Source organism: Cyrtonyx montezumae, unplaced genomic scaffold (assembly GCF_038088225.1).
Source record: "Cyrtonyx montezumae isolate F1298 unplaced genomic scaffold, pur_monq_1.0 scaffold_9, whole genome shotgun sequence".
In the NCBI taxonomy this organism is placed as follows: Eukaryota; Metazoa; Chordata; class Aves; order Galliformes; family Odontophoridae; genus Cyrtonyx; species Cyrtonyx montezumae.
Genome location: NW_027072100.1, coordinates 8,055,001 through 8,115,551, shown reverse-complemented (window position 1 = coordinate 8,115,551; position 60,551 = coordinate 8,055,001). Strand labels below are relative to the sequence as shown.

Genomic DNA, 60,551 nt, shown 5'->3' with positions numbered 1-60,551 from the left:
AGTGGGCAGACTGAAGGAGGCAGTATGAGAACAAACGTGGCCTGAACTGCTCACAGGTAAGGAGAGGGATGTAACCGTGTGGCGTTTTAGTTGCAGTCGTGGCCATGCATCAGCCTGTCTCTGGAAGGTACTCTTACCACGGGTTACTCAGTATCTGAGGCGCCTCACATGAGTGTCAGAAAGAGGTGGGAATTTCTTTTGTGCTGTTGGAAGTTGCCGGTGGGAAAAATAATCAGAGATGGCACAGGGAAAGGCACAGTCTTAAAAGGGAGTGAAGCGGAAGGAAAATAGGTTAGTGTGGAAAATGGAGAAAATTACAGTGGAACAGAGCTTTGAGTTTGGGTATGGCAGACAGAACAAATCATATAAAGGCACAAACACATACCCCGAGGACAGGCTGTCCAGCTTTTTGGCTCACCTGGGCCACATTGGGCAAAGGCCAATTGTCGTGGGAAGCACGTAAAATACATAAAATACAGAATGTATTTAAATAGCAAACTTCTTTTTAACATACAAAATATTTTCTATTATATATTATAAAATATATTTTAATAATAAAAGACATAATTAAAACATTAAAAAAGAACAACAAAAACATAAAACTGGGGCTTAGACACAGGTCTAACTGTAAGAAATACAAATAGAAAAGGAGGAGGAGTTTGGATGAGTTAGGCTGAGTTTTGTACAGATGCACACCTTTTGTAGGATACGGTTTCAATATCTGAGAAAATTTTAGCTGTATCTGTACTTCTGTATTGAAATGTATATTTTCTGAATAAAAAATGGCCATGTGAAGTTGTTCTGGCTAACAAGATGGTGGTTTATACATGGATTTCAGAAGATGGAGGTCATTTTAAGAGATCTTCTCATAAAATGGGTAAATGGGCAGTATATATGACACATAAAAAAGGCTGATGAAGCTGAAGTTTGCAGTTTGTTCACAAAAACTGAAGGATGAAGTCTCATAAGCCAGACCTAGATTCCAAAAAAAGATGTTTAGGCATCTGTCTGCCATTCAGATGAGTAAGAGAATTCAGAACTAAGTTTAGAAATAATTAGGACAAAAAGAGATAACTGTCTATCTAGGACAGTGGGGAGCACTGAACATAGCCTGAAATTCAGAGTTCCATTAGGAAAAAGCTTTGTTTTGCTGCTCTATCTTGGGTAGCAGTGCAGTGAAGCCACAGAATCACAGAGTGTTTGAGGTTGGAAGGTTCTCTGGAGATCATCTGGTCCAAACCTCTGCTCAGGGAGGGTCCCCTAGAGCACATAACTTAGGAGCATGTCCAGAATGCTTTTGGATGTCTCCAGGGAAGGAGATTGAACAGCCTCTCTGAGCAGCCTGTTCTCTTGCTCAGTCACCCTCACAGTGAAAAAGCTTTTCCTCACGTTCAGATGGAGCTCCTTGTGTTTCAGTTTGTGCCTCTCATCCTTGCAGTGAACTGAGTGAGCACAGAGGAAGAAGGTCCTTTATTAGATGTGAAACAGGGTCCACATTTGCATTGTCTACAGTGGACTCGGACATCGAGCCAAAGAAGTGAAGCTCCCTCTCCTGATGTGTTTTGCAAACTGGTAGATTCTGCTTCCTTCTGTTGAGCTAGGCCTTGTGTCATTTTACCTAGGCTCAGCAGTACGCTGCTCTTTTCCTGCATAACATCTGCTGCAGCGTTCATAGCTTGAATTGTTCTTTGACTTGTTGTAAAAGGCATGTTTCAAGAAATGTCTTTAAGGATGTGAATTATTATTCACCCTTTTCTTCTTCCTTTATGTTTGTTATTTGACTCTTAAAAAAACCTCAAAGTTTTAATTCGTGTTTATGTTAAAATACCAAGACTAGTAAGGCTAATTCATAGCAATAGGATTTTAGTGCTGTTTCAGAAAGTAATTTATTTTTGAGTAACAATAAACTGACATTTAATCTCCTTCATTTCTTAGAAGCTAAACTATAAATCAGCCTTCACTTAGGACAGCAGTGTCTCTGGCGGGTTGGTTGTAGCAGGCACTTCTCCTTACTGTTGTGGTATCAGTGTGCATTCTTTCCACATCCACCTGAAAATTCTGACCTTTACTGTTCCAAAGCTTTTGCACTGTTTGTATTTCATACGTTGTTTTTCTATTACTTGATGTAAGGCAAAGATTTTCTTTAAACACTTTTAAACCACATTTCTTTTTCTGTAGAATAACCTTAATAGGAACATCCAAGATTTGGCAATTCAATTTTCATGGAAACTTGAGTTTTTTTCCAGAAAGCTTCACAGCTTTGCCTTGGACTTTCACAGAGCAGCATTTACTCTGCTCACAACACACATGTGACAAACTTCTAAAGGCAATCTGGGAAGTAAAGCTGTTACTGAGATGTTCAGAAAGAAAAGGTTTGTGCATGTATAACTCAGAGCATGAATTGGTGTACAAAAATGTAACTGTTGATGAAGCATGAAGTACCAGAGGTGGAGTTGAGAGTGATGTTGTGAGTTAGTAAAAAACATATTTTAATATAAACTGCATGAAATCTGTAATGTGCATCCCCAAGAGAATGAACTGACACCTAAAAATGATAGTACTGAATAATTTTCCAATAACTATCTGAAACTATTTGAGCAGGAATAGGATAATAATGCTGCCTAGTCTGTGCAGGACAGGAGTCAGTGATTCAGTTTCTTGGTGATGCAGGTGGCTTTTCACTCCACCCTGATGTAAAAGAGGATGGTACACCTCCTGGAGGAGAAATGGTCCTTAAGGATTAAAAAGTTTGGAACTTAGAACAGCTGAAAGCAGACAAATGGCAGGAGGAGGTTTAAGGGCTCTGTTTGCTGTGTCTCCTTATGACAGGGTAAGAGCCAGCATGTATGGTCACACCAGAACAAAACGTGTTCCAGTGTGCAACTTGACATAGCTTTTAGGGTCACGGGGAAGTTGAGTTTGATGAGTTCTTGCTGGGGATGCTGCCAAGTGGTACAATTCTGTGTAGGTTGCTTCATGTCAAGGAGCAGTAATGGATGAGTGAATTTATTGGCCCACTAAACTGTACAGAGCAGCAGAACTAGCTCCCTCTTTTGCTCTGCTGGAAATAATAATTAAGAGAAACACGGCTCGCAGTTTCATAAAAACAACTGGACTTTCTTGTAGAAGAACATACAAACTGTTACTTCCCTAACTAATCATCTTCCCTAAACAAGGTTGGTGTTTCTTGCTTGCCATTTTGTCCAGTTGTTCATCAGTGATTAGTTCACACAGACAGATGGGTTTACTGTTGGAGCTAGAAAATTAAGTAACAATGACTCAATACGTAGAACTCTGCAGTAATGGAAGATTGTTACAAGTAACCCCATACAGAAAAAGAATTGACAATAAGGAATAAGTTAACATAAAAAACTTGGCCCTCCATCTGGAGTATCATTTCCTTTGGGTTGGCAGTTTTCCCCATCTTGTGTTACAAGAGATAAAATATTTGTCTGACTTGCTTCAGAAGTTGCACTGGTTTCTTCTGTCAACTGTGGGAACTCATCCCATATTTAATTGAGTTATTGGATTTGTTTGGAGTTTCAAAAATGAGCACAAGCTCCTTAAAGGAATAGGGGCATGGCCCTGAACCCTGTCTCTGATAGGGAGGATATATTTTAGGCAGTGTAAGAAAGTAACCTATAGTCTGGAGTAATGTCTCTGTTCTGTACTGCTGGAGAATTCAGGAAAAAACACAGCCAACAGTGTATAACAGCCTTTCTTGCTGTGCTTTCATTAAGTCTGAGGCAGCCCAATAAAGAAGCTACAGCATGATTTATTTTAATCAATTAATACAGAGAAGTCATTAAAATAAACTTGGCAAAATCTTGCTTCCATACTTTTTGCCTTCCAAATCCACAAACTGTTAAGATACAATCTCATGGCATTATGATCATCAGAACAAACCTCCTTTACTATGCTTCTTTCATTTCATTTCTTTACACCGTGATGTTCCTGTTCTTCTGTCTACACTGACCTTCCAGCTCAGTGTATTTTGTGTCTGTTTTTTCTGTAACGTCACTAGAATTGGGTTGCTCCTGCCATCCCATACAGCTCAGTACGGGATGCTCCTGCATCAAATGTCAAATCAAATCCTGCATCAAAGTCAAATGCTCCTGCATTTGGCAGACTGCGGAGTAGGGATGGTGTAAGGAGGATGATTTAGCCAGTTCTGTCACCTGAAGGTGACGTTCAGAAGTGCTTGTGCATGTGATTGTTCTTCCAATTAAAATCTACAAGAGTATAGATCTTCATCTATTGTGTTTTACATACACTGAAAGTTTTAGTAACTCTGCCCTGTTAATTCTATTTGACATTTCTTATTGCTGAGCCACAGTGTGTATATTTGAGCACAAACATGATCCTCCTTTTAAATAACAACTCTGTTTAAACAGAGGAGTACCGCGGGGCTTTTAAATGATTTAGATAAGGGCATAGGAACAAAGAATGCTTCCAGCTCTGTTCCTGTAACTTACAATCTCTAGGCATTGTGACAAAACAAATGCCTATCACGTTCCAAATGCTTTCATCTACAGCAACTGCTGTTTCACAACTGACATGGCATTAACTGTACCTGTTGTTGACCAAAACCAAGCACGATGAAGATTTATCTTCAGTTCCTTCATTTATTGTTCATTTCATTATGTTTTATTTTGAAGATGAGTGAGTGGAGGGCAGTGCATGAAGGAAGAGGATAAAGGTGATTGCCATAACTGCCCAGCTGTCAGACAGTTATCTAGTAAAAACTCCCTTTGAGGGAGCAAAAAGGCAACAATCAGAGAATTTCTTATCACTGTATGGACTGGAGAAGTTCAGGAGCCTTCAGCTCCAAGGAGCTCCAGTTGTAAGAGTGCATGCTGCCCTGCTGTTGATACGCAGAATGGAGAGTGCAGTAACATCACACCTTCTGGGCTCTTATCTCCTCTGGGTTTATCTGATGCACAAAAGAGCATTAGAAGGATGAGGAGGTGATACACAGCAATGCATTGGTGTCAAGAGAACAGTGTGTATGTTGGCATAGACAGGGAATGTTTCTTGTGGACTTCGAGTCTCAGTTTCAGTCAGACCCTCTATACCTTTCAGAACGAGTTGCTGACAACTAGTTTAAACTGTAGCTTGCTGTTCACCTCCAGCTGGTCACTTCAGTAAACACTGTTCTTTTTTCCAAGGTATTGATTGGCATCTCTCTTATTGTCCCAAATATATATATTTTAGGGAGAAGAATTAATGATCTTTTATCAGGTAAATATATTTCCCATTGTTCTAGCTGTTAGTGGCAACATGTAGGAATGCTGATCTTGGAGGAGTACTGGTAAATAGATTATCTAATATACTGAAAACTGCTTGAAGCCAAGGAAATTGCATAGAGCCTACTACTGCATATCGTGTAGGACTGTGAGGAATATGCAGCATCTCAAGAGATCTCATGGAGACCAGGGAATAAAGAAAATCTACAAGGAAAAAAGATTTTTCTTTTTTTTATCTTTCTTTTTCTCCAGGGTTCTAGTGATGATCCCTAGAAAGGTGAGGCTGTGACTATATTCCCCTTTGGAAACACAAGGCAGTTCATCCAGTGGCTAGCACAGCAGAAGCTGGGGAGGTAAGGAAGATATTATCCTTTTTTATATAGCCACTGAGGGCCTGTTGATTTACCTATGGGTTTACCCGTGCAGGGAATCATAAATGAGAAGGAGCAGTGATCCGTACTGCTTAAGCAGTAAACAGTAATGGTGAACAGAATGTGAGGTATTGAATGATGCTGGAAAGTCAGGGAAGAACTAGAAGAGCTCCAAGAGGGCTCAAAGGCCAGAACTGAAACTTCCATTGAATCAGAATAGCACGCCTCAGACCTCTGATGATATACCATTGACAAAACATCCCTGTCAGGGTAACAGTTCCCTCACAAAGAATCCCAACACTGAAGCCAAAACTGTGAAGGCCACCTCTCAGTAAAAAGGAATATTTCAAACATACTCTTAACAAGTCCAGACTGTAAAATGTGCAAATTGCTTTTGCAGTAATGAGACCCATCAGTAGGCACATTTTCTTGACATTCTGTCAGAGTATCGTTTGGAAATGGGGACTCAAGTTTCTGAAAGTTACTTTAATTTGCTTAGAGAAGAAAGCATTTCATTTTGCTCAGTCAGTTGTGATCATTTGAAATTATTGAAGCTAGCTGTGCTGTCCAGAAGGACCATTAATCTTTGAGTAACATTTTTTTTTCAATGAATCATGTAGACTTGTACAAGACCTTTTTTAATAACAAATAAAACTCAAATCTTTATTGACATGCCTGCTTCTTGTCTCTTCAGCAAACACTGTTCTGGACATTTGCTAGTAATCTCCATTCAGGATATTTGCTTTAAAAAAATCTAGCTGCTGGGATGCATAGTTGGAAACTTCATTGTCTTGTACAAGTTCTTTATCTTAGCAAAGCTCCCCAATTCTTTCCTTACGGACAAGTCTGGATATTGATACTTCCAATCTTGGCAAGCAGTAGCAAGCATGACAAGTTAGATTAAGAGCAGTTGGGAAGGAAAAACAGTACTCCACAACTCTTTTATACTGTAAAGCCCGGGAGGCTTTTAAACAATGATCCTTTATCCGACGTACATTCCCTGGGCATCCTCTTTTGGGCACAAGATGTTGAACTGCATGGACTTTGGGAGGTCTCAGTATTGCCATGCCTAAATAACTCCCACATGAATTGCATACAGCATTTATTAGGGACACAGTCTTCAAACCATCCCATAAAAACTACCGAAGATTCGAGAGGCATTTGAGTGTTCAGCTAACTTTTCTTCTTAAAATCTGGCTCATAAGTAAGTTCATAAGTTCATAAGTTCATAAGTTCATAAGGTTGGAAAGGACCTATAAGATCATCTAGTCCAACCATCCTCCTATCACTATCTCTACCCAACTACTAAATTAAGTCCTTTAGCACCTCATCTAAACGCTTCTTGAACAGCGCTAGGGATGGTGCCTCAACCACCTCCCTAGGCAGGCCATTCCAGTGCCTGACCACTCTTTCAGAAAAGAAATGCTTCCTGAGGTCTAATCTAAATCTTCCCTGGCGCAACTTGTGGCCATTCCCTCTCGTCCTGTCATTACTTATCAGGGAGAAGAGGCCTACCCCCTCCTCACCACAACCCCCCTTCAGGAAGTGGTAGAGTGCAATAAGGTCTCCTCTGAGCCTCCTCTTCTCTAGACTAAACAATCCCAGCTCCCTCAGCCGCTCCTCATAAGACTTGTGCTCCAGGCCCCTCACCAGTTTTGTTGCCCTTCTCTGAACACGCTCCAGGGCCTCAATGTCCTTCTAGTAGTAGTTTTTCTTTAAAAAATTGTTTCTATGTATTTCCCAACAACCATGTATCTTTAAAAGGAGGAAATCCCTTGTCACATTTATGCAAGCATATCTCACTATACACCACACTGCTATTTTTTTATGAAGAAAACTTTCTGCTTCACTTAACAAAGTTCCAATAGCTGCTGTGCCTATACAAGCACTTGAAGGGGTGGTTTTGGCATATCCCTCTCACAGCAGCCTTGCATTTGATGTCTTGGACACTGAACTGCAGTCAAAGAGTTGGTACATGTGTAGCTGTAGAAATGGATGGGGCACATCAGGGCACACACTGCCCATAGGTAGAAATAAGAATGTAGGTGGGTATGGTGACAGTAAAAGGAACCATCGAGTTTCTGTCTGTTTTCCATTCGTCTCTTTTTTTTTTCTTTTACAACAGAAGGATTAAGGCATTTTCCTGGAACACTACACTTAATTTTGAATATTAATCCCTGGCTAATGGGAGCTTTAGACTTATTCAGAGATTCACCAATGGATGGCTGAAATGCATGGCAGGATTTTAACACCAAGACTTTAACAATATCTCAAGTTTCCAAGGAGAAGACAGTAAAGTGCAGAGACTGCAAAGAGGCACTAAAGTTGTTTTATTTATCTCCATATGCTTGTCTGAACTAAGACTGCATTCGCCACCCATTCCAAGTAACTTTCACCATTCTAAATGATCAGTGGCTGGGCAGGGAACAGAAAAAGGAGCAAAGAAGGAGAGCAAAAAAGTTACCAATCAAAATGATCACTCATCAGTTTCTCGTGCTCTTATCAGTGGGAGTTCAGAACTGTGACTGGCCAGTTAAGACTTGTAGGAGCTGCATACAGACACCCAAAAGCAACTGCCCTTCTTCCTCCAAACCATCTCCAAACTGCAGGCTCCTCTAATACAGCCCTTATTACAGTAATCCATACTGCTGCCATCTCTGCTGGATGGTCTTGGAATGAATTCTCAAGAGACTACAGGTTTTAGAAAACAGAACTGCATTAGCACTCGCATCTTAAGACAGTCTCTGCACCATGGTCTATACATTCTGCTTCTAGGGGAAAAACAATCACTTAAAATAATAACATACAAAACAGAGCATGTTAAAAGTACTGACAACTCTTTTCTGTGTAGCTCCTGCTAACTTGTGCTCTTTGACACTAGGGAGAATCCATACTTGCCTCTAATGTTCAAGATTCTCTGATATCATTGCTGATGTGTGAAATGTATACTATTCCCTTTATACAGTCTAACTTTTTCTGCACCAACACCAGTACTGCCAGGATTCTCATGCTTGTCACTCCTTTACATAGTTGAAAACAGGTGAGCAGTGCAAATCAGAAGAGCTGAAATCCCAGCCCTGAAGAGCTCAGACTAAAAAGTTCCTTCCAATAGTAAACGAGAGGCAGAGTATGAAAAGATGAATTATTCAGTAATAAATTCTACACGCTTACAATGCACAAGTTGTAATGCATCTCTTGTAATTTGGTACAGTCACTTACCTAATATGGTAAATATGCCATATGGTATACTAATAAAGACAGTGTTAGAACAAAGACATGATGATTTCTAGGTTTTTATTTCTAATTTTGTATGCAACTGTAAGTTGCATTCCAGCTGTCCTAAAATACGAGCAGTAGAAGAAGGCAAGCTGCTCTGCCCCTTTGTGCTGCCTACCACTGCCATGCAGTACTTTGATCCATCTCTCACATCACTCTCTCTTCCTTCGTGCTCCTACGAGTGCTGTGTCCCAGCTCCAGGCCACACTGCTGTTTGGATGCTGTGAAAGAAAGATGTGCAGCCACTGCACCTTCAAGTTGCTTCAGCTTAAGCCTGGCACCCCCATACCCAGTAAGTCACTTGAGAAGCTGAGCTTAACTCTTTCTCTGTTAGGGGAATGCAAATAGACTTCTATTCTAGACAGCTCTTTGGTATGTTGCTTATAGAATTTTGCTTATAGAATTTCATCATAGCTAAAGCGAGCAGTGTATTTGACTGTGGCAGCAAAAAGGTGTCAGAGATTACCTGCTTGGAGCAGCTTTCCTGCCTTTTAAGCTGTGGGCAACTCCTCTGCAGCATTATAACCTGGAAAAAAAAAATAAAGCAGTAAGTAAGAGTCAGAGAGGGGAAGAGTGCATCTTCCAAGGAAAAACTCCCCTCAGTTTTCAATGACAACTGAGAAAACCTGTTCAGACAAAAAAAAAGCTTTGAAATACAAAATATTTAAGAAGATGAAGTTAAAACTTTCCACTGGGGCTGTGTGGTTCCTTCTAGCAGTGCCTGCCTGCAGAGCGATCGGAGTTGCAGAAGGGCTCAGCATAGCAATGTTAACTCACAGCAGCACTTTTCTGCAGGTGAAAGGATGAGGTGAGAATCCTGAGGAGTGATAGAAATGCAGTTTATGTTAAGGGCTAAGACTTGATTTGAAGATGCTCACCCTATTTGGTATTTGAGGTCGATCCATTAAGATAAATAGCTCTCAGGTTTTGCTGTTCCCCACGTGAGCTCTTAGCAAGCATCTCTTGTAGATGTGCTCACATTTGTGGGCAGGGCGGGATGTGGGACTGTACACTTCAGCATCATTCCTATCACTCACTGGGCCAGCAAGGTTTTTTTCTGTTTTTTTTGTGTCATAACACTGCAAATTAAGCCATTGCCACAGGTGTGTAATGCAAGAAGCACTGACACCCATCTTCGGGCAGCCCCAAGCACAGAACCCTCTCATCCCCGGCCCTATTTAAAGCAACCCGGTCCTCTCTGCAGCCCTATGGCAGCCGCGGGCTGCTCAGCGCCGGCCACAGACAGGATCAGAGCTGCCCCAGCACAGCACAGCTCCAGCCGTTACACGTGGGAACGGACGGAATTACTTCATAATACTGAGACAAGAGGTACTACTCTAAGCCCCGCTTTACCCCCCAGCTAACACACTCGGCTGCCTTCAGAAAGAGCAGCCAGCAGAAGACAGCGTTTGCCGGGAGCCGGCCTGGACCCGCACGTTATTTCCGCCGTCCCCGCGGCCGCACAGCACAGCGGGTCAAAGTGCAGCGCGGCCCCGCCGCTCCCCGAAGGGTTAAACGGAGCCGGGGGTGTAACGCGGGGCTGACACACACCCGGGGACCGTCCCCGGAGCGGCGGCTCCCCCGCCTCGCGGTGCCGGCTCGGCGCTGGGAGTGGACTGTTTAAAATTGTCATCTCCCTCTCTTTTTTTTCCTCCCCCCTCCCCTCCTCCTCCTCCTCCTCCTCCTCCTCCTCCTCCTCCTCCTCCCCCCTCTCCACCGCTCGGATCGCGCCGCACCGCCTCCTCGGGCTGTGCTTCCCGGGGCTCCCCTCCGCATCCAGCCGTGCTGAGTCAGCCCGCCCGGGGCCGGGGGATCCTCTCCGCGGATCGGCCGCTCCTCATCGCCCGGAGCCGCCCGCCCTCTTCCCCCCCACCTCCCCCCCCCCACATCCCCGTCCGCCGGCGGCGGCGGATCAGTTTCACGCAGCTGGCACAGGTGTGGGGCGCCCTTCAGACTCGCGCCGCCGAGGGAGACCCGGACACAGGGAGAACGTGCAGCCATTTTGGGCTGAAGCAGACAAAGAGCAGCGGCCGCCCCGCCGCCCCTCAGCCTGCGGCCCGTCCCGCTCCCATAACCGCTGCCCGGTTCCCAGCCCCCCACCCCGCACGCATCTCCCTGCCGCCCCTCGCCCGCCCCACGCTCTCGGAGCTGCGCTGCCGCCACCCGACTCCCTACTAAACCCTCTCAGCCATTTGCGCCGCCTTTTATAGGCGGTCGGCGACCTATCAGCGGCGAGCGGAATCCCTCTCCGACCGGTGATGTGAGGCCGGGCCCGCGCGCGTGCGCAGTCTGGGGGAGGCCGAGTGTGTGTGTGTGTGTGTGTGTGTGCGCGCGGGGTGGGGGGAGGGAGGGAGGAGTGGAAGGGGAGGGGGGGGGAGGAGGGAGCAGCTCACAGGAACCCTCCAAAAAAAAGATGGCGGCGGGCTCGGATCTGCTGGATGAGGTTTTCCTGAACACGGAGGTGGACGAGAAGGTGGTGAGCGACCTGGTGGGCTCCCTAGAGTCCCAGCTGGCGGCCTCCGGCCACCACCACCAGCACCACAAGGCGCAGGAGCCGCTGCGGGCCGCTGGGGGGCTGCTGGGGAACCATGTTGTGAGCGGCGGCAGCGGCAGCAGCAGCCCTAGCCCCAGCCCTGGAGGAGTTGTAGTAGGAGGCAGCGCGAATGCCCAAACAGAGAGCGGCGGCGGCGGCGGCAAGATGGGACTGAGCGCCCCGGAGATCACAAAAGCAGGTACCGTGCCGTGCCGTGCCGCGGGCAGGGCTGGGGGCGCGGGGCCTCCCCTCCCCCTCCGCGCTCCCCCCCGCGCTGTCCCCTCTCCCCCCTTCTCGCTGTGGCACCCCCGGGGCTCCGAGGTGGGCATCGACCCGCGGCCCTCCCCGCGCCGCGTCCCCCCCCCGCCGCCCGCCCGTCCCCTCGCGCGGCTCCGCGCGCCCTCCCCTTTATTTTCGCTCCCGCTCACCGGAGGATGTTCTGTCGCGTGCGTGGGGGGCCGGCTCCCCCGGCCCGGCCCGGCCCGGCCGTGTCACTCTGCCGTCCCCTCCGCTTTTATTTCATTTTATTATTATTATTATTATTTTCTGTCCCGTCCGTGGGTTGAGGGGGCAGAGCCCACCCGTGGGTGACGGCGGCACCGCGCGACCCGGGGCTGTTTTCCCCTCTTTCCCCCAACCCCCACCCCTCCTCCACCTCCCTCTCCTCCCGTGGGGGTGGGGGCTGCGGGGGGAATCCCTCTCCGTAGTGCCCCCTCCCCTCCCCCCCTCTCCCGAAGTGCGGGGGGTGTTATTAATCATGACACCTATTTCCTGCAGAGGAGGAAGCCGGGGGGGGGATTTCGAGGGGAGGAAGTCCCTCGGAACGCTGCCCCCCACCCCGCTGTTCCTCCCCAGCCCCCTCCGCTCATGTCGGGGGTTCGGAGGGGCGCTCCGTGCCGCCCGTTCCCGCTCTGCCCTGCAGGGGGTGGTGTCATAGTGCTGGGCGTGGGGAGGGCGGGGGGGGGGAGCTGGGGTCGGGGCTCAGCACCCACCTGGGGCAGGGACTCCTCCTGGGAGCGTGCCCATCTCCGTGTCCCGCGGAGCGTAGGGGTGGTGGTGGTAGTGCTGGCACTGAGGGCTCAGCCCTTGGGAAGGGAGCTAAGCTGGTTTTCAGGGGAATAGTAATAGCAGCGACAATTAAGAAGTCTCCCCAGAATCTCTCTGCAATTTCTCCCATCCCCCCTGTTTTTATACATTTTTTTTTGGTCTTTTTCTCTTCTTGCTGAAGCATAAGAAGATACAACAGCCCTTCTGTCACAGTTAACGCTGCTCTTCCAGGAGGACCTTGTTCACCTTTACAACATGCATCTCAATATTTGCCTGTCACTACTGCCTTCCCATTTCTGTCTCCTTAGGGCCAGGACCTGGGCTATCTGTGATGCTACTGGTGATAACACCAGGTCTCGTGGGGAGGAGGGGGAGGGGAGGGGGCATGAGGATTATTCAGGACAAGAAGCGCCATCATCTTGTGCCTTCTTAAAATCAGCTTTGCTTTTTATTTATTTATTTTGTTACTGTCTTTGTGGGAACTTCGGATCCAGAACTCTGTAATAAGCTGGAGCAGTCTTCTTGTAGACCTCTCCACGTCCTGCAATACTTCTTACCTTGTCAAGCTGATGATCTTCTTTCTCTTCAAGTTTTTGGTTTTGCTGTTGTTGAGCCTCCTGCTCTAACTCTGGAGGAGATGAAAGGATTAGTGAATAACATGCCCTCGACATAGGGAATGTGTCTTCTATTGCTGTTTTCCCCTCTTGCAATTGCAGCTCCGCAGCTAAGTGTGTTATCAAGCTGTAGAACAGGGAAGAGGTCTAAGATGATCTTCTTTCTTCCTTCCTTCTGCTCATATCAAATCTTTTTTCCCTGTTTTCTCTTACTGTAGTGATGAGAGTGAGGATGTTATAATTCACGCTGAACTTATCAGTATTTGGTGGGAAATTGGAAGCCTCAGGATAGTGTCTTTAACTCCGTCTTAGGTTTGTACGCTGTCCCATTTTCTTGGCTCCATGGAGAAGGCTCGGTGATGAGGGAGAATGTTCTGTCTTTGGCGGAGCTCTCCTCCCGCATGTTCTGTCTGTTTAATCTTGTTATTGTTTTGCAGGAGCAGGAGGAGTGCAAGGAGGTGTTATTAATCATAACACCAGGTCCCAGACTTCAGCTCTGGATGGAGCCACCACGACGAGCACCAGCACCACCACTGCAGCGGCAGGAGGATCCGAAGTCACTGCTGCTCCAGGGACCCTCAGTCAGGGCAAATCGGTGGTTATCAGCACCATGGCGACTGCCTTGTCCACCAGGAATGGCAAGATTGGGACCACAACAGTGCAAACTTTGAATGGTAGTAATGTGGTGATGAACTCTCACCACACAGGAAGTGCTGCTTTCTCTGGGACTCCTGTGACCGCCAACCCCGCTTCTGCACCTGCTGTCGCCCCTCTTGTTAACAATGGACCTGGATCTGTGGGAAAAGGAAATACTGTTAACGCTGTTTTGCCGTCAGCTTCCAACACTGTCATCCAGACTTCTTTCCTTAATACTGCTGTGTCCTCTGCATCTTCCTCCTCGCCCACAGTTATCTCCTCGCAGCCGCCGCCGAGCGTTGGAAGTGGGGGCCCTACGGTGACGCTCGTGAGGCCCCCGATTCACACAGCAGGACCCACAGTAGCTGCAGCTGGTGCGGCCACTCAAAATGGGAGCAATACTGTGATCAATTCAACCATCAGTGTGGGGAGTTTTCCTGCTGTTGCTACAGCCACTGTGGGATCTGGAGTTTCCCTCCAGACGACGCTTGTGAATAGCCAGTCTGGTTCCAGTGTGCCAGCAGCTCCTACCACACAGGTCATCAAATCTGAGTCTCCGAAAACTATAGTGCAGGCAGTGTCCCAGCAGCAGACGCTGGCTACTGCTGGCCAACCCAGTACTACAGGGGGTAACATGATTATTGGGCAAACTATGCAAGCTGGGCTCACCAATGTTGCTCCCAATCCTGGTGGGATACCTCCTGCAGCACCTGGCACCCCTACGGGAATGGCTAAAGGCACTGCCAACACGGTGGCACAAACTCTGCCGAGGACTCCAACAGCAACTACAAGTGGAATCAGAGCAACTTTGACTCCTACAGTTTTAGCACCTCGTTTGCCTCAGCCACCTCAGAATCCCACTAACATTCAGAATTTTCAGTTACCACCAGGTAAGGAGAAGCTCAAGGGCTTCTTGTTTTGGGAATGTGATTCTTGCAGGGAGGAAGATCTCTTGCCTTTTTTAATTGTGAATTGTGGAAAAAGGTGTTAAATATAACAATGGGAATTGTTGGTGTGGAGAAGTAGTACAGTAGCATTCCAGTACTCAGTGTATTTTTTTCAGGTGACCAAAAAGTCTTGTGAGCAGTAATAATTTGGAAGCAACTCTATTCGGTGTCTTCTTTACAGTGTTGAGGGCAGATGAAGCTGCAAACTGCCAAGTGTGACTGTGAAACATTATCAAATGAAGGGCTGCTATTTCATTTTCACAGAAGGCGTTTTAAGGTGGTTTTGTTGGTAGTTTGTGTAACCTTTGCATGCTGTTCTGTTCCCTCTCTGTCCCTGCATGCCCCCGCTACCATAGAGCTCTCTTGAATGGAGAAACTGCAGATACAACACAAGAAAACTGCCTTCTTTTCCTTTAAATACCTTCAAAGTGTGACTTAAAAACTCACACAGTTGAAGCTTATGATGATCTTTTCAGTCACTGCAGTTCTGATACAAAAGGCAGTCTTCCTCTGTCCTTACCTCACCCTGTTGTGTCTAGGGTTGCAGCTTTTGTAGTAGCTAGTACCATGCTTAGTGCAGAGCATCTCTGGGCAAGGATTGTAGTCCTGACCTCAGTGGGTGAGAAAAAAGCAGGATGAGAAGCATTTCTGGCTTGAGAACTGTTCTGTTCTTCCTTAAATATCCTAGATTTGTGCATTTAGAATTACATGTTTACTCTTACATTGAAGGGCCAGTACGTGTATCCAGTTCCGTTTTTAACTGAAAATACTCACGTGTACCTACACTTAGTTATGTCTTTTTAATAGTGCGTAGTCACAGGTATTACTCTCAGTGTTCACAGTTTTCAGGATGGCATTTGGAGAGCAACTAACCACGTGCTGCTGCTGGTGCCTAGCAAAGTCAGCAGCATTTGTGGGTCATCTGTTTCATTGGGTCTTTGTAAAAGTACACCTATTGGGACACCTAACCAACCTCAAAGCTGTGCACCTGCTGGGTAAGGCAGACCACAGCCCAGACTGCAATGCTACACACTATCTCTTTGGCTAATATATTATTTGTGATACATGTTGCCATGTAGTTTGATGATGTCTTTTGAGCATTCTGTACGTGTCATAAATATTCCTCATTTTTTTTTTGTGTGTAGAGAATTATTCCCTGTATGAGTAATTTGAATGAGACACAGTGCTAATTTTAAAAAGAAAAAAATCATTGCTAAAGCTCAGACCTTGAAATCCTGGTGTTTAATTTGGAGCTTGTTGGTTGATTGGCTGGAAAAGCCTTATTTATTGCCACAGTGCATCACAAGATTTTTCAGGCTTGCAGTCTATTGCCTTGTATACCTATGTTTTTACTAATTCTGCATTATAAATCTGATTATGGAAAAAATACTACTGTTGAGTCCAGTGGGACCTTTTTTCCTGGTAGGTGCTGTTTTCAAACCACCATAGCATATTGAAATGTGTTACACTTAGAAGCAGCATTGCCAGTCCTTAAGCATAATTGGGCTGTAAATTGCTCCTTTGGAGGTCTCGATAGATCAAAGTAAAGCAATATAGTTTCTAAACACTTGTTTGTTTTTTTTATTAAGCACTTCTCTTGTCTGTCCTACACTTTTAAGAATATTTATAACTTCAGAAGAATAGCATGACTTGTGAAATAAGCATACCTACATGACTGAATGCATAGAAATGAGATTTTTGTGTGATAAAACAGACTTAATATTGGAAACGATTTTCTTTTTAGTGTAACAATAAATCACAGAATAATAGGGGTTGGAAGGAACCTCCAGAGATCATCTAGGGCAGCCTCCTGCCAAAGTAGCTCCTAGGCCAGGTTGCACAGGTAGGCGTCCAGCAGGCCTTGAATATCTCCAGAGGAGGAGACTCCACCACCTCTCAGGGCAGCCTGTGAGGTTGTGGAGTCGTCTTGCTTTTAGTTTTTGATTTCTTTGGTTAATTTTCTGTACTTTGACAGTGTATCCAACTTTGCAAATATTTTTCATGAAGCGCACCTCGCAGAACAGAACACTTAGTGACTGATGGGTGTTGAGCTCTTACAAACATCTCACGGGTGCAAGGGCTGAGCGCTTCTGAAAAGTCCAGTGTATGCAGGTGCTTTTGTCTTTAGTAGTGTGCATAGGTGCTCATAGTGAAGGCAGAATAGGTGTCTGTGTTTGGGATGTAATTTCAAATTACATCGTGGTAGGCCGGATTTGTTAAGGCAGTTTGGGAGTATGAAACTGCAGCTGTAGCACTTGCATGTTGTACATCTGCTGCACACACCAAATCTGTGTGCACAAGTGTATGCTTAAAGTTAGCAGAGTGCTCCTAGTTTTCTAGGACTTAGTGCTTGAAGCAGCTTGAGGTTAGAGAGAGAATGTGTCACTTTTTCTACTGCTGTTTACAAATAGATCGAAAATTCTTGTGGAGGTTTGTCCAATGAGCAGCACGTGTTTTACAGCTATTTTCATGCCTTGGTATACTGTTTCGGGCTCTCTAAAGTACAGTTACAGTTTCACATATCTGAGAGGCAGAATATAAAATGTTCTTAACCTGGAATTTGGCTATAGGTTTCTAATGTTCTCTTCAAAAGAGCATGTGGAAAATGTTTGATCAGTGCTCTTCAAAATATATTACTTTTAGAATAATGCCTTATATTGCATTGTAGTGATTGTGTAACAAACATTGACTGACCAAATCAGATACGTTTGAATTGCTAATGGGACGTAGTTGTGGCTTTACTGTGTTCTGCTGTATCATTTCCCAAAGAAACTGGGCTACTCCAGGTACTCATGCATTGATACGTTTCCCACTGTTGACATCTTTGAGGAAAAGGGCTGTTGTGCTTCATGGCCCAGTTGGTCAGATCAGGGTAGTAAACATCCAAGAGTAACCTTATTTTTAGCTTTTTAGAGACAGAAATGTTGACAAATAATTTTGCTAGGGGATGAGGAGGATGAGGCATGAGTCTGTTTCTCTTTAGACATGCTACTTTAAGCATCTTTTGAAACTGTGACTGGAAATAAATCATACTCGGTTCTTTGTTTTGAAGTACTTCAAGCAGTAATACGTGTCATGTACAGTCAGCTGCTGAGAGATAGGGAAACTTGTGAGTTTGTTAAAGCACGGATGCACTTTTCTCCTGGATTTCTTAAGATTAAACTTTTGCAATGTAGAAGTTCATAAAGTGACTCGAGGCCATCGCTGGCACGTGGTAGGATCACCTTGTAAAATGACTAACTTGTGTGCTTTAAAGCTCTTTTCAAAATAGTACCTTCTCCTGCGGTGCTGCAATATAGTTTCAGAACCAAAGTCCAAGAGGGTACGCTCACCTTAACAGTATTGTCAGCTTGAGGGTTCAAAGATTTGGTTTCTGTTCTTGGAGGCGCTTTGTGCTGTTAATCTCTTCCGCTTCGTTTTTTATGTACAAGCATCTCCTGATAACCTGTAAGGCACCTGCTTAGGGCTGGGAGCAGACTGGGAAGTGCTGCATGTAAGCAGTAACAGCAGAGTGCATCTGGTAAATCTTCTGGACCGTTTTCTAGTTTAGGTGACAATGAAATCAAGAAACCTTTGTTTCCCTCAGTCTCCTCTTTTCTTCTATTTTTGGAGTATTGATACTTAAAAGAATTGCTTGCTTGCTCCTAAAGACTACCCTTTTCCCCCAGATAATCAGGACTGTGGCACATAAATCTGTTTGAAGATAGAGTAGGTTGGTGTTACGCTGTTGTGTTTTTGCGCTCCTGACCAGTGTTCGTATTACCAGTTGTGCAGCTGTAGTAGAACAGCTAGCACAGGCTTGCTTCACTTTTTATCTAACGATAAAAATGAAGTACTGCTTTTACAAAATTCCATTCTGTCTCACAGCAGCTGGTGATGAGGATGAGATCAGGCTTCCTTCAGCATTTCCTCTTTTGAGGGGCTTTTCCTGTGCTGTTTCAGTGGTGGCTGCAGGATGGGTCATTTCTCAGCTGTTAAACTGACAGCCCCTTAAGGGGTTGTGGAACACCCAGCTGCTGCTGCAGGTGAGCCCTGCAGTTGGGCTGTGCTTACTGCTGCTGCTGTCCAGGAGCGAAGGGTGCTGTACGGGGCAGACCTCTGAGGATTGGCCTACTACTCTTCACCCTGAAGGTAGGATGCTTAACTTGGTTTCTGCAGAAAGTAACTTTCCCTTTCAAACTAATGGTTCTTAGCTTGCGTCCGTTGCGCAGTAAGGACTCTGGTATCCTGGTCCTTGTTTTTTTGTCCTTAGGGTGGGAAAACTGTTTATGCACGTGCTTAATTTAAAACCTGTTCAGGTCCTGTCAGCTTGAGCACCTTTTGGAGTTGGTACCACTGAAATGTAATTTCTGCAGTGGTAGTACACTTTCCTTTGGTGAGGCGTTGGGTGCTAGGCTGGCAAGGAAAGGCGGGTGGGTGTGAAAAGGGGAAGAGGTGCTAGAATGGGAGGAATCAGACTGTCTTTAAACTGTAAAACATTGCGTTACTTTTTCAGACTGAAGGTGGTGTTCTGCGGGTTACTTTGTACCTAAAATGTGTACCCCAGAGGTGTCTACAGCAACTGGGAGCAATAAAAGTAGCTGTGCACACTTCCATAATCTTAAGCAGTACAGAAAGAAACAGGAGAAATAATATGAAGTAGTGGAATGTAGTTCTTACTATTTCTCACTGGTTGGGAAGCGAGTTCAAACGTATCCTGATGATAGCTTCGCTGCGTTAATGCACGTGCTGCTGGTGTTTTGCCTGTTAAGTGTGCAGGCATGGCTGTATTTTGTTAATAAAAATGTGTAAGGCACAGTAGTAATAGCAGCTTCTCATACTATGTTTGACTTTCATGGCATTTCACAAAACTTAATCCTTGTAACGTGTTAGAGTGGCTGATAGATAAAGTAGTATGAATGCTGCTTTAAAGCTGGAGGAAGGAGCGAGTTGGAGAAGTTCTGACTTGCTGAAGGCCATGAAGGAATCGATATTGAGCCAAGATTTGAGCTTAGGAGTCCTGGAGCTGGCGTGTAAAGTGCTATCTCTCTTTCTGAAAGATAACTGTGGATCTCTTCTGCGGAGCTCTTCTGGATGAGGGGTGGTTTTCTTGTTCAAATCATGCATCAGCAAAAGGAACATTCTGCTTTATTTGAAATCTGTTACATCAGATCTGCCATATGTCACCAGACTGAAAGTTGTGTTTGTTCTCACTGCGACTTTTTAATTAAGGAATCCTGCACACTTAGCTCTGTACCCCAAAGGACTTAAAAATGAGAGAGCTGTGTAATCAAATTTGTTGCTGTTATTGTTAATATGAGTGTCATGAAGCCAACAAGCACTTTGTTTTTGATAAAGGTGACTCTAAGAGTTGAGATTTAATGGGAAATGCACAAGTAGTGCGACTTCTAATCTGTGGAACAACTAACTTTGACTGCTTACAGTTCAGTTCTGTTAAGAAAAACGTTGTTCCCAGCAATCTTTGGAAGAGCACGTGTGGATTTGTTTTGCAGATCTGTCTACGCTTCAGGCTGTGGTCTTTGGAGGTTTTTGGGTAACACTGCTTACGCTGTTGGTAGAGAGCTACAAGTGAGCGCATCTTTTCTTTTGAGGCATTTTGCACTCTGCTGCTCTAGGATGCTCTGTGGAATTGGCGTGCTCAGTGAGCTGAATGAGCTTTCCACGTCTGGAAATGTTAGAAGTGAGCCACGTACACACAGCAGCTTGGTTTGAGGACCATGCATTTGGCTGCTGCCAGGGCTTGAGCATCTAACACAGTGGCTCATCTTCAGCACTGACAGAGCTGAGGATGAATATGCGACTGCTTTGGCTGCTGATGCACGGAAGGCTCGAATGAGTAGGTATCACAAACTCTCTTCATGCTAAACCTTCTGGTGCACGGAACTCCTCGCTATTGTTTGTCTTCTCTGCCTTGGGAAATGATATGTAAATAGAATCCCAAGAAATGCATGAAGTAGTTCAGGAACGCAGTTGAAAATGCAGGTACTGGCTTAAAGTGGGCTTTAACAGGGAGGAGGGAGGGGTTTGCAGAGAGCCTGCTCTCATGAAATCTGTGTGGTGGGATACTGCTGGTCTCTTTGCTATGAACCAGAGAGAGAAGCTGCTAACCAGCAGGGCAGTTTAAACGTTTCTGGGTTGTTATTTGCAGTTTCTGTCAGAAATGTCTGCAATGAACACTTCCACCTGAAAGCACCCACTCCTGTCAGGTGTTCTGTGTACTGAAACTTTATGAAAGTTTGCATCGCCCTTTAACATCTGAATCCACTCCTGGAATGTGATGTCATGGCTAGATGGGAACAGAAATGCTTCTGCCAGCTGGGAGGGGGGTGGAACCACATTCAATTTTGTTGTTCACTGTGTTATGTCTGAGATCCATGAGAAAAAAAATGTTGAAAATTCTGTTTCTCACAACTGGACACAGTGATAGGAAGGAATACACAGTGGTGGTTACATCCTTATTTGCTCATCACTGAGCGTGGTCCTGGTGCTGCTGGGGCTGTGGGCTCAGGATGGCCCTCTCCTCTGGGCAGGTTGCACACGGCTGCTCCAAAGAGCCCTGGGGATGTTCAGGCTTTGTCTTCTGTAAGTTGTTAATGCCTTAACTTGAATTTGCTTCTGAACTTATCAGGATCTTGACTAAATTCAAGAAGTTGCTGGATGTACTGACACAGGTTTCTTAAAACCTGTAAAACCTTTCTCATCTGGGTGAAGATTTTGCTGTATCTTCTTCCTCCTAAGAGAAGAGCAGTAGTTGTACACTGTGTCCTTTATTTACAGTGACATGGTTGTGTCTGCTCTGCAGGTTGTAACTGAGATATTGCAGCAAAATGGTCCCATTTCCACCTGAAATGTTGGGAGAGGTGCAAAAACTGTATGTGGAGGCTGCAATTAAACAGATGTAACAATGGTCATCCTCATATTTCAAATTAAATGGGGCTTTTTTCATTAAGACCAAAGACATGTTGAGTAGGTTACCCTGTAAAACACACTGCTGCCTCAGGAGGAATTGATTGTTTTCTTCTTGTGCCTCAGCTTAATCTTGACTTTTTACCCCAGTTCCATTCTGTAGTCATTTCCTTCCAGAAATGCTGGTGTACTCTTGGAGGCATAGGAGTCTCAAAGAGCTGAAGGCTTAGCTTTTGCCACAAACCCTTCTGCCTTGGAGTAATTTTCTTCATGTGTCCTCAGCACAGTATTTAAGGTAAATTGAAGTAGTTCTTGAGGCCTTCTGGATGCCTAGAAGTTTCATTTTAGTATAGGTTCTTTTGAGTGAGGACATTTTTTTTATTATCATCATCACTGTGTAATAACATAGGTTATCAATATATTATCAAGAACTGAGTGATACCTATAAGGAGCTGATACAGCTGAGCGTGCTGTTCCTGCAGTGAGCTCTGTATAGGCAGATGCTGAAAACTCTGCTGTTAAGGAGCTGTATGAGCATGGATAATCTTTGGCTCTGTAGCTGTTGTCAGCTTAAAAATAACATTTTAAAACTATGGCTTTCTGTACTTGTATTACCAGTAATGAGAAGGTTGTCCTTTGAATATAAAAGGCTGACTCTCAGCAAAGTGCATAAATAGATTATAAACCCTTTTACCAAGGGACAGTACTTTTACTCTGTATTTATACAGGAGTTAGCACAAGATTTGACTGTTGCCATGTTCTTTTTGAGGTATTTGGAAAAGTATATTGATAAAACATTGAGCAACTTCTTGTCCATGTAGAACTATTTATATGTTACAGCTGTAATTTGTGAACAGCAGTTAGCTTTGATTTTGATTCTTTTTTTTTTTTTCCTTAAAATGCATTACTGAAATATTTTTTTTTCATAATGCATTGTAGCCAATGCCTGGGCAACTGGTAAAATAAAACGAGCATCAGTGTGTAATATTGTTTTACATGGTGTGACTGTTTTAAGACATTTTATTGAATCAAGCCACTTTAACTAAAGTGGTCTAGATTATCATTATAACTCAATTAATATGTGATTCCTAGAGTAGCTGAGCTGTTAAAAACCACCCCTGTGCTTAAGCATGAAATAAAGCGTGTGCTGGATGCTGTACAGCCAGCCAGCGTAGGTTCAGCTGCAAAACGTGTTCCAGGTGTCAGAGAATAAACAGCACTGAGCTCTGAGGTTTAGTGCCATGCCCCTAAATGCTTCCTAAATGGCTTGGGGTGCAGCAAGGCTGTACTGAGCTGTCTTTGCACCTTCTTTCAGCCAATTAGTTGGGTATTTCTGCATGGGAGGGTTACACTGAATGCATCTCCCAGAAGTTACAGCATCAGGTGCATTTAGCATAAGCAGCGGTGTGGCGAGTGGGACCAGTTGCACCTGTGAGTCAGAGGTAGCAGCTGCAAGGAGCAGCAGGGAGCAATTGCACACCAAAGAGGCACAGAATGTGACCAGAAGAGCTTGGTGCAGGAGATGGGACGAGGTCTGAAGCAGGAAGGCTGAGAGTTGCTCAGTTGTGCAGAAGTTTATGGGAAAGCTTGAGCAGCTGTTAGTCTGTAATAAACATGCATGTGGTCATGTTTGCAGTAGTATTAAGGGTGGATTGGAAAAAGAGGCAATCGTTCATGCCATGAACCTCAAGCCTTGTGTTTCCTATCGTTCTTCCTTTTTTCCAGCATATCCTTCGTTTTTTTTCCTTCTCTCTCTGTGGGGGAGGGGAGGGAAGGCACTAATTATTTATAAATGTTAGTCATACCCAGTCATTAAGCTTAGTCATTACTCAGGACTGTGCATTTGATGGTTAGTAAAATCAAAACTAGACTTCACTTTGTTTAAAACCTTTGAGCACAGGCTTACAGGTGCAGAAATACTTTTATTTCAGTGTTCAGCTCTAACTGAAAAAGTGATGCTATTGAATTAATGTTTCTATCAGCCAAGTGACATGTAATATCATGGCCCCGTTGTTGCATTGTGTTTGAACTCTCAGGCATTGTGTTTGACATCTTCTCAAAGCAGAGTGGTTCTTACGTTGGTGATGAGAGCCTTAAAATCACAGTGTTCCTGCAGGGATTGGAGGTGAAGGTTCCCGTGAGGCTGTTCTGGTAGCTGTTGACCTGTGGAGCTGTCCACTGTGGGCTCTGTGGCTCCAGGTGAAGAGGCAGCACCAGCAAGGGATCCCATCACTGCAGACATCACCCAGGGTACACCTATAGTAGGGCAGCCATAGTGTGCTTGGTTTGAGGCATCGCTGTTTGAAGGAAGATGATGTGGATTCATTGCATTATCCCTCACTACGTGTTTGCTTGCAGGCTGTGCTAGGTTCAAAGCTTGAACGTTTCCATTTCATCCTGTGCTTGAACCACTCAGGTGTGTTGATGCACCTTGGTCCATTTCTGTTTGCCAGAAATGAATACTAATTGAGTTTTCAAATCTCCTCTTTAGAATAACATGAAAATAATCAGTGACCTGTTATTTTGTGTCTTCCTTTCTCAAAGGCAAATCAGATTTTGGTGTAACTGCATTATTGTTTGATGCACGTGTAGAGAAATTAGTGGCAGAGCTGAATCTGAGTCCCTTTGAGATCAGTAATTAAAGTAGTTGGTTTAGAGCCTGATAGTGGTTTTCTTTCTTAGTTCTTTCTGCACCAGACTAAGGACAGATTTGTGTGATGATTGGATTGCAGTCTGGCAGCTCTCTGCTGTTTTGGCTTTGTGGGCTTGACTAGAAAGGGGTGTTAACACACTTTCAAAGAATATACCTTTCCAGAAAAGTCAAAATAGTTTCGGATCACATTGTTGAAGCATTTGCTGAATGCTGCAGTGTAAGAAGAGGTGTTTGGCAGAAGGCTTCTTACACATTTTTCAGCTAAGGTAAGATTTCTCTGTATGGGATCACTGTTAAATACAGTGACTTTTTGGCATGCTAGCATGGCATGATTCCTTTAGCTATATTCCTGAAAGACTTTGGAATCAGTACTGTACGAGTTGTTCACTTCTGTAAGAGTATGGTGAAGTTCTGCAGTTCGAAGCTAAGGTCTTGCATAATGAGAGGAGTAAAAGCTTTCACTATGAGGTTGTGTCTTTTGTCTTCTGACTCTTATTGGGGGAAAAAAATAACAAAAACGACTTTTCATAACTTGTTGACTTGCCTTTACAAAACACATTTTCTGTGTGCTGCTGTCAGGATCTGTAATGATTTTTGAGGTGGTTCTTTCACTTGTGTTAGTAATAATCACAGATCAGCTGCTCAGGAAATAGTGTTTCAGTTACGGTCTGTGCTGTGTGTGCAGATTGCACGTGAGCAGAGAGCTGCAATATGTGAGTGGAGTGCTGTAGTAAACTAACACTGTTCCAAAACTTCGGGCTGTGTAGCTAGGTGAGATATGTCTTTGCTCTACCTGAAGCACAGCTGGTGCTGAGCATTTAGCAGCCACTCTTAAGATATACAGTGCAGTGCAGCTGTGCACTTGGTACAGGATGCCAGGTTGCTCCGTGTGCTGGACAGCTCAGCTGCCTGGCCCTGCCTGCTCTGAGACCTGTGACTCAGCAGATGTGCTGGGAAGGAATGGTGTGTGCTGTCTGTCACAGGTAGCGGTGGGTTCTGATTTAGCTCACACCTGCACGATGCACTTGAGCACTGCGGTGTCACAAACCAGCTGAGTTTGTGCATGAAACTCGAGCCTGGATTGCTGACCACAACTAAGGGTTTGGTGGGAGAGTTCACGTGAAGGCTTTGCTTTCCTGGATTTGTTGTGCAGCACAGATCACCTGAGGTTTTGAGCACCTGAACAGTATTTCCCCCACACACACACTCTCTTGTTCACAGTGAGCAAGAAAATCCACAGTAGGAGGAAAGGTCTGTGCAGGAGAGTGACTGGCTGTGGCTGGGAAGCTGCTGAACTGATACGTCCAGGCTTCCCTCATTCCTAGTGTGGTCCCATCTTGATGACATACCGTCCAAGTCTGTATGTGACAAGAAAACTGATGTAAATTCATTAATGCGATTAATGGAAGCTCAGCTGAAGTCCTGACCCATTTTTACAGACCTAGCAATATGTCACGTTAAATCCAAGGCACTTTCTCTTTCCCTTTGAATCTGTGGATATTACTTGGCACCCTTTTTTTGGAGTTGTGCAATAATTCAGATTTGGAGGGACCTTTGAAGATCACTTGAACTAAGCCTTTGCTCTAAGCACAGGGAACTTCAAAGTTAGGTCAGACTGCCTGGGGCCAGCTCCAGCACCCTAACCCTCCTAGTGCTCGCTTCCTTTTGTCAGTGTTTTTCCTGTACTGGTGAGCCCAGAACTGAACGTGGTATTCCATATGCGACCTTGCAAGTGCCAATTAGTGAGACTCATCACTTCCCTGAACAAGCTGGCTATGCTCATGCTACTACAGTCCAGTATGTGGTTAGCTGCCTTCTCTTCAGAGACTTGCTGCTCGTGTCCTCTGGGACCCCTGTGCTTTTCTCTATAGAGCTACTACTTCAGTTTTTTGCCTGCACATGGTTTTTTTCTCTCCCAGGTTCAGGACTTAACAGCTTTCCCTTCTGGCATATCAGCAGCTCCCTATATTTGTTGTCCTATGCAAACTAGATGAGTGTTTTCCATTCCATCATCCAATTCCCTGATGATATTGAATGGTATTGGTGCCAGCATCATACCCTGAGGGTTGCCAGAACTGACAGTACATCTAATGTGTTGGTGCATGTCTTTCAACAGGTATAAGAGAACGCATCTTCAGTAACAACTAATCCAAAGCTTTGTTCCCAACTTCACTTCTGTGCTATTCATCTTGTTTGTAATCAATACTCCTCGTGAGCTGCTATATAGATTGTCCTTTGTGAGTGCTCTGTGCCTGACAGTTCATTACAGAAGCTCCCCTTCAACGTCTATAAGTAATGCTGAATCTTCCTTCAGTTGTGTTAGGGGAAGCTTTCTTTAGTTACTTCAACTGTTGTGAACTGCTATGAACTTGTAGAGGAGTAACCTGTGCTAGTAGACTTTGATAGGTTCTTCCCTCTTTTCATTCCTATAGAGTGAGTCCTTTTACAGGCAGTTCACTTATCGTAAGTGAAGGAATGAAGGATTCCTTGATAGCTTTGACATTGGTGCTGGGTTATCATTTCCTATTCTGCAAGAAGGGATGCTATCGTATCATATCATTTCTACTGAACGTTCTCCTTGTAGTTTCAGTAGGCAGCTATCCTTTGCTCCAGCTCTCTCTACAGTATTCTTCCAGCTTTTTTGTACTGGGGGAATCTTAAAGCTTCATCCTTCCATAAAGGTTTTGTCATTCTGGGGTCTCTATACAACCTGATCAGATCTCCTAAGTAGCATTGACTCATCCCTTTTGCTTCTTACGGGTTCTGCTGTGTATGACAGCAACTTGCTTAACCTTGCAGACGCTTCCTTTCATTTTCATTGCAAAGGAATCTCTTCTGACAATACAGAAAAGGTACTATTATGAGGCTTTCTTCTACTAATATGGCACAGTCTACTTATGATTACTGTCAGAATTATTATTTTTTTTTGCCAGCATCTTGTTGCAAATGAGTGTGTGCTTGAGAGCTTTGGGCACCGCTGCTCTCATGGTAAAATATCTGTGTAGGTGAACGTTCCTGGTGAATCTAAGTAGGATTTGAAGGTTGGTTGGATGTCAGTGGACTTGGTGATCGATAACGCACTTTCCTAGAGATACTTGTGAGAACTTTGATTTCCTGTGCCTGAAGTATCGATCCTCTAGTTATTCTTTTCTGACAGTGACATTGTTTCTGAGCACTGGCATGTTCGTTTTGAAGGGATTCTTTGCTGCCTGGTGGTGTTTTGTCACTGGAAGTAAAGCTCAGTTACCCTTTGAGAAGAGGATTTCTACAGAAGACTGGAAAAGCCTATTTACTGTGTGATTTCAAGAGCATACCTTCACCAAGTCCTCCATGTGTTTCAGATAAAAAAGAAAAAAAAAGGGAAGCATTTATTAAAGGGCTACATTCCTTAGTAGTGGTTCTGAACTGATCTGTGAGTGTGGTAGTGAGCAAAATCTGATTTTCCACTTGTCAGTTCTTCTGGTCAGCATCAGAAAGGGATGCTGCCACTTCTGATCCAGTGGATGCTCTCTTGGTTTTTGTATTTCACAGGTACCAAAGAGTTTCATTTTTGCATGCTGGTATGAGCAGGGGCACACCTCATGGTGGCCCTCATGTCAGGTGCATGCTGACTGTGGGTGAACTCTTGCAGTGTGCTGCTGGCTGGATGAGGAGGCTCCTCAAGAACTGGATCAGCAGTTCTGTGTGTGGCTGGCACCTGTGTGTGTTGCTGTGAGTGCCTATCTGCTTGGCAAGCAGTGACCTGGAGATGCCTGCTCTGTCTGCAGTGAGTTTTAATGATCACCCTGAACTCCAGCTCTTGTACAGATTGTTAATCTTGGTTTCTAGGTTTATCAGAGAAAACTTGATTTTATTTTATTTTTTGAATGTAGAGGTTCTCTAGCCAGACAGGTGTTACACAGATGATGAAGGGAGTCTGCAAAAGGCTACAAAATCTTTTTAATTTCCCTCTGTTATTCTGATAGGAATTCCTTCTCTTTAGTCTGTGCTAAGGCATGCCATCTTTCAAAGGAGTAAGAAAGGAGAAAGCAGTAGAAAAAACCCTGGTTTGTTTATCTGTCATATTGTATGGGCAGAGGTCTTTAGTTTTTATTCCACAGCATGATATTACAAGTTCTATCAATTAAAAAAAAAGAAAAGAAACGCGCAAAATAGAAGAAATCCCTTTGAAGATAAAAATACTATCAGCAACTGGAATACAAATAGCAAGAGTTGAAGATGACACAATGAAGGGGCAGGCTTCTGTGCCATATAATAATGAACCTTTCCATCCATGTGCTCTCTTGAAAGCAAGAGATCCAGGAAGGTCTCCACCACAAGAACACACGAGGAGACCATGGAACTAGGCAGGAGGACAAGTCTTTTCAGCATAGGATCAGTCCAACTCAATTTTGCTGATCCTTTGTTTGGAGCTGTGGTGAATCACTCAGTTCAAACTAAATAACTAAAATACAAGCCTCCATCATGATTCTGTTGAGCTTCTAACAAAAATGGTAATTAAAATTTATTTTGATTAGTTTTTTAATGAGAGACTTGGAAAGAATGCTTGAATGTTCGCATTTATAATAGAGGATAAGATTTTGTATTATACATGATCAGGCTTTCTAAGAAAAAAAAGGCAGAGGTACTGTAGCCATGTGTTTTATTGTTACCTGTTTCTAATTGAACATTTGCAGTGATCTTTGACTGCCCTCTGAAATAGCAATTCCTCCACCTGGGGAGTGAAAACCTGGATTGTAAATGTGAACCAAAATATTTTTCCTTCTTACTTTAAATGTGACCTGAGTTTCATGGAAAAGAGAGAAACCTCAGTATAAGTCTAGCTGTCTTCTAGTTCCTGCTAGGCATTACTGGTCTGGTTCATAGAACATTTGTACATATACAGATGTATATACTTCAGATGTGGATGGCACCCCCTGGATGCAGGATGTATGGAGAGCAGCATATGTATGTATGTTTGGAGAGCGGACTGTTTCAGCCCTACATCAAGTTTGTTGAGATGCAGAAAATAAATGAAGCCTTTTCGTTCTAGGTTTTCAATCGAATTAGCTCCAGTGAGATTTCCGAACTTTGCTGGAAATCCACTTTATGCTATGTGGGTATTGTTTTACTCTTGTTTTTTGGCTAATGGTGTTGTAAAAGTCTGTAATTGTTCTGGGGGGAGAGAAGCTGAGGCAGTAGAGGCACTTTTGCCTCTTTAAGAAAAGAGATGGTGGAGAGCAGCAAGGCTGGAGAGGTGTAAAGTATTCAGCCAAAAATAGTTGCCCTCGTGTTGTGTTCCTCATGAAGGTCTACATAGAAGTTTCTATGTAGAGATGTATGTATGTTTCTAATAATGAAGTTCATCCTAGGCTAAATTTGTATGCCTTTTCTGAAATGATCAGTGTACTGACAAAGATGCATCTTCAAGCAGGTAAAATGTCTTGAGTGAACGTGGTAGACAAACTACTTAAATAGGGATAGGTATGAACTTAGCTTTGTATCACTGATTTTTTTTTTTTATGATGACTTTGATGATTGAGCAAAAGTTCAGACTCCTCATGGAGATCTCACAGGATAGTGCTTGGAGTCAAGGTCTGAATTAAAACTGATTGGTTTTAGCAGGAGACAGACAGACTTTGTTGATATGCTTTCCAATGCTGTTCAGCTGTCTGGATCAGCAGTTGTGCTGTTGCTGTGTGGGCATGCTCTAACTATGCATGTAGATCAGGGAGGATATTTCATTGTGCTTGCTGTCTGGAGGTAGGCAGCCTTTGCTCCATGCTTATCTGCTGCCTTTTCTTTCTTCACTTTCTTCACATCTACCTTTTGGATGGTGTGTTAGCTCTTGAATATGGTAGGGAACCCCAGAATTGTGGTTTCTGAGTAGGCTTCCTATGGATGTCAATCTACTTGTGTGTATGTAACAACTTTTTTAAGCAAAGGCATTTGTGGTTGTATTTGGCAACACCTAGAAAACTTTATTTTCAGTAGTGCCAGTTGATTTTCATGGTAAAGTTTCCTCCTGTAGCTGGTTGCTCCAATAGATTAACCAATTTTGGGTGCCCAGATCATTTCCTAAGGCTCCTTTTGCATAGCTTTTGAGACTGAGGTGGTGGGGACTGACTGAGACATGTGGAAGGAATGAGCCTGGAGAAACTTACTGTCCCAATCCTATATGTGCTTCAAGAAAAAGAAGCTAGCATCTGAAAATGTCTGTTGAAATCAGCTATCCGGTGGGCTTAAGTGTACTGATCTGAGTGACTGATCAGGGAATGACTGCTTTGTTTCCTTCTTCCTTTTATTTTCCTTTTGGGGTGTAATATGGCACAGTGTGCTCTGTTGCAGATGCACACGAGGAAAACTGTGATATTATAATCATGTTCATTACTAAATTTGTTATGGGGAAATTAATTTAGAACTTAGATGATTGTGTTCTTGTTGCTGTTGAAGCCTAGTTTTATTTATTTATATTTCTTAAAGTAATAGGAATTTTGCTTAGTGGCAAGATTGCTTTAGTTGCAGTGTTCCTTGAAACACTTTTCTCAGCAGAAAACAGATGTGTTTCTTAAGCAATTGCCAACTTTAACCTCTGTTCATGGGATATTGGATTGGGAGGGATGCGACTTGTGTTCTGACACACGCCGTACTGAGCATTTTGATGAGTAAAGACTATTTCTGTCATTAAGATACTCTATACAAAAGATGGTATATTCTACTTCTATTTTAAGCTGCTTTTACCAGCTGTGTAATACTTAAGCAGAGCATTAATTCTGCATATATCTAACTCGGACAAAGATCTGAGGAAAATAGGCTCCTTAAATTTGAAAAGGGCGGTGTGTTTGTTGACCTGTTTCTTTTTTAACAGGCATGGTCCTTGTGCGTAGTGAGAATGGGCAGTTGCTGATGATCCCTCAACAAGCCTTGGCCCAGATGCAAGCACAGGCACATGCCCAGTCTCAGCCTCAGAATACTATGACACCTCGTCCTGCTACACCTACCAGTGCTCCTCCAGTGCAGATATCAACAGTACAGGTTAGTTCAGTGATTTGTAGTAGTTTAAAAAATCAGCTGAGAATTCTGCCTGTGAAGAATACACCACAAGGTTCAGCTTGGAGAAGGTCTTGGGGAGACCTTGTTGAGCCCTTTCAGTACTTAAATGGAGCTAATAAATGGAACAGAGAGAGGCTTTTTAAATGGTCGCATAGTGATAGGGCAATGGGAATGATTTTAAACAAAAGGAAGGCAGATTTAGGTTAGATGTCAGGAGATGGGGTTGGTGAGACACTGGCCTAAGCTGCCCTGAGAAACTGGGCATGGATGCCCCATCCCTGGAGGTGATAAAGATCAGGTGACATGGGGCCCTGGGCATCCTGATCTAATGGGTAGTAACCCTACCATATGGCAGGGGAGTTGGAACTAGATGAATTGTAAGGTTACTTTCAACCCAAGCCATTCAATGAATGTTTTTTTCTATTTTTTTTCCTCCTTCCCAAGGCTCCAGGAACATCTATTATTGCACGACAAGTGACACCAACTACTATTATCAAGCAAGTGTCTCAGGCTCAGACGACAGTGCAACCCACAACAACGTTACAGCGTCCTCCTGTTGTGCAGGTTAGTTTGTAGATGCTAAATGTATGCTTGATTAAAAAGCAGTGTACAAGTGTGAAGCGATCTGTTTGACTTCCAGGCAACAATGATGTGATGTGACTTCTATCACCTAAACATTTAATTGTGCTTTCTTCATCCTCTGAACGTACAGGGTTAGATAGCTATCACTGAGAAAAATGCAGCTTTTGCTACATACCCAGTTAACCTTTTCCCCTTTGGAGCCTTTGCCTCTGTCAGTGATCTTTCAAGGTGGGTGCAGCTGAGTCTCATTCATTTCCACTACTATTATACTGGAGGAAGAAATCATAGTGTGCTTGTCATTGTTCTCATTCACTCTGGTTATGGAAAAATGAGACAAATTGAATCCTTGTTTCCTTGTCTGTCTCCCAGGTATCAGTGAAGTTAGCTTTGGTGTCACTGGAGCCTCTTTTCTTGTGGATCCTTTATATAAAGTTCAAGTTTACAAAGGAATTGTTAAAGTTCAGAGGGCTAGCTTTGGCTTGTTAAGTATTGATTGTCATTACTAAGTAGAATATGCTGAAAGTCTGTCAGTGGACTGTATGTGTGAAAAGTTCTTATTTATGGTGCTGCTTCCTTAAAGATGGTAATCTTACTTTGATTTACCAACTTGTCTATGAAAGCAGAAAAAATGCTTTCCTGTTTTTTCTGAAAAAGACCTGGAGAAGACCACAGCTTTTGGGTCACTTCTTGTGAAAGTGGCACTTAATGAACAAGCCAAAGAGCTATGCATTGCCAGAAATGTATGTATTTTAGTTGTGTTGGGAAACAACGGTGTATGAAGGTATGCTTGTATATTATATTGCAGTTTTATTCCGTAACCAGAAATCGTGCAGTACTTAATCAACTTTTACCATTCCAGACTCGAATGTGTAGCGTATTGTGCCATCTGGTGGCTCTTTCTTTCCACTGCAACAGACTGTGGGTTATTCTCTTCTTTGTATGGTAGCTGGGAAAGATGAGTTACTGTCCTGTGGCTTGATTTGTTTGACAGTTCAGAAGGCAATCATGTTTTGATATATTCCAAGTACAATAATATTATGTTTGTGTTCTCTGCAGCCTCAGATTGTTCTGGGTGGTACTGCACAAACAACTACGTTGGGGACAGCAACAGCTGTACAAACTGGAACTCCTCAGAGAACAGTGCAAGGAACAACAGCAACTTCTGCTGCTGCCACAGTAAGATACTGAGTGCTTTTAGAATCTCCTCTGCTGCGTTGCTGAATATGCAACTATGCACACACGCATGTCCACTGATAAAGTAGAAGGTAGTAAAGATGTAGGAGTTGTGTTATTGGGGAAAAAGAAAAGTTTTAAGCAGCACTGTGTGATTTACAAAGTGTGAAACAAATCACTTGAATCTTAAGAGCTGCCAAAGTATTGATTTTATTTCTGTATTGGCTTTTAAAGTATTCCTTTCTTAAAAAAACATTAGTTGCATATTCACAGGAATGTGTATTGTTGGGCATAGCTGAGCAGAATCAGCATGAGGAGGGATAAGAAGCTGACTCTGACTTGTACAAGATGCTTGCTTCTAGGGCTGCACAACAGGGAGAATCAGAGTGCACTGAGCTATGTACTGGGAAGGAGGAGCTTTGCTATTTGTTGTCCTGCTGCAATGCCTATTTTCACATGCCCAGGTGTCATTCATAAAATACTCTGCATTTCCTAGTTTCATTCAGAATCAGATTTTTTAATATATTTTGGTAGCAAAAAATGTGAAAAAAATACGTACTTAGAAAATAGTAAGATTTTTTTTTGCTTTATAAGTGACAGAGGACCTGAATTTATAAATTAATTGATGAACTGAAGGAAGGACTTTATTTCTCTGAGTTCATAGTCAAAGTAGTTGTTATAATGAGTTCATCTTCCCTTTTGTTTCCTTTCTTCACCCTCATCTCTCTTTAATAGGAAACTATGGAAAATGTGAAGAAATGTAAAAACTTCCTATCCACGTTAATAAAACTGGCATCATCTGGAAAACAGTCTTCAGAGACTGCAGCTAATGTGAAGGAATTGGTACAGAACCTACTGGTAAGAAAAGTTCAGAAGAAGCTATAGGAAAGCAGTATATGGGTCAACTTAGCCTTAAAACTAAGATTTTTTTTATGGTGAGGAGAAAGATATTGAAATGTGAGAAAAATTAAATGGAAAAAAACCCCTTTTTCTGAATTAAAATATATGCATGGATTTTACTTTGAAGCCTGCAAAGCAGGTGTTCTTGCTTACGTTCACACGTGAGAACTTAACCATGATGCTCATTAACCTATTGTAGTTGACTTAGGTGAGTTAAATTTAAGTGCAAATAGTGTAGATGTTAACTCTTAAATTCCTCATTTTTATTGGTAAAGCAGTGAACAAAAAGATGAATTGTGTACTTAAGACAGTACAACTAGCACGATGGCTGAGTGTAGGAAACCACACTTCTACAAAAAAAAAAGTACTAGCTGAAGCTAATGCTAAAGCTTGATGTTATTAATATTTATAGGGTGAGTTTTTATTTCTAGATTAGTACTGCTCAGTGTAATTATTAGTAGCCTTTAATTTAAGGTGAAGTTGTGTATTCCAGATGTTATCATGTGATAACCAGAGGTAGTCACAAGATCAAAATTTAAGATGTATTTTCCCGTGAGGAATGTACAACTACTTTTGTGAGAGACAACTGCATTCAGAGATTGTCACTGTGATAAAACTGTGGATAACTAAAATAATGGAGAATGTCAAAAACTACTGATTTCCAATAGAGTAAGGCTTTCTTTAATTTTGGTTTTGAAAATCTGTTTAACTTCTGCAATTTCATTCGGGTTTTTTTTGTTTTGAAGGATGGAAAAATTGAAGCAGAAGACTTCACCAGTAGGCTCTACAGAGAACTTAATTCTTCACCTCAACCTTACCTTGTGCCTTTCCTGAAGGTAATTTGTGTTCACTACACCTCGTGGTTATCTACTTGCAGCAGTGAGCACAAGCATGTCTTTTGCCACTACAGATGGAATTCCAAGATAGCGTAGATGGAATTTGAAATAGTGCCTGGTTAGGCTTCTGCTCTCTTAAAATAATATTTTTTGTCTCTTGGTTCCAGAAATTTGTTAGTATAGTTCATTGGCATAGTCAGTAGTTAGCTGTTTTAAGAAATCTGAATAGTGAGAGTTTTCTTTCTGTGAATTATGAGCTGTTTCTTTCCATAGCACTGAGCCTATGAAATGATTTATTATTGTTTCTGTAAAATAGGAATTGAATGAGAGAGAAAACTGTTCCTTCTGGACTAACTCATACTCTTAATGCTTCTGTATGTGTTTGTGTGGATAAATTGGAAGGTTGTCATCTCTAAATAATAAATGCAATTTGTCATAAATTTGATAGTAATTGAACACATATCAAAAAAAATATATTCTGAATCGTTTACTACCTGAAAAATCAGGGAAGGTACTACAGTCCTTTTGGTAAGAGTATAACTTTTCTTGACTGATGCATGATTAAGGGATGTGCTTACAGTTGTAGGTGTGTGTTGACATTTTTTGGGTCTTAAATTCTTGTTCGTACTTGTGCTATTCACAAGGACAGAAATTGTTACCATACAGAAATAACTACTATAAGTAAAACACTGCAGTCATCTAAGCCATCACATCATATAGCTTCTTATGTATACAGTTAGGGATCTAATCAAGGAAGGCAGCGTGAGCTCAGACTGTTAAATATGTACAAGGTTTCTACATGAGCTCAGTGATCTATGTGCCCACGGCACCCAGGTTTCTACAACTAAAGGTTGCTGTTGTTCTGTCCAGTTTAAAACATGACGTGGCATGGTATTTCTGTGTGCTGCTATCACATAAGTTAAATGGATTGCTTTTTATGATTCATGTTTTCTTTTGTGATATAGGATTAACATACTCAAGCAAATTCTTTCCTTTCCCCTTTTTAGAGGAGTTTACCTGCCTTGAGACAGTTAACACCAGACTCTGCAGCTTTCATTCAGCAAAGTCAACAGCAGCAGCCAACGACGCAAGCAACAACTGCACTTACAGCAGTGATGCTAAGCCCTTCAGTTCAGCGTGCAGCAGGGAAGGCCACTGCAACTGTAACAAGTACTCTACAACAACCTGTAATCAGCCTAACTCAGCCTACACAAGTTGGTGTTAGTAAACAAGGACAGTCAACACCACTGGTACGTTTGTGGAAGTGTGTCATCTGTTGCTAAACAGGTGTTTTTTCAGAACGCAGTGCCTTCACAGGTTGGTTGTTTAACTCAGTCAGAGAACTTTGTCCCTTCTCATTTTTTAAGAAGGAAAAAATACGTATAAATCTATTATTGATTAAAGTACTGTATTTCCTGTTTTAACAAAAGATATTGGTGGATTTTCTCAATTACTGCATATCCATGGGAGCAGAATTATGCAGGATTTTTCATTTCCCATTACATAAGTCTAGTGACAAATTATTCCAGAGGAGGAGACCGAATAGATTCATAGATACATTAGATTGAAGAGGACCTACAAGATCATCTAGTCCAACCATCCTCCTATCACCATCCCTACCCACTAAGCTACTAAATCAAATCCCTTAGCACCCCATCTAAATGCCTCTTGAACAGCGCTAGGGATGGTGCCTCAGCCACCAATAACTTAGGCCTGTATGTAAACTTTCATGAAAACAAGCTAAGGATAGTATAAGGTGCACACCACCTCTTGTCCTCTTCTAGTTGCAAAACAGTGCCTGCACATAAACTTTGTTAGGATAGATATTCACTAATATACATTATTAAAATCCTAGGATTTCATAATGTTTAGTATATGAACACTTGTTATTCTGTCTCTATATTTTTTTATGAAATGGAAAAGTAGAGGTCAGTATGGTCAAGTTGCAAATACTCAGAGTAAGCAGAAAGAAGGGGAAAATAAAGCAACCTAATACAAATCTACACAGCTGTTGCTTATACTGATTCTGGATGAAAACACTGTAGGTAAAACCAGCTGAATTATCTGCCAAGTTGGTGTTATTTCTAGTTGTTAAATATGTCCAGGCAGATCCACTTTGCCTGTCTGTTTTTCTAATGTAGAAACCATATCTTTGTGATTATAGCTAGAATTCTTAACGAAGGTATTTTCTGTTGTATTTTTTTTTTGCTCACAGAAAGTGGAATATTAATTTTTCAATGTAGAGTGACTCTAGTGTGAAGAATCTTAAATACCTCAGTGTGTTCTGATTCTAGATGGACGAGCAGATGTGTTGGTTGTTGGGCTTTGTTTTTCTCATCTGTTTCTTAGCCCTAGTTGTTTCAGATTTGTTTTCAGTTCTTCTCTTTCTGCAGGTTATTCAACAGCCTCAAAAAGCAGGGACATTGATAAGGCCTCCACAGGTAACGTTGACACAGACACCAATGGTAGCACTGCGGCAACCACATAGTCGTATTATGCTCACTACTCCTCAGCAAATTCAGCTGAATCAACTTCAGACAGGTAAGAGGTCATCTCGTATGTGCTGTTCTAGCAGCATTAAGTTTGCTTGGTTAGTGTCACTTCTGATGTGCCAATGGTGGCTGTTGTAGTACTGCTAAAATCTTCAGTGCATGGTGTTGTGGTGGGTAGGGGTGCACACATCGCAGGGCAGCATTTACAGTCAAAAAATGTGTGGGTGCTGGAGCTGCATGGGAGGATGCTGTTCTAGGTGGGTGGAATGCTGGCAGAAATGGTCGAGGCAAAATCTTTGTGCCAGGCATGTTGTCATTACTACCTGTGACTGGCTTGTGAATCGAAGTCCTGACACAAATTTGATGTACAAATCTTCTCTGTCTTCCTGCAGTACCTGTGGTAAAACCAACAGTATTACCTGGAAACAAAGCTATAGCCACTGTTTCAACACAAGTAGCTGCTGCTCAGAAGAATAAACTGAAAGAACCTGGGGGAGGTTCTTTTAGGTGAGGAGCCATGTGCTTATTTGTACTCATACATACTGCCTGGGCAGCGTGCTGAACTTAGTGGGAACCTGTCCATGTACCCTAGTGGTGCTGAATCAGGCTGGGTAAACACACGGGAACTGGGAATTGATTTTCTGTAGCCAGATTTGCTACTTAAAGACTTGTACAAACAGCTGTGGACATGCTTGTGCCAGATTGGTTTTAATATTTAGCTGGCACTAAGGGTAAATATTTAAACTCACAAACAATTCTTGTCTGGACAAGCAAATAGAGTTCATTACTCTGCTTCTTCCAGCGCTGCTCAAGTTGTTCGAATGTACAGCCTGTTTTAGAAAGATGAGTGCAGTTCATTATTGTTTGTGGCAGTGATGTGTCTAGTCTCTTGTTTCTCAAGGTACTACAATGTTGCATAAGAAAAGATCTTGAGAAAAAACAGTTAAGAAATGTGAAATGACAAAAATGCTCTTAGATCTCTTTGAAATCAAATGATGTTAGTTTTATTTTAGCACATAATAAAAGCAGAAATGAAACGGAATACTCAGGTTTATTGTGGAACTCATTGTGTGCAGCCATGGTTTTGTAGTGGTGTTTTATAAGTTATAAGCACTAAATGTAATGGCTGTGATGAATTTTCCTTTCTTAAGGGATGACGATGACATTAATGATGTTGCATCAATGGCTGGAGTCAACCTGTCAGAGGAAAGTGCTCGGATATTGGCAACAAACTCTGAGCTGGTGGGCACGTTAACAAGGTCTTGTAAAGATGAAACCTTCCTCTTCTCGGCACCTTTACAAAGGAGGATATTAGAAATAGGTATGTTGATGTTTCTAGGGATTGAGTAAGCACATTTCACTAGTGCTGAGTTCAATGGAAGACATTTTCCTTATTAATTTCAAGTTATAAAGTTGTTAGAGTAGTTGTCTTCTGTGTATTTGGATTCTTGTGGGCCATTGTACAGCTTATGAAAGCAGGAAAACAGCGTGAAGGATAACAAAGCTGTAGAAGTATGGCAATTTAACACCAAAATTACTGTACCTGGTTAAAATTGACTGTATCAAATCATACAGCAACTAAAATAATGAGACTGGGAAAAGAAGATAAATCCAGGAACAACTTTATTGTATTTACTTACAAATTTACAAATGGTAACATAGCAAAAAGCCTTCTTCAGTTACTTGTTTTGCTGTAGCATGCAGCATTTCTTAACAGTCATAAACTTTGCTAAGCTAAACTTGTGTGTATACAGTTTCCTATTGCCTACTTTGCCAAGTGTTTACATTTCCACATTAGACATTGTCCTGGTGTTTAGCTGAATTGTATAATTACTGTTATTTATTATTTCTTCTACACCTTTTTGCCCTGATCATAGGTAAAAAACATGGGATAACAGAAATCCATCCTGACGTAGTTAGCTATGTATCACACGCCACACAACAAAGACTACAAAACCTCGTGGAAAAATTGTCAGAGACTGCTCAACAAAGGAATATTTCTTATAAGGTAACTGTGTTTAATTGCACAAATAACGCTTCACAAATTCAATAGGCTGTCATGTGGATGTGTTCAGATGTTCTTCATTCTCTAAAGTTAGGCTATTTATTGTCTCTGATTCATCTTACACTAAGATATTAATATACGTGCATGACTAGTAGGCTTCAGCTTGCCTGTGTAAGCTTTTTTTAAAACAAAACTATCCCCACCCCTTTATTATGTCAAACGTTTAAAATCTGAGTGATTGTACAGTGGGATAGGCAGATAAAAGACATGATTTATTTTTGTTCACCACGCCCAAGCATTGTGTGCCATCTGGTAGAGGTCAGTCAGCATCAGGTCTCCTGGCATAATGCTGAATGACGTGATGAATGAGTACTTCATCTTTCATTTCCTTTCTTCAAGTGTACAACAACATTGGCCAGCTAGCTTTTTGTTCTCCAGCTGAAGCTACCTGTAGGAGCTGATCTCCAGAAGCCTTTCTTATATGCTTAGTGATGATATAATTGTAGAACCCTTGTGCTCCTTTGTTTCTGTAATTCTATCTGTATAGGCCCACTGGGTACTGGGAGGAAGGTGAATCCACTGAACGTGTAGTTAATATTTCCTTTCAAGGAAACATTCTTTGACTGCTCTGACCCTCCAAAAAGGTATACTTGTGAGTCATAGAAGCCCAACTCCACAACTGCCCTAGCAAGAGGATGGAGCAAAATGTAATACTGAGGCTTACACCACTTTGTATCCCTCCTTCCCCCCAGTGGCAGCACATAGGAATCATGTTTTCTACTCCTTTCTGATGGTAACTAATGTTAAATGAGGCACTTTGTAGGGAAATAAATGGCTGCAAGTAAAGTGAGTTTCACCTGCTTTTCATTCACCTGGCTGTGTTGTATTAGAATGAGTAGCCTGTATCTGTTAATGCTTCTGGGATCAGTGTGGGACTTGGGAGCACTGCTGTGTATTCTCAAGACTGCTATCTGACAGATATGTATGCTTAATAGATGCAAATACCTAAACAACGTTTGAAAAAAAAAATCTCAAAAATATGTTTGTGAAGTTAAAACAATGATGGGATTAGTGTGGAAATCAAAATGTGATGAATTCATGAAATAGAACAAAATGCTTTTAAGAGCTGGTTTGACTGGTGTAAATACACACTTGCTATTTGCTTGAAAAGGACAAAGTGAACAGTTGAGATTTAAATGTATATGTTCTTCTCCAGTACAGTACAAGCTAACAGCTTTGTTTTTAAGATATATAATGAGAAACATATTTGCTGTGTTTTCAGGATGATGAAAGATATGAACAAGCAAGTGACGTTCGGGCACAGCTCAAGTTCTTTGAACAACTTGATCAAATAGAAAAGCAGCGTAAAGATGAACAAGAAAGGGAAATTTTAATGCGTGCAGCAAAGGCAAGTCCTTGGATTTCACACACATTTGCAAATTGTCATTCTTTTCTTTACATCAAAAATGCAGAATTTCTTCTCTTTTGTAGAAGACATCCAGTGAAGGAAAGGACTAATTTTCAGAGTTGGAACTTGATGAGTGTGTTGTTTAGATACAGCTCTGTTCTGCTTTCTGCAGTAAGGGCGGCTGCTTTGCCCTTCTCATTGCATTTACCCAAATGTAGTAGGCCCTCAAAGCCAGTCTGTGCTTTTCATTGTGGAAAAAGGTTAATTTAATAGCTTGGTTGTATTCCTAAATTAAATGGAATAGAGAAGTTGCAAGCGTTTTGGGGAAATAGAAATAGAGTTCAGAAAAGTTTTGACAAATTGAAGAAATATAATAAATAGGAAGCAGTTGATATAAGTGCTGCACTTTCTGTTTGTACTTGGTGACCCAAGAATAGGATGAATATGACTGCCTAGGAAGGAGCACGGTGTTCACAAAGCAGCCCAGGATTTTCCTTAGGCTTATGACGTGGTAGGATTTGATGACATCAAAATTTGTGGAATATTTTTACGTAAGATGTCAGCGAACGCTTCAACTTCATTTGGTTCCTATTATACCTGAGCTGGAATACTCTGTCTGGTTCTGGAGCCCTATAGCAAGTGGATTTCTGAAAGAAAGCAATTTACAAGTCCAGAAAATGTGGCCTATGAATTAAGAAAAGATTTTATGCATTCTTTTCAGAAGAGGGAAGACTGGGGTGAGACATATGTAAATCAACTTGACTTACTCTATGAAACTGTAATTTGCATGTTCTTATAATTTCCTCTGTTTGCTGCACCTGGAGTGCAGCAGGAAAAACATAAGCTTTTCCTCGTGATTAACCTAACATTTTAAGGATACTTGAGAATTGAATTAGAATAATTGATTTTGTTGCTGGTCTAGAGGATGTATGGGTTTGAATACACCATTTGTTTGGATACACATGATATTGCTATGTGAGGAATATGAACGAAAGTCTTTCTTGTAGCTCTTCCCATTTTCTGTTTGTTTGACTTCTTGTGGAAAAAAAACAACAGAAGATGAAAAACTAAGAAAACTGATACATGTATCCCCCCAAAAACACAACCAAAACCAATGTATTGATAACATTAGGCAATAAAGCTTACTGAAATAACACATTCTGTTACTTCTTAGAACATGAAATAAAATGGGCAGCTGGCGATGCACAAGGTCTGTTGGCATTTAACTGGCCTTCTGTTCAAATGGGAGTTTGACTTGGGTCTGTAGGCACTGCAGATAATGTTCTTACCAGCTGTGTAGTTAAACATGTATGGGAGGGACTTTTCAGAAAAGTAAATGTATGATTCCTTTTAGAGAACCAGAATTGTGCATGTTTTGTGCCTTGTAGAGATTTTCTTCAGGCATAAATGTTCTGCTGTTCCTTTGCTGTTGTTAACAAAGCTGAAAAAGGGGGGGTTAGGGGGGAGGGTGCTTTGTCAGAAATAGTTACCTGAAGCTAGGAAATGGAAAATTGTTCTTAATTTCTACAAATGATTTTCCTTCGCTGTCTCACTTTCCAGAAGTGGTGAGTACTTTCCACTTCCTGTGGAATTTTAAGAAAAGCTTTCATATGCAGTGTAAGATGTATCTTCTCAACTCTTCTTTAACAACTCTTGTAAATTAATTGATTTTTCTTTTTCTTCCCTGACCCATCTGTGTTCATCATTTATCAACGTAGTCTCGATCTAGGCAAGAAGATCCAGAACAGCTCAGGCTCAAACAGAAGGCCAAGGAGGTAAGTGTTCACTTCAGTGTGAACTTTTATTTGGAAAAATTAAAAGAAAAAATAATTAATGGTATTCATTCTGGCAAACACAGATGCAGCAGCAAGAGCTAGCACAGATGAGACAGAGGGATGCCAACTTGACTGCATTAGCTGCAATTGGTCCAAGAAAGAAAAGGAAAGTGGATTCACCAGGATCTGGATCAGGGACAGAGGTACAGTCAAATTGCACTTCTTGGTTTTGCTGCATCACCACTCCCTGTAAAAGACTTTTTCAGAGCTCTCTTTCCTTATGCGTGGAAGTTTCTGAGTAGCAGAAGTGTATTTTGAATGTGTTAAGATTTTCTTTCTCTGAAGCCAGAATCAATTTTTAGCATCAGTGTAATGACGGGGGAATAAAACTGAGCGATCGTGTTTCCTGGTTCATGGGACCTGGGGAATGTTAGAAAGCAGTCACTGTTTCTCAAGTGTGTGCCTTTCTGGACCTCTGTGGCTCTGGAAGAGATGGTTATAATTGTAGCCAAACCAGTTAAATAATAGCACAGACTAATTAATGCCTTCAGTGAGGTAGGTGCAGTGATAGAATTGAATCAGTAGGAGCTTCTAATTATAGGAAGTTGCCTAATTCATTTTTTCAGCTGTTGATTGGCCTTAGTTTTAGGATCTCTACAGCAGATCAGCTGGACAGTTTCTGTATGATTACGATGCTCACCTACATCCTTTGTGTATCTCACAGCTTACTTTAGCCTTTTGAAGATTAAAAATGTCTCTGATGACAAAGTTATCAGTACACTCAATATTGGATTGATTTAATGTTGATCTGATTTCAGGTAGATTGGTAAACTGTCTGCAGTATTTGTAAACAAGTTAATGAACATGAAATGCTATCAGACTGCTTTGTGCTTGGAAGACACACTATATCGGATTTCTCTAATGCTTAACAAGGACTTATTAACCAGGACCAAAAGCTCTGTTTTCCTAATTTGGGATGCTTTCCCTGCATCTGCTAGCAAGTGACAGGATAGTAATGATGGAATAATTCTGCTTATGAATGAGCATCCCACATTTTTGCTGCTAAGGCAGTTAGTGCTATAGAAAAGCAGAGTTTCAGGATAGTTCACCTTGTTTTATACTGAGTTGTTAGAAGCAGTAATGTAATTTACGAATCCTTGATATAAAAACATTGCAGAACAATCTGAATGCTAATAGATGGTATTGTTGTATTGAAATCAAACCTCTGAGCACTTCATAAATAATGTTGAGTTCTGAAAGCTAGTGAAATGCCTATTATTGATAGGGTTGTTTTTATATAAGCTAACAAATGACTGCATTAAAGTTTTATAAACGTAGTTTAAAATTAGAAAGTTTGCAGAATGTGGCACTCAGATCAATATTTGTATAAGTGATGTGGTCCCTGAGGAGCATGCTGAAACAGCTCACGGAGCGTTACTGTTGTCACTGCCTGCTTACTGTGCTCAACTGTGCAGTGTGTGAGTAGTCTGTTCATGTCACTTAGGTTATGGAATGCGTTTTATATCTTCTAGGAACACTTGTGTGTATTTCATCTAAATCTGACTAATTTGGCTCTGCCAGATTAATCGCTTACTGGTTAACCAATTAACTACAGGTTTCCTGGAAGTGTGATTTTTTTTTGTCGTTTAATTAAGAACCAGCTGCTTTTGATCTGATAAACTCACAGCTGTGCTTTTGCTGCTGTGTCACTTGACATTTCTAAATTGAGCTCCACTTGTCGCCATTTGTATGCAGTTTGTAGTTAAGGCATATTACAAGAAGTGTGGAAAATAAGGTTTGTCATTACTTAGACACAGATTTGTAAATGTAAGCTTTTGATGTCTAGGAATGCTGAATCTTAATTACATGTAAAATCACCTTTAAGTAATAACTGTACTGTTTCAAAATCCAACAGAATGGGCTGCTGTCATTTTCACAATCTTAAATCTATGTGATTTTATTGACAGCTATGAGAAAGCTGCTTAACTCATCCTGTGCCTATGGGAGGAGCATAGTTATCTCTGTTTAAAATGACTCCTAACATTTCTATGTTTAAAATTGTATATATAATAAAATCAGGCCTTAGCCTCATAAGGAATATTGAAAAACAGAAGTAAAAGAATCCTACCCAGCCGTTCTTTCTTATAGACCTTTCATCCCTGACTTGTATGTATCTGATACTTAGCATCCAGCACTGTCCTGCATCCAGAGTCCATTGGAGTAGATAGAAAATAAGCACACATGTTGTGTTAGTGCTTTAGCACGTGCCTTTGGAAGCCTGGCCTCTGAGCAGCGCTAACTACAGTGCAGAGGACTTAAGGGTTCAGCAGGCAATTCACTTGAGGGTTTAGGTTGGTTCCTCAGTTATGTGCACCAGAACTGACTATCTACATTAAACATGTAGAGGACACAGGAGCGTGTGTCTCCGTGGCTTATTCACATGGCTCTGGTGCTGCTGTAATGTTGTTGCTTTTCTCAGGAATGCAGTGTTCTTCAGAACACTTTTTTTTGGCACTCCAAAATGTCAGGCAATGGAGTCTGGGCCTTCTGGTGTCACCTAGTTTTTAAGATTCATTGAAAAAAGAAAAATAGACCATTCTAGTAAATGAAATCAGAGGTGAAAGAAAGGAACTGTAAGTAAGAAATGTAGTCTGTTTCCAGTCACTCCAAACATATTATTTCTTAACATGCACGGGGAGCCAAGTATCTCCAACAGGGCAGCTGCCAAAAGTATTGCCGGCTTCAAAAGCTTGAGCAGCATTTGGTTTCTGGTCTCTTATTGCCATCTGCTGGCAGCTCTGCTCATTGCTGCCGTTCCCTTCTGCCAGGCAGGAGAGGAGCAGGGCTGTGCTTGGGAGGCACGGTGCTGCTCGCTGCTGGCAGGGGGCTGCGGTGCATATGTCAGACAACACTACATGAGATAAATCCAGATCTTCCCCGAAAGAGACACCCTGCTACTCTAGATAGTGTTCTTGCTGGACCTGATGGCCTTGAAGCACTTTGAGATTTCCTTGCTCATATAAAGGAAAGCATAAAAAACATATAGGACTTGTATTAATCACGTGTCCTATCACAGTTGTGATTCTCTTCTGCAAGTGAAAATTAGATTCAGCTGTAGCAGAGTTGCTCTGTCCACTTGGTTAGGAGCCAGTCTGTGTGTGAGCAGCTGAAGAAGGGGTGTGGCCATGTCTAAACAGCTCTACAGAAATCTTAAGTTTTTTCTTCCTGTTTTTCTTTTTTCTTTCCCAAAGTGACAAATACTTGTGGCAAACTACCAGTGTGTACCAGAGGGATAAGTGTTGCTGTACAATAGGAATTCAGAGCTGGTTAGAGAATGCCTGCTGGTGTCCAGAATAGCTGCTGCTTAATATAATCCTGAGCTTGGTTACAGCTGTCGTCAGCAACGGGCAGAGCTCGTGGCACTGTGCTGTGAAGATCAGGGGAGATCAAGGGCATTATTTGCTGCCTCACAGCTGGGTGGATAGGTGTGCTTCCCAGTAACATCACGAGGGTACACTGAGACTTTGTGTGTTTGCTTTGCTTGCTGGGAGTGCCTTACTACAGATAGGAGCAGCACTATGTGTTCTTTTCTTTTAATCCACGCTAGACATCACCGATAGCTTTGAATTATTCAACTGTAGTTAATAAAGTAATAATCACAAAATGTTTGATGTGGCAGCATACGCTGTCTGTGGGCTTCCTGGACGTCACCCATTAGTTCTCACCTCACGTGTTCTCTCTGAAAAGCCGTGCAGGATGTGCAGGTACAGACCTGACCTGATGCATCTGCTCTTTTCTTCCCAGGGATCCGGTTCAAGTGCAGCAGTCCCAGGCAGCTCTGGAGTTGGAACAACCAGACAGTTTACGCGACAAAGGATAACGCGGGTGAACCTCAGGGACCTCATATTTTGTTTAGAAAATGAGCGAGAGACAAGCCATTCACTATTGCTATATAAAGCATTCCTTAAGTAAAGTGGAAAAGATCAAGGTATTTTTGACGGAGAGCCGCCTGAGGACCTTTTTTATATATTTGCAGATTTCGCCTTTTTGTAACAAGCAAATGGGATATTGTTTGAAAAACAGCCACCTCTTTACATGGAACAGTTTTATATTCCTGTTTATAAACTCTTCAGTATGAGAGAAATGCATTTCTGTAACAGTGAGGATACTTACAAGGCCTGTGGATACTATAAAAGGACAATTAAATTTTAACTCATCTCTTGATTGAGTGGCCTTCTTGCCAAACAAGCCATATATAAAGACTGATGGAATCGTTTAGCAAATAACTAGCTACCCTGTCAGCCCTGTAGCAGTTTTGACATTAATTGTGCATTTTAGTTCAGTTTTATTCAACTCAATCAATTATATAGGCATATGTCTACAGCAGATGACCTCATTTCATTTAGCTTTTTTTTTTGAACAGTCAGTTAGCAAAGCAAACTGATTTTTTTTTAAAGAATATTTATCTTTCCCCCAAATGTTCAAAATCTAGAGGGATATACAGTTAATTTTAAACATAACCTCAATTTTAATCACATTATTGCTTATTAGAGGCCCTGAAATCCCATAAAGGAGGGTTACTTCTGAATGTTTTAGCAGCATCTGTAAAAATGCATTTTATTTGCTATAGTTTGTAAAGCTGTAAAGTTAAAAAAGGAAAAAAAAGGAAAAAAAGAGAAACCTTTTCAGCATAAATATATTTTACTTGCACTGTGTTTTTTAGCTAAAGTGAAAGCTTAGATTAAATAAAATCAAAGTTGAGAGGAATCATCAGTGTGAATCAAGTGTTGAAAAATGGTTGGTGTATTTTGTCAGTAATTGTACATAATTTTTGGCACATAACATAAAAATGGCTATGTAAACTATAATTATTTTGCTAAAAGACTGTATGCAAGCTGTGGGCCTACTTTAAAGATGTCCAGAGCAAAGTCCCTTCTTTGTACCTATTTTTTTATTACAAATATACTAATTGGTTCTTTATATTTTCAGAGGTTATTGTATTAAATTGTCTATTGATAGTACTTTTATGACTGTAAATACTTTGGCTTTCTTTGTGTGAACTCTCATGGTAGAATTTAACTCTCTTGCGTGTAAACTGAATGCTGATCAGTATTTTTATCAACACCTGACAACTGTTACACCCCTTTCATTTTGTCTTTTAGGAAATCCTGTCTTTCCATTTTTTTTCATGTAAATTTTGCACAGTTACTTGTTCATATGTAAATATTTTACTTTCAAAAATGAAGTTTTTAATTGCTATTGTTTTATATAGGATTGAAAGAAAATTAACTCCTTTATTAAAAACAAATTTATCTGTATTTGCTAATGCATTTTTCTCTCTAAATCTTTTCTCCTCTCGGATTTATTTTTCTTGGTGCAGTTAAGGATTGGTCTGCCTGAGGGGATGCTGTTCCCTCAAGATGCACTTTGGTTTTTATATTGCTTTGTTGTGTCAGTGTTTTGGAGGTATGTAACTCTGTCCATCTGGAAATGTCATTTTATTGCCTTTGGGGATCTTGGACAGAGGGCAGTGGGCAGTGGGGGGTTGTTCTATGTTGTTTTTTTTTTTAAGCAGGGAAACTTTCTGAAGAAATACTTTGACCCAGTGAAGATGTAACAAAATTGCCTCTGCTGGGGGCAGACCTGCGTCCTCAGACACCATTAACTGCAGTGGGAGGTGTGACAGAGAGCAAGGAATTGGGAGCACAGCTATGAAAGTCCGTAATCAGGGGCACGTTTTTGTTTGCTGATGTGAAAGGAGATGGTGTATTTCTGATGCTCTGTACTGAATGTTTAGCTTTTGATTTTTTTTTAAATAATTTTCCCCACGTCAGTGGTTTATAAAAGAAATAAACTCACAGTTGTGAGGGCCCAGTCCTGCTATTAGATGCACAGAAAACTGAGTGGCTTTGATCATTGTTCCTTGTGGATGGGCAAACCCAGCCTGTGGGCTCCTGCTCCTGCTGTGCTGCTGGTGGGCTGTGCTCAGCACAGTGCTCTCGTGGCACAGAGACCACTTCACCCACTGGGAACCTCAGGGCTGCAGCAGTGCTGTGCTCCCTGATGTGGCTGTGGCACTTACTGGAAGGTTTCACTTGTTTGCAAACTCCCGACTGTCTTTGGAATGGTGTCATGTTCTTAAGTAGAAAGAAACAACCTTGACTTCTGGCCACATCACTGTCATAGCTAAAAAGTAATTAATTGGGATGCTCTCCAGTGTTGCCCATCCTGTGGACGAGCACAGAGCTGAGCAGGTGAGTTGGGAAGAACCTGACCTTGGTGTGCTGCTTTGGGGTTGAGGCAGGTCTGAGAAGCTGGAGCTGTTTGGCCACGTGTGCTGTGCCCCCTCTGCCACCCAGGGCTGTGCAGGAGCAGATGTGTAGGGCTGCAGCCCCTTTTTTTGGTTTAAGTCACGTCTGGAAGTGCAGTCAGCAGTCCTTCCCAGCCCTGGCAGGCCCTGTGTTGGTGCTCAGGGACCTGCAGGGAGGGGAGCTCAGGCTCGTGGCTGCTCCCTGCTGCAGCTCCAGCCCTTTGCTCAATGTTTGCAGCACTTCTGCATGTGAGCTGCAGCCAGGCCCTGTACCCTGCCTTACGTTAGCCTTGCTGTCTCTCTAACACCTTTGGTTGGATGCTGTGTAACTGTAATACTCCTGAGATGCTGCTGGCAGTTTTTTGTGTTGCTTTTCTAGCACAGAAATCCAGTGGGACCACTGGGCTACAGTGCACTCTGGGCTGAGCCTGGTTTTCACATTTCACAGCTTTGCAATCAAACTGATATGCTTTCAAGGCATTGAAATATGCAGTGGAAGGTGCTTGCATGGGCACTGGTAAATGCTATTGAGCTCCCAACAGCTCAGAGTTCATGGGGAACTTCGGACTGATCCAAGAAATTTACTCATCTTTCCTTAATTGTCTTAATTGAGGTTTAACAAGAGCAAGTCTTGCACCTAGGGAGGAATAACCACATGCACCAGTACAGGATTGGGGATGAGCTGCTGGAGAGGAGCTCTGAGGAGAGGGACCTGGGTGCCCTGATGGATGACAGGTTGGCCATAGTATGCCCTGGTGGCCAAGAAGGCCAATGGGATCCTGGGGTGCATTAAAAAGAGTGTGGCCAGCAGGTGGAGGGAGGTAATCCTCCCCCTCCACTCTGCCCTGGTGAGGCCTCACCTGGAGTACTGTGCCCAGTTCTGGGCTCTATAAAAAAGACAGGGCTCTCCTGGAAGGAGTCCAGCAGCGGGCTACAAAGATGATAAAGGATGTAGAGCACCTCCCTTAGGAGAGGCTGAAAGATCTGGGTCTGTTCAGCCTTAAGAAGACTCAGAGGGGATCTGATCCACATCTATAAGCACCTGAGGAGCGGGAGGCAAAGGGATGAGGCCAGACTCTTCTCTGCAGTGTGTGGTGACAGGACCAGGGGAAATGGCCACAAACTGAAGCATAGGAAGTTCTGCACAAACGTGTGTGGGAACCTCTTCCCGGTGCAGTGAGGAAGCACTGGCACAGCTGCACAGAGAGGTGGTGGAGTCTCCTTCTCTGGAGATGTCCAAGACCCACCTGGACACTGACCTGTGCAACCTGGGCTGGGGGAGCTGCTTTGGCAGGGGGTTGGACTCGGTGATCTCTCGGTCTCTTCCTAGCTGATCGCCGCCCGTTCATTAATAGAGCTCCGCATCCGCTCCCGACCCCGCGTTGGGCGGCAGGGGGAGCTCCGAGCCCGCCCGGCTCCATCCGCGGCCCCGCACCCATCGCACGGGCGGTGCGTCCTCCTCGTGCCGAGTCGGAGAGATTCGTATGCTGAGAGGTAAAGAGCGGAAAAAGCGGAGGAAAAGGATGGGGATAGGCACAGTGATAGGGCGAGAAAAACAAAGCTCCCATTAAAAAGTAATAAATCAATGAGGGCAGCCCCGTGTGCTCGGCAGCTGGGATCGGGGCGATGCTGGGTGCGGGGCTCTCGGCTGCGCAGCGTGTCTGGGACCGTCTGCCGAGGATCGCTGCCTTTCCAGGTCGTTATGTCCTTTGCTCTTCAGCTTTTTGCCTCCTGAACGCCCCCGAGGTGTGTTATAATCACCCCAAAACGCAGCCTCTAATTGTTCCGTGTCCCCGCGGGGAGCGGGAGAGAAGAGCTGCGCTAAATCGCAATAATCAGCGCTCCGGCAGCGACCCAACCCCGAACCAACCCGGGGGTGCCTGGCTCTTTGCAAAGGGCCGTGTTCAGCGGTAATCTCATTTGTAATCTAATCAATATGTTTACTGAAGGAGAGAATATCATCAAGTATTACTTTAAGACACTTAGGGGATGTGACAGCGTTCAGATTGCGGATGTAAAGGCATTAGGTGGCTGCGTTTGCTAATGGCAAAACACGGCGGTGTGCCGGGGGGGGATGGGGGGACCGCGGCTGTTCTTGGGTCCCTCCGTGGGGCGGTGTCACTGCCCCGCGCTGTGCCCGCACCTCTGCCCCAGAGATGGGAGATGCGTTTCATGAACATGCTTTTTCCAGAGGGGGTCGATGTAGGATTATAAAACCTCGAGCTGCTGGTGCTTTCTGCTGCGAGCTGTCACAGCGGCTCGTCTTCAGGCTCCGGCTCTCCCTGCTGCTTCTGGGACAGTGCCGGGACATGGAGTTTTCCCCTCCGAAACCCTACAGGAAAGCTCCCAAAATCCCAGTGCTGCCCCATTCGTGCGCAGCTGAGCAGAACCCCCCCACACGTGGGGGCTGCGGTGGTCGGAAGGCTTCCAGGGCTCTGTTGGAGGTTGGAAAAGGGCTCTGAGATCCCCAAGTCTGACCCCAGCCCACCGTGCCTGCTGAGCACATCCCTCAGTGCCACACCTCCATGGTTCCTGGACACTTCCAGGGACGGTGACCCCCCCCCCACACTGCACTGGGCAGTCTGTGCCACTGCATCAGTGCTCTTTCAGAGAAGAATATCCAACCTGACCCTCGGGTCTGAGCTGCAGGATGCTGCTGGAAAGTAGCAGCTGTTGGCAGAGCCACGGCCCCACAGAGGTGGGAGGCAGAGGGTGGACAATTGGGCTTTTATTTGTTGTTCTGCTCAGTAAAGTTTGGAGGCTTTAGTGGAAACATGTTGGGCAGTGTATAGCATCCGTAAGAGACAATTAGGCTCTGAATGGCCCCTGGAGGAGCACCCTGCCCACCCCAGCAGTTACAGTCCTGAAACATAAGTGTTACAAGTCTATAAGTGTATAATGTTTCCCTTATAAAATTTGTATTCTACCTAATGGATCCCAAAGCTCTAAAAAACCTGAAAACACAAATTCCAGAAGTTGGGCTGCAGAAGGGACGGATGCTTAACTCACTGCAGCCATCGGGGTTCGGCAGCTGGAGGGGACACTGTGCCCTATGGAGGCACCAACGCTTACAGGGAGGTGGGATGGGACCACCACTATGGATCCTTACTGGGGCCCCTCCTTGCACACAGACTTGCACCCACCCCACCAAGGCACAGCGCCTTAAATCTGAGCTAAACTGACAAGGAAGCTGGTAGGGAAATAAAGCCGACACGAAAAATAAATGCTGCCCGTTTAATTATTTAAATTAAGACTTATTTGAAAGCTGTGTTTGCAACAAACACCCTCCTCCCCTTTATTTTTTAATGAGCTCCAGTGCATTGAAAAAGAGAGAAAAAAAAAAGTCCAATAAACTCCCCCTTGCAGTTTTGGAGCATGTTTAATTAAACAGGTCTGAAAAAAGCCCTCCTGCACCGCCTGCAGAACTGTGCTGTCAGCACTCCTGCCCAGCCATCCCAGCCCATGGCCCTGGGGGCTGTGGGTTGGGGCCCCATATGACCCAGGAGGGGTTTGGGGTGCAGGGCAGAGGGCCGTGGGGCTGCTCCCAAGGGCTGTTCCTGCTCATGCAAAGGCTTTTCTGCATCCCCAGTGCTGATGGTGCACTGGCGAAATGGGCACGTCCCTTGCCTGGGCTAAAGGGATTCATGGCTGGGCCTCAGGTTATGGAAAACAAAATGAATCTGTCCATTGTCAGCGCTGGGGATTGGGATGGAATGGAGCACAGTGGAGAATTGCCACGTGAAGCCCATTGGCACCACCCAGCACGTGCCTTGCTGCTGCTGGGGGTTGGCTGCAGCACCACATGGAGGAATCCCACCTGGGGGAGGTGCCACGGTGCAGAACTGGTAAAAAACCCTCTGCAGTGTGCCATCTACTGGGGTCCCAGAGGGGCTGTGGGATGCACAGGGCCAGGGGCATCCCCAGACCCAAACAGTGCAGCTGTGTCCTTGGGAGGGAGTGGGGCTTTGCTTTGGTTCTGATAACTCAGAGGTACTGGGAGAAGTGACACTGATACTGTGGTCTGTGCGTGCCTTAAAAATAGATGTACTGGGATGCTAATGTTGCTGGTTGTCACCATGTTTTGAGAAATAGAAATAGAGGAAATATAATAGATTCCTCAGATTTGCAGCCCTAATAGCTTTACAGCACATCCTAATTATTATATATCTCTCACATCAGTCTACTCCAGCACGCATGGTGTTTTTATTTGACTCCATCTGCTGCATGATAGCAAACCTCTGATGCTGGAACGAGCATGAGTCAGGGAGCAAATCTAACACAAACCTCTGCAGAGAATTTCCTTACAGGATGCCCTGCCCATCCATCCACCCAGTCCAGCCATCAGCCCACCCCACCGAGCACACTGACCTTGTCGCTCTCAGCTTCTGCCCAGTTACATCACAGCCTCCTTACAAAACGGGCCCATCCCAGCACGCTGCTGGCCCTGCCCTGACTCAGGCTTGCACCAGCAGATGAATGAGGAGCTGCTTTGTATTTACTGCTGCACCACTTCCCATCATACGTTTTCCCAACAAAGAGTTACCAGCTTGGTACTCGCAGATCAATACATTTTATTTATCACCTCCAGGCAGGCACCGTTTCCTATTAACGTCTTTTCCACTTTATAGGCTAATTAAGGTCAGCTGACCAGCAGCACGCTGCTGTGTTTGCTTTCAGCCACTCTCACTAATTACTGTTTGAACCTGACATGGTGCCCTGCATCAGTTGGGTCCCTGCTGTGGGCTCAGTGTGCGCTGCTCCTGCGGCAGCAGCCAGCAAGCACTGGGGATGTGGAGATGGTGCACGTGGTCTCTTGTGATGCTTTTCTGTATTTTGTGATTTGGGAGCTCTGAAGAGGAGCTGGAGGCTGCTCAGCACCAAGCCAGCCTGCTGTTCTGTGCAGGAATAGGGCACTCTGCTGAAGTATGGCATCTAGGGTGCAGGGATGTCTGATCTGAGCTCCAAATGCCCACCAGTGGGACATCTCCTGGGATGAGAGGTAGTGAGGGGATGGTCAGGTTGGGAAACCAAAAGAGCAGTGAAGCAGTGGCACAGCTGCCCAGGGGTGGTGGAGTCACTGCCCTTGGAGATGTTCTGGAACCGTGGAGATGTGGCACTGAGGGATGTGGTCAGTGGGCACGGTGGGGTGGGCTGGGGTTGCACTAGTGGATCTTAAAGCCCTTTTCCGTGATTCTATGACCTTGCACAGTGTTTGTCAGCCCCATGCTTTCAGCACTGGTGTCACTGATGTCAGCATGGTCTCACAGCTGGTTTAGTCTCTGATAAATCCTAAACCTCCACCTACTTCTCTTCTGTGCTTAAACAAAACTTTTTGGAATATCTCACACTGCAGAGCCATTTGTTCAGTGCTGCTTCCCTCGTTGTCACCTCGGAGTAGGTCCCTGAGGTGTAGGACGTTGCCCAGAAGGGAGCTGTGCTCCTCCTGCTGCAGCACAGATGTGGTCCCAGGGTGCTGACGGAGTGCTGGGAGCGGGGTAAGATACTCAACAGAGAGCTGATGTGTGGGTTGGGTTTCCCTCCAGATTTTGCTCCATAGATCCCATTCTATGAATGCTTCAAGAAGTTCAGGAGTGCCCTTGCCATCCTCTGCTTTGCAGGAAACTGCAGCTCTGTGCTCCGCTCTGCAGGTTGCTGTGGGGCACAGCTGTGAGCTCCGTTCTGCACAGCAGTTTTCACCACCCACCACGACACATGGCAGCTCTGCCTCTCACACTGGCCGTGCTGTGATATCTCTTGCAGGTACTCCCGTGTCTGTGGGATATTCTGAGAGCACCCATTCCAGTAGCACTCAGTACCCCCAGTGTAGCCCTGTCCCATGCAGCACTTGTTTCCATTTCATCCCTATTAATATTAGCAGTCTCCTGAAGGGACTGCTATTTTATTTATTTTATTTATTTTATTCACCCCATTGCCACCACCCTGGGACTACTCCCTCTGCTCTTCTGCTCCAGATCTCCTCCATCCCCACCCCTGGTCCCTGCACCCCTCAGCCATGGCCTGGTGCCTGGGTGGAGCTCCAGTGTGGCTGAACGGTGCCACCGAGTGCAATTCTGGGGCTGAAATGCACTTTGCTGTGAACACGTTCCAGCGCTGGCTAATACAGCCTCTGATATTGGCACTGCTTTTGCTAATATTCCTGCCAGCAAATTCTGTTTGAATATTCATGGGAAGTGGATGCATAGAGAGGCAGAAGCCGAAATGAGGTGAGTTCAGTCAAGAATTCAGGCTCACAGCACAGAGGCCATTTCTTGCAGCGCTCACCCAGGCGTTCGCTCCCACTCTCCATTAATTTGAATCTGTGTTTTGGACTTCTGAGCAAATTTTCTGTTTCTCCCTCACTGCGTCTGCAGACTCTCCCCCCCCCCCCCCCCCAAAGATCAGCAGCTTTGTATAAAAACAGCAGTGCTCCATGCTGAACTCTGCAGCCAAAGGATTTGCTTTCCCTGACTCCTTTTTAAATGGTTCTGCCTTCACCTCCCTGTGCATGGATCAGTGCGTGCTGTGCTCTGTGCTGGGACTGGAACGACTCGTGCTCAGGCAAATTCTCATCTGAACTCGTCAAAGGAGTTTGGGGTAATTAAATGCTGGTCACACCTTCTTTAGACTCACCTAAACTAAGTCACAGTGCCAGGCAGGAGGGGCTCACGTGCACCCGCTGCCGTGTCGCATCCATCACCACCATCTTCCCTTGGTGTTCTGTGTAATGTGTTTTTAATTCATGACAGACACAGTCCTTGTCGGTATAGTGGAGCAGCAGCAGAACCTAAATCCTGCCATAGTGCTCATCAAACCCAGAGGAGTTAGGCTTGGGCCAAAGCGTGGCTGGGGGCTGTGGGACAAGTGAGCCCACATCACCCTGTCCTAGGGTCTCCTCCTGCCATGGGGACACAAGGAGCCCCACAGCCTTGATTTCTGTTCTTCAAATATACTTTGAAATGGGAACTAAAGCACGGAATGAGCTGGAAACGGTGTCTGTGGTGGGGGAGGAGCCCAAATCCCTGTTCCTAGGGCAGGGTCCTATGGGGAGTCTGGGAATAATCAATCACTGGTGCTACCCAACTCAGGGAAGGAGCAGCTCATCTTGGGGCCATCCATCTGTGCTTTGGTTGGATCCTCCCCAGATAAAGCATCCTTGAGCCGCCGCTGGAATTTCTGTAGGGGAGATTTCTAAAAAGCGGGAAATTCTCGCATTAATTACAGTTATAAAGATTGGGTTTGACACATTTATGACCAGGATAGTAAATAACTTAGGGCAAATCAATTTACTGCATTTGACTGCAGAGGTGTGATGGAGAACGGACAGGAGGGCTTTGGGGGAGCGTGGGGATGGGACTGGGGAACAGTGACCCACCTCTGTGCTGCCCCGGCCCTCTCTGCCCCATGGCCTCTGCCCAAATTCCAGCTCTCACCGCCACCTGCTGGGGCCGAGCAGCGTTTCCTCAGCTTTGCCAAACTTTCCCATTTATTTCCCATCCCTCCCCCTTCCCTTAAAGCCCTTTTGGATTTCTGAAAACAGCGATGCCAAAATCCGACTTCATGCTTCCAACAGATAAAGGGGGCTGTGAGGGGGAGCTAGAAAGGCAGCCTCACTTTTTATTATTATTATTTTTTTTTGCTGATGGCAAGTGGTAAGCATGTTTTATTTATGTATTCAGAGATCCGCCAACATTATGTTTTCCTCCTGACTGATGCATGGGCTGTGCTGACAGCTTACACCACACCGGCTGTGCACGAGGCTTATTTACCCTCCACAGACGGCAGCCTGAGATTGACAGCGAGTTATTCCGCACCTTGAACCACTCCTCACTTAATGCAATGCAAATTTTACCTCTTTATTAAAAAATGATTTACAGAAAAATGCGACTTATTTATTTTTTCTTTCAATGAAAGGGGTTTTCTCGGATGAGGGAAAAAAACAGAACAAAACACTGAAAGGTCTTTATAAAGTTGTGTGACTTCTGCCTCCTGCCTGTCCTGCTCTCGGTGTAGGTGCTGGCAGAGCTGAGAGCCACGGCTGTGAGCTCCTTCACTCCTGTTGCTGTTGGAAAAGGGTTGGCTTTTGGAGCACTGAGCTGCACAGTGCACTTCCAGTCTCCTGTCTCATTTTCCACTTTCACTTGTGAAAAGCCATCCTCCCAGGCTTCTCTTGGAAACACTTCTTTGGGCCCTGGCGGTGGAAACCTGAATTGGGCAAAAACCAATGCACAAAATGAGCCCCATCACGCTCAGGCTGTTCCGGGAGTGCGTGGAGATCTCTGGTTGCACCCCAAGGAAGGACTCACACGGTGTGCTGGGGTTGGACTCGATGTCTTAGAGGTCTTTCCCAACCTCACTGATTCTGTGACTCTATGGAAATGGGAGCAAAATGTGTGTGCTGGGGGGAGCAGCTGCTCAGGCACACAAGATTGCAGTGCATAGGTGTGCACACACGTGTGCTCGTGGCCCCTTTGCTCTCTGTGCTGTGGCACAGTGTCACTTGGGCATCCAACCCAGACTGAAAACTGCTTTGGCAAAGTCATCCTAGAGGAGGCTTTTAGCAGCGTGCAGCATGGAACTCATCCAGCACTGTGGTTTTCCAAGGTAACAGACGAAGGAAAGGGGAAAAAAAAAAGGTAAGAGTGAGCTTTTGTTGAGTAATTAAAGAATTGAGGCTTGCTGGAAAGCCCCAGGGCTGTGCTTCCGTGGCTGATCGGGAGCCTTTGTTTGCACGGTGCTGGTAAACAATTTGCAGTTCTTGGCAATAACCTGAATTATGCTGAACAAAAGGGAAGTTGTAAACGCTCTTCTTATGTATTTATTTCAGTCTGAAGGAAGGGATGAGGTGAGAGGGTCTCTGACAAGGGATGACGTTCACTGAGGTCGATGTGAAGATGCCCTCACTTCTGCTCTGCCCACGGGATGCTTTTTGGTAGGTAAATAAATAAAGCTGGGGATGTACCCGAGCCGGTGCTCCTTCCTTGGGAGCAGGTCTGCCCGGTGCTGTGTAAGCACAGCATTAATATGCTCTGTGTGCATCCTGGCTGCACGCTTACAGCACGGAGATTTGCATGCTGAATCTGTGCTCCTGGAGCCTGCACACCCACGTCTTTAATTAAGCAATGCCCCGTGTTTCTGCTCTATAGGATAACTGAATATATATACGCGACTCTAATGCACAGGAGATAAATTTGCAGTGATTTTTCTGTTTGTTTAACTGAGCAGGAAGTTAACTTGGTGGGTTAGCCTTACCTCAAGCTACACTTAGTTGGGAAAACAAATAAGGCTGCAGTTCCCCATCTTGGCACCAGTGAGGAATGGTGGCCCAGTGGCATTCATGGTGCCTCTGCAGGTCTGGGGTTGCCCAAATCCAATGGCTCTGGCACGAGGCATGGCTGGGGAATGTGAAAATTGGAATAAAGGAAGGGAGGCTGCAGCCCCACATCCCCACACTGCGGTCATGCTGTCCACGTTGGGTCCACACTGGTGTCTGTAATGGATGTCCTGCCTCGGGGACAGGCTGAGCCCCTCCCATGCTTTATCTGGGCTGAGGGGGCTCCACGTGTGCCTCTGAGCAGAAGCTCCACGTGGTTCTTTGAAGGACTGACCGCCCTAGTGAGCATTTACTGGCTCACTTGCAAGCACACTGAAGATGGTTTCTTTTTTTTCCCTTTTTTTCTCTTTCTCTCTTCTTATTTATTTATTAATTTATTAGTTTTGATTAGACACAACCGCCAAGGCTCATAAAAAGCCTCAGGAAAAGAGGCCCCCTTCCTCTGTGCTCTGCAGAAAGGATCATCTGAATTAACATGAGCTTCTTGGCTATTAAACGGAAATCTTAAATGGGAAGGGAATTCTGCACTGGCTGCTAAACTGTGTGTCAGCAGAAAGCGAGAAGAAGCAATGTGTGTCACTCCTATTATCATCTTGAAATCCATCTTCCCTCTACATGCCACGACAGTGGATAATCCCCAGTACGGTGCCTGAATCACTGATATTTGTGGAGGCAGAATTCCTGTTTTGGAAGGCTGTGATTCTGCAAGCCTTCCCCGCTCCTCACCCCTTACAACTACAGCTGCAGCTTATCTTGAAAGCCATCCGATCCTCGGGGTGAGCATCAATGTGTAGCATCAGGATGGTCTCTGGAGCCTAAGGTGTCACCAGGTTGACTGAATGCCAGGTCACTGCTGGTGGGCAAGAACAAGTGACCTGTGCTGAAGCTGAGCTGTCATCATCTCTGTCTACTTTATCTTCTTTGTCTTCTTCCAGCAACATCTCCTCCTGGAATAAAATCCACACTCCTTGTCTGTGGCCAAGCACATCCCCTTGGGGATGCCAAGGGGACCCAACTTGTGTAGCACCTGCATTTCCCAAACCCCCAGCTGCAATACTCCCACACTGCAGCAGCTCGTGCTGGTGTTTTCCTTGTGTATAGGATGCAGCACTGAGGAATCCTGGGACAAAGTTTTGCTCAGTGCTGATAAATGTCCACTGAGCTCCCCATCCTGCTTCACCTGCCAGACAGCAGAATGACAAGGATGGCCAGGGGAAGAAATGCACACAAAGGAGGATGATAGAGGGGGGAAAAAGCAAAGCTAATGATGCCAACATTTGTGCAGAGGTTAAAAATGAAGCAATAAAACCTTTACACAAACTTCTGCTGCACATACACTGTGCAGCTCAAAGCAGGGAATAAATAAGAAAAAGCACAGCCCTTCCCAGGGCCGAGGGAAGTTGACAGAGCAATTACTCGTTGCTGTGTGCAGTGTGCTGGGATGTGGCTTCAGCAGAGGAATGTGTCCCCATGGTGTACCCACAGTGTCCCCACGGTGTCTCTGCAACCCCAGAAACTCGTGGTCGGCACATTCCGCTGCCCATCAGTGCCATTTGTTTTTGAGCTTGTCTGCGGCACCTCAGGGAGCTGGGGCAGCTACAGGGCAAGCAGGGGGAGGTGTGGCAGGGCTGGATGCTCCCCAGCTCCCGAGGAGGGGGAGCTGCCCTCGGGCTGAAAGCTCACGGTGCACGGGACGCAATGAGGCCGTGGAAAGGTTGGGTAGATGCGGGAGGGAATTCTGCCCACGCGGCCGCCTCCGAAGGGCAGGAAAGTGCGGCCGTCTTCCAAAAGGCTTTAAGTGGCTCAGTGCAATGGGACTGGCTTTATCCTTTTACTCTCTGCCTCGGGGAGCTTTGAGCTTTATCTTGCTTCATGAGCCCCAGCAATTCATGCTGCTAACTTTCTGTTCTCTGGGCAGACATCCTCCCCTCCGCTTGCCTCCAGGAGATGCTGCCTTCATCTTTTCCTTATGGCACCATTCTGCCCAGCTCTTCTCCCCTGCAGAGTTTCGGTCACTGTTGCAATGGAGGAGAGCAATGATAAGAAATAAGGTTTTCAGAGCAGAGTGCCTGTTCCCGAGGCTGCTGCTCTGAGGATCCTTCACCTCTGTGTTTGCTTCAGCTGCACTGCAATGGGGATGCTCGAGCAACAAGCTACAGCCCAGTGGTTTTTCTTCTGAGGCTCTTCTGTACAGAGGTGGAAGGGAAATCAGAGCAGAGTGCAGCTCCCAAGTGCTGCTGTGCAGCTCTGCAGTTGAACTCCCCATCTCCTTCACTTCAGACCTGTGTAAAGAACTAAATATTCGGGCCTGAGCTTAAATCTGTTTCTACCAGGAACTGCTTTCTCCAGCCTAGAGAAGAAAAGGCCCTGGAGAGAGCTTTCACTATAGGAATGGGGGGGGAGGGGTGTAAGAAAGGAGATGGACTCTTGAATAGGCTCTGTTCCGATAGGACAAGGGGAAATGGTTTCAAACTCGAA

The 60,551-nt window shown here is 44.1% G+C and overlaps 1 protein-coding gene across 1 annotated transcript; it reads left to right on the top strand.

The window, feature by feature from the left end:
* Window positions 1–11,271: 11,271 nt before the first annotated feature.
* Window positions 11,272–47,750, top strand: TAF4 (TATA-box binding protein associated factor 4). The gene is made up of 16 exons (XM_065754577.1): window positions 11,272–11,625; window positions 13,525–14,613; window positions 31,077–31,243; window positions 31,706–31,825; window positions 32,900–33,019; window positions 33,752–33,874; window positions 34,663–34,752; window positions 35,760–36,002; window positions 37,146–37,293; window positions 37,637–37,751; window positions 38,396–38,565; window positions 39,122–39,252; window positions 40,532–40,657; window positions 42,376–42,432; window positions 42,516–42,635; window positions 46,237–47,750. Exons 1-16 carry the CDS (start codon window positions 11,307–11,309, stop codon window positions 46,402–46,404), a joined length of 3,306 nt encoding a protein of 1,101 aa, XP_065610649.1. The 5' UTR covers window positions 11,272–11,306; the 3' UTR covers window positions 46,405–47,750.
* Window positions 47,751–60,551: the final 12,801 nt, after the last annotated feature.

Coding starts and splice junctions, on each gene's coding strand:
- TAF4 (XM_065754577.1), top strand. CDS start 11,307: ATGGCGGCGGGCTCGGATCTGCTGGATGAGGTTTTCCTGAACACGGAG. Junction 31,244..31,705: donor TGCAGATATCAACAGTACAG/GTTAGTTCAGTG, acceptor CTCCTTCCCAAG/GCTCCAGGAACATCTATTAT. Junction 33,020..33,751: donor CAACTTCTGCTGCTGCCACA/GTAAGATACTGA, acceptor TCTCTTTAATAG/GAAACTATGGAAAATGTGAA.